Raw genomic sequence first — 71,104 nt, forward strand, 5'->3', positions numbered from 1 at the left:
AATTAATCCAAATCCAAAGCATATGTAGACATATTAAATCTAATTTTTATATTATAATTATTATTCTAATTATAACGCTATTTTGCAATTGTTATTACTATTTATTTTTATTTGCTGTTCTTCTAAATATCATTATTGATATTCCTTGCAGATCCTCAAATAATAACAAAGCCATGCTTGAACTAACCACCATCCTGCTTTTTCACACTAGTCACATAGTCTTTCACTTAAAAAGGCAGTATGCTATTTCACACTGGGATAATCAGGAGGACTTGGCCATCTGGAAACACACGAACACTTTGAACGCAGTGCTCGGTGGCTGATTCTAGCCCAAATGTTCATTAACCGCTCTCCCATTTTTCTTTTTCACAAACAAGCGAAAAGATCTTGCCGTCACATGCCGCAGTCATAAAAAATGAACTCTGTGGTTTGTCTAATGCTGCCTGCTGTAGTTTTCAGTAATGAAGCACTCTGTAATGTTCCCACAATGCACCTGCTCAAATATTTATGCACTGCCTTGAATTTACCCAAAATAAAAATGAACAGAAAAGAAAAGAAAAAAAACAGAAGGGATTTTTTTTTTACATTGAACAAAGCAGAAACCGTTGCAGAAATTCATTGACGTCAAAGTCAAATTAGAGCATTATAAGAAAAAAACATTAGGTTTAGGTTTACGCATCACTTTGTTTTCACAGACCTTTTCACTTTTTTTTACTTTTTTATAACTATGACAAAAAAAATTCTCGATTTTAAACAAATAGAACAATTTAACAGACTGTAGTCAAGATGAAACTGTTAAACTTTACTGCAATACTAAATTATTTAAATTTCTTACTTTAACTGTCTCACAAGCCAGACTCATTTGTCACAACAGGTTCCCCTAACTTATCTAATCACCCCTTCATGCTTCCTGAACACGTGCGCCATATGGTTTATCAGTGTCTGCCATGCTAGTATCCATGCTGTATGCTTTTCTATGACTACAAGGAGGTTCTCATTTGCAGAATGGTGCCTATGATGGATTAGGAAGCCTTTGTGTTATTAGAGCATGAGTCCAGGCTCAGCTGTCTCCCATAAATCTGTCTGTGCCTGATTTCACAAACACATTTGCAGCGAAGCAATGCGAAATTAGCCGCAAGCGGGAAGGACATTTGCAACTTATATCTCATCGCTGCTGCCTTCATTTAGCACGTATGACAAAGCACAAGTTGAACGACGATATTGTTTGTTGCTATTAAGAGGTGGCAGCTGTATTTTGAGCCAATATAACAACTATTTGCATAATAAGCTACCTTTTTCTCACAGTAGGGTAGAATAGCAGAAGACACCCTTGGGGTAAGATGATGTCAGGCGTAATCACAACACAATGATTTCACTGGCTCGTTTTTTAATAGTTTTGCGCTTGAATGGTAATTATCTTAGACATAAATAGTTCTGGTATATAACGATAGAGGAAAGGTAAGTCATTAGTTAGCTCTTTTGGGAAGGAGACTGCTTCTGGAAAAAGATAAAAAGTCTCAAGGCCATCATTCCCACTAATATATTTTTTTATGACTGTGATTGAAGTGTTGTTAGGAAACAATTAGTTTTCTAAGCAACATTAGAACGGCCTGCACAATTTATATCTCAGCAACATAATATGCAGGATGTTTTCATTCCATTCGCGATTCCTGTTAATGCGGGTTTGTATATTTAGATTTTAATAGCTTTAGATCATTTTAGAGCACCTCTCCAATAAAGAGCACAGCTCTGCGACAACTGTGAGCCCAGGGCTATCTGTACTGGGGTGTCACATTCAAATCACGTCCATTCCTTGGAGGGAACCTGGTGGTGACTCGATAGGCACAGGCAAATTACTCAAAATTCAATTACAAAAGAAAGTCAAGTGAAGGGTCACTGTAGCTTAGTAATTAGAAAGTTTGTATTCTACTTCTGAGGTTGGGAGATCAGTTCCTGTGTGTGCATGTTCTTCTGGTTTGAGTTTCCTCCACGTACTCTGGTTTCCTCCGCCAGTCCTAACACATTGTTTTGTAGGCTGATTGGCATTTCTAAATTGTCTGTGGTGTACAAATGGTGTTCTGTGATGAATTGACACCCTGCCTTCTGCCCCTAGTCCCCTGGTAGAAGCCCCAGGTTTCCGGTATCCCTTTGTACAATAAGTGGTACAGAAAATAGATGGATTGGAAAGTCAAGTGGCAAGTATCCTATTTATGACTCACAGTGAATAGAAATCCATTTGGGATTTGCCCTAGATAGCAGATATGACTTGAAGCTTAAATGAAAAAAAGAAAACACTTTGTTAAATAAATAAAAATTAAATTGCTGCTTTAAAACTGCAATATTACCTCCTTAAGGGAAAAAAAGGCTTCTGAAAATTGGCTGATAATAAACAAACCAACAGGGTTAAGCCTTCGAGTCTTTCAAAATTAAAATGACATCAATAGGGTTTTTTTTTTTTCATCAAATACATATAGAGGAGAAACTATATAGACTTTACTGATCCCATGAGGGAAATTCTTGTGCTACAGCAGCTTAGTCACACACAAAATAAATAAATAAATAAATAAATAAATATAATGTACATACATATAAACATATTCATACATTCACATACAAAAAATGAAAGGCTGGAAAAATATACAGTAGAATACAATACAATAAATTAAATTATTCACAGTCGTTGAGAGATGCACAAAAATGCATTTGTACTCTGTACATTCAGTACATCTGTACATTTAGTCAATCTTTAGCTGTTCAGTTCTGGGTGCGCTTGTTCCCATCTTAGCCACAGATTCCTGTACTTGGTTGACAGGACCTGAACCGGTGCAGTCTGCTTTTGTAGTTAAGGATTTAATGCCTCAAGTTTCACCGTGTTGTTCACTGGATCTGAGATGCTTTTCTGCTCACCTTGGTGCAAATGAGTGGTTATTTGAGTTGCCGCAGATTTTGTATCAGCTCAAACCAGTCTAACCGTTCTCCTCTGACCTCTTTCATCAACGAGATGTTTCCTCCTTCCTGCAGAACTGCTACACACAGGATGGGTTGTTTTATTTTCCAGCAATTTTCTGTATAAACTCTAGAGGGGATTATATGTGAAAATCCCAGGAAAGAAGCAGTTTCTGAAATACTCATAAGAGCCTGTCTGGGACTGATATCCATGCAATGGACAAAGTAACTAAGATCAAATTTTGATGTTAACAAGACCTGAAGTTGGACTGAATCTGCATGACTTTATGCATTGCGCTGCTGGGACCTGATTGGCTGATTTTGGTACTGTTTCTAAAAGTTCAAGGATGCCTCTTGCAGTATTTAATGCTTTAGTGCTATTGTGAAAATCACTGATCCAAAAATTAGACACATTTCCACTTAATTTCTTTAAACACTTACAGCATGTTTATTTATAGCAAAAAGACCTTTTTCATTCTCTAGCTATTTTCACACCCCAACTAATCATCTAATTAGTCTTATCCCAAAGACTTGAATTAGTTTAACTAATTCAGAGGATTTCCTTATATATTATATAGCTGTATAATTCCATTTTGTTTCATATAAATTCAACCGCCAATAAAGTTTAATCGTTCTGTGATCTCCAGTGTGAGAAATAACTTGCCGATGATTTTAATTTGCATCATGAGTCTCTTTAATTTACCATCTCTATTGCCTTGTGAATGTGTAGGGTCTGCAGAGGCAGTGTGGTTGTGCTCTATTGCACATGCCTAACCTAATGAATAGTGGAATATTTCAGTGCATAGGAAGATTTGCGGTTCAGTGGTCTTTAAATTATCAATTTTTAACCATCAGTTAGAATTGAATGAACAATTATCTTTATCAATGTAGGGCCAGGTGCAGAATTTTTACCCAGTGGAAAAGCAACTGCCTCTTTGTGTTCTATACCTTCTTTAATAACCTAATTATGCAGTAATGAGTCCACTTGCTCTTTAAAATCTCTCTCTCTCTTTCTTTCTCTCTCTCCCATCAGCCTTTCAAGTATCATATTGATCACCACAAATTTTCCAAATTCTATCGCTGATTAGTCTTATACAACAATTTGTTTCTCCAACCAACTCTATCAGCTTTAATATGCTCTTGCTTAAAGAATCAATTGTCTCCTTTAGCTCTTGTCAAGATATAATTAGACCGATAATACCATACCAAAGGAAATAAGTCGTGCAGAAATCTTGGAGGACAGAAACGTCCACTTTCCTAACCCAGATAGATTAGAGGTCTGTAAGCATTTCAGAAATGTCATTATTATGAGTGCGTTACTGTAATTTTACTGTCTTGGAAACAAAGATTGGTGCCTGTAGCTAAAAATCCACATTAGTTATGCTTGTGAGCTGGTTGCGTGGGCCATCGGACATGTTATGGCTTCTTTATGTAAGTAAAAAAAAAATCTGGACCAGGGATACATAAGCGAGATGCATTTTTCTATATCTTTTTTAATCTTTGTGTTGGGAAACCAGGTTACAGTAATATGCACATATTACTGATACGCAGTGCTTGAAATATACCTTTTTTTCTTCCATTGCCCTTCTACTCACATAATCACCTCTATATTCTCTCTTTCCTTCACCCAATCTATGTAATATAATCATACAACAGAAATGGGTCTTGAGATTGTATACAATACACTTTCTGCTCTTACACTTTCCGTTTGTTTGCCACAGTCTGTGTTTGCAGAAAATGATTCCGATTATATTCATATTGTTTGCCTTAAAACATAAAAACACCTCCCCTGGAAACCCCAATCTGGGCACAGATCTCATCGTGTGGACTCGATATGAAATTCCAAGTCATATTGTCATATTCTTATCACTACATTCAGTGGTCTCATTGGTATTTAAGTATACTATATATTCTATGAACAAAGGAGTCATTTTTATGATCCCTATAATGTTTACATCTATCATGATTTGTTGCATTTGAGACCATAAAACTTGGAGTGACATTAAATATGACATTTTCTCAAGAGCGTTATCTGAAGACCATATCGAACTTCCTATTTTAGCAAATACAGTTAATAATACTAAGGACACAATATTTACTACTATGAGTATCAGATGTATGTTGATTTTTTTTAAGAGCCTTACATTTATTCTTTATCACAAACATTCTGTCACATTGTCATAGACTGACCTGCATTTGCATCAACCTTCCAGAGTCTGCTTCCCTGAAATATTTATTAGGACATCTGCAATAGTCATTCAGGTGTAAAGTACGTATCTGCTGGTAGTCGTCAGTGATTGTGACATATGAAGAGCAATAATGTAAAATAGGAAAATGAGGTTTAACCTCGTAGCCTTTTCACAGCTTGTGCACAACACATAACGTAGGCCTTTAGGGAATAACTGCAGAATAAATACTTCTGAGAAATAAATAAATGATTGAGATAATGTTAATTTGTTTTTCTATCAATGTGTCACAAACCGTGTCCCCGCTGGGTTATCCACCTATGCATGGAACTGACAAAACTCCAAATCATCAAAAGCAATTCCCACCTGCAGATTAATTTGTGTACAGTTTGTAAGCTGCTATAATGCACCAGAATCAGCACATGGGCTAATTATGAATTCCTGAGGTTCAAGCTGAGAACTGTGCTACACACTGAGAGCAAGGTTGCTACCTGATACAACCTTCCAGGAGCCGTGAAAGTATGGATTCCTTTAAGTCAATTATGGTAATTATGAATTTGTCCATGAGCTGAGTCAGGTGGGATATACTGGATGGGGAAAGAAAATGTGCAAGATTTGTGCTTTCTGAGATGGAAACCTGGGTATGTCCTCTGGATATTAGTAGGTAGAACTGACCTTACAGTACATCTTCAGAGTCCTGGGTTATGGTCAGGTCTGTGAGCTCAGTTTCCCAGACTGCACCGCGGCCTACAAACAAAATTGCCCCGGACTGCACTTTCCAAAGCTTACAAAGCTCAGGGGCCAGCAGTGGCAGCAGAGTTGACCTGGGATTTGAACTCATGACCTTCCAACACCTTAACCACTAGGCTACCATTAGGCTAAAGCTTCGTTCTGAGCTCATTGTAAAGATTTGCACATTTTTCTCTATATTCACTTAGACTTCTTCCTGGTTTACGGGTTTACAGTTTTCTTCCCAACTGAATGGTTATGCTAAATTGGCGTGTACATGGTGATAGACTGGTGTCCCACCTGGCATCTTGTGCCCACTGTTCTCACTGTGAATCAACAACAATCCTCACCAGAATAAAGCGGTTATTCTTGATGAATAAATCAAGTAGGGGATGCAGTGTGGATTTGGACGTCTAACAGAATCATTATGTGGACAACAGTTGCTACTACTGGCAAAATTTTACAGTAGCCCTAATTGCCAGTAAAAATGCACAACAGACACTATAGACTATATCTGCTCTCAGAGAGCATCTCTAAACTCATCAAATTCACTTGAACAGTAACATCTAAGAAGCAGTAATGGGCTAAAGTGTGAGACATGTCATGAGACACTGCTCACTGTCTCATGTCAATTATATCACTGTTGTCCTGAGACAAACAGCAACCTCCTACAGAGTCGCTCTGCCAAACACAGTGTGTCTATAAATATAGAAGAGTGTGTAGGAGCATAAAGCAACGATGATCCACAAACAAGCTGCTCTAATCCCGCCTTTGAGAAGGAGACACGTTTTTACAGCAACGTTGAAGACAAATCCTGTTACGTTTGCGTTCTGTTGAATACACAGCCTAACCTAAACACTAAAGCTCATAATTCATGCCGTTAACTGAGCCCAATAATCATTTGTCATGATTCAGTATTGTGTCTTTTTGGTTAATGTGGATTTTGTCGTTTGCTGAAATGGGTATTTATTTAAGGCTTTTGAGCGGATGTTTAACTGAATGAACCATAAATATTTCCAGTAAATAAATCAAAATATCTGTCACAGTTAGTCTTTTTCCCTTATCTCAGTTACACTGATTGACAGCCGGTTATGAAACCTGTGTGTGCAGGTTTTCACTTCAATTAAGCAGAAGCCACACCTGAGTTTACTGAAATATTAATCGATACTGGGTGCAAACTGAAACATTGCATTCACACCAGGTCATGCAGATCAGATTGGACACCAATGTCAAATTTGTAGAAATTATAGTGATTTACTGATCATTGTATTCACCTGATATACTGTGTGCTGTACTGTACCTTCTACTGAGGCAAGGAATAAATCAGCCCGGAGAATCTTCATACTGATTTGTGTATTTCTCCCTGACTGGGACAAATGGGTAACAGAAGATGGCTGAATAAAACTATTGCAGTTCTTTTCTTTTCATTCAAATGAATTACAATGAGTGGGGGGCACGGTGGCTTAGTGGTTATCACGTTCGCCTCACACCTCCAGGGTCGGGGTTCAATTCCTGCCTCCGACCTTGTTTGTGTGTGGAGTTTGCATGTTCTCGAAGTTTGCCGCCCCTCGGGGGTTTCCTCCGGGTACTCCGGTTTCCTCCCCGGTCCAAAGACATGCATGGTAGGTTGATTGGCATCCTAGTGTGTGAATGTGTGAGTGAGTGAGAGTGTGTGTGTGTGCGCCCTACGATGGGTTGGCACTCTCTCCAGGGTGTATCCTGCCTTGGTTTATATATATAGTTTATATATATATATATATATATATATAATAGGCTATATTATATGTTAAAAATAACTAGTAAACAGTAATATAAATATATTGTAAAGGTAAAAGAAACATTTAGCACATCTGGAGATGAATGTTGCTACGGTAGTCTCATGTAGGATTTGCAGTGACCACCAGAAGGCACTCAAATCTCATATACTGTGTGTATATGGTTTGTAAAGAAAGCCTCAAGATACCATCTAGTGGTGAATCCAAACATTACAACCTAACATTTTATTTCATTTAATCTAAAAAACACTGTTGGAAAAATAAACATAGTTCTAATTATTTTTCTATAATAGCACACCATCCTGTTATTTTATAGAATTATTTCAAATTCAACGAAAGAATGAATCTACATGTTTCACTCTGCATGTGTCACTGTACATGTTTCACTCTGCATGTGTCACTGTACATGTTTCACTCTGCATGTGTCACTCTGCATGTGTCACTGTACATGTTTCACTCTGCATATGTCACTGTACATGTTTCACTCTGCATGTGTCACTGTACATGTTTCACTCTGCATGTGTCACTGTACATGTTTCACTCTGCATGTGTCACTCTGCATGTGTCACTGTACATGTTTCACTCTGCATATGTCACTGTACATGTTTCACTCTGCATGTGTCACTGTACATATGTCACTGTACATGTTTCACTCTGCATATGTCACTGTACATGTTTCACTCTGCATGTGTCACTGTCCATATGTCACTGTACATGTTTCACTCTGCATGTGTCACTGTACATGTTTCACTCTGCATATGTCACTCTGCATGTGTCACTGTACATATGTCACTGTACATGTTTCACTCTGCATGTGTCACTGTCCATATGTCACTGTACATGTTTCACTCTGCATGTGTCACTGTACATGTTTCACTCTGCATATGTCACTCTGCATGTGTCACTGTACATATGTCACTGTACATGTTTCACTCTGCATGTGTCACTCTGCATGTGTCACTGTACATGTTTCACTCTGCATGTGTCACTGTACATGTTTCACTCTGCATATGTCACTGTACATGTTTCACTCTGCATATGTCACTGTACATATGTCACTGTACATGTTTCACTCTGCATGTGTCACTGTACATGTTTCACTCTGCATATGTCACTGTACATGTTTCACTCTGCATATGTCACTGTACATGTGTCACTGTACATGTGTCACTGTACATGTGTCACTCTGCATGTGTCACTGTACATGTGTCACTCTGCATGTGTCACTGTACATGTTTCACTCTGCATGTGTCACTGTACATATGTCACTGTACATGTTTCACTCTGCATGTGTCACTGTACATATGTCACTGTACATGTGTCACTGTACATGTGTCACTGTACATGTTTCACTCTGCATGTGTCACTGTACATGTTTCACTCTGCATGTGTCACTGTACATGTTTCACTCTGCATATGTCACTGTACATGTTTCACTCTGCATATGTCACTCTGCATGTGTCACTGTACATGTTTCACTCTGCATATGTCACTGTACATGTTTCACTCTGCATGTGTCACTGTACATATGTCACTGTACATGTTTCACTCTGCATATGTCACTGTACATGTTTCACTCTGCATGTGTCACTGTCCATATGTCACTGTACATGTTTCACTCTGCATGTGTCACTGTACATGTTTCACTCTGCATATGTCACTCTGCATGTGTCACTGTACATATGTCACTGTACATGTTTCACTCTGCATGTGTCACTGTCCATATGTCACTGTACATGTTTCACTCTGCATGTGTCACTGTACATGTTTCACTCTGCATATGTCACTCTGCATGTGTCACTGTACATATGTCACTGTACATGTTTCACTCTGCATATGTCATTTTGCATGTGTCACTGTACATGTTTCACTCTGCATGTGTCACTGTACATGTTTCACTCTGCATATGTCACTGTACATGTTTCACTCTGCATGTGTCACTGTACATGTTTCACTCTGCATATGTCACTGTACATGTTTCACTCTGCATATGTCACTGTACATATGTCACTGTACATGTTTCACTCTGCATGTGTCACTGTACATGTTTCACTCTGCATATGTCACTGTACATGTTTCACTCTGCATATGTCACTGTACATGTGTCACTGTACATGTGTCACTGTACATGTGTCACTCTGCATGTGTCACTGTACATGTGTCACTCTGCATGTGTCACTGTACATGTTTCACTCTGCATGTGTCACTGTACATATGTCACTGTACATGTTTCACTCTGCATGTGTCACTGTACATGTTTCACTCTGCATGTGTCACTGTACATGTTTCACTCTGCATGTGTCACTGTACATATGTCACTGTACATGTGTCACTGTACATGTGTCACTCTGCATGTGTCACTGTACATGTTTCACTCTGCATGTGTCACTGTACATATGTCACTCTGCATGTGTCACTGTACATGTTTCACTCTGCATATGTCACTGTACATGTGTCACTGTACATGTTTCACTCTGATTGAGCAGATTAAACACTAAACATGCAGATTAAAAAACACAGCCGCACTTCCGGATTTGTTCTATGCTCCGCCTACTGGTATGTGATGTAAGCCTCGTGCGTTCCATCACTTCCTGTTTTGAGGCTTGTATAGCAATGAAGACTTTGGCGTATTTCGCTGTCTTTTTAATCGGGTTATCAGTAGGTAAAATATGTTATACTGTAGTAGAACTAATGGCTAAACATGACTGAACCTCCTTTGTATAAAACCCCTTCGTTGTATTTAGGTTACATTGTGTAGTCGGTGTATAACTGAGGTCTGAGGAACCTGCGTAGAAACTACACAGACACCTGGAGCTGTAAGGCAGCGCTACCTGGTGTCACATGCTTAATTACCTACTTATTGAAAGCTGCATCTTTGCATCTGTGTTTTCAGGGAATGAATTTCGCTTTGCATCGTATTATGGAGAGCACATGGTCCTGCAAAGAGCTCCAGAGAAAGCCGTGGTGTGGGGATATGGCACAACCGGGGCTGAGGTTGAGATTTATTTAGCAGGACCACAAAATAAACAAGTGAAATATATTCCTGTCTTCAATGGTGAATAACAAAACAACAACTGGTTAACATTTATTAGACTTCTTGTTCTATAATACGTTAAATACATTAAATCTGTTTTATTTTACTGATCTAAAACGTATGAAGGGCTTTTCGATATTAAACACTAATGTAATTGTCTTTATTTTGTTATTATTCTATGATGACCCGTGTGTTATATTAGCTACCTTTGTTTTTTAGGCTAATAAATATAAAGTGGATTAAAATTGGTAACAATAATAAGACCGGTTACTTCTGTATAGGTATTTGGAAGGTGATTCTTGATCCGGTTCAGGCTGGTGGTCCATATAATCTGACTGCTGTTCAGAAAGGAAGCAAGATTGTACTCACAGACGTTCTGTTTGGAGATGTTTGGTTATGTGGTGGCCAGAGCAACATGGCTTTCACAGTCAGCCAGGTGACCGCTGCTTCTCCTTTTTCTCTAAACAGAAAAATCATACTCTCGGAATACTGCCAATAACTGGTAAAGGTAAATTCTTTCATTGAGAAACATGATTCTGGTCTTCTTACAGGTTTATAATGCCTCAGAGGAGCTTGCCATGGCCACTAATTTCCCTAATGTGAGGGTCTTCCAGGCTGCACTGGAGATGAGCAGTGTTGAGTTGACTGACCTTGCAGGTGTGGGGGTTCCATGGTCCCGTCCTACACCAGGTACTTAGATATGCTTTATATATTCTGTATATACTTGTACACTTGATACAAGATGAAGAGGTTCCAGATTTTAACAAACTGAACAACATCCTAGAACCAGGAACTGGTTGCTTATCACATTCATATGTTTCTAAAAGTTGCTATAGACTTAAATGTACAGTACACTGCACAGGAAATCGAATTCTCGCATCTGATTGGTCGAAAGGTGTTGCTTCATTTTCTATACCAACAGCTCTGACAATAGTTCAAGCTGCAAAGCAAATCATAAGTTTAAACGAATGTGCCGGGTCTAATACTAAATCGTTTTGTATAGTATCAGCTTGTGTAGAATATGTAGCTTGTGTAAAACTGTTTGATAAAGATATTGTAGGATTTTTTTTTTTTAACAAGACATTTATGTAGCCTTGTTTGGAGTCCCTGGTGTTAATGCAGAGATAATGCTGATGTTTAAGTTAAAAAATTAAAAATTGCTTTAAGAGAAGATCAAATGATTTGCTTTGCATCTCGCTATATATTACCACCCTGTTGTTGATTATGTACCTAAAACAGAATGCCCAAGAACAAAGTGACTAGAGATTAATTCCAATAGATTCATAGTAAGAATCATGAAAACAGATGTACCTACATATGATTATAGTTCACCCAGTTTCCCAAAATGCTTCACAGTTTTCTCAGTCATCACAATAAATACTTACCTACTGTACGTGTGTATTAGATTCTCATAGGTATTAAATGCTTGCGTGTAGTCCATAGGTTCTTGTCTCTCACTGTACAATTTCTTTTGTTTTAACATACATTTTCAGGTTCACTGAGCTGTAAATTTGTTGTTGTATAATTCAATAATAGATAAAAACCTTTCTGCTTTCTTTTCTGTTTTGTGTTTGTGATTATAGAGATCCTTGGAGGAAAGGATTTCACCCACTTCTCAGCCGTGTGTTGGTTGTTTGGCCGCTACCTTTACAAGAGCCTGAACTATCCGATCGGGTTGGTGGAGTCGTGTTGGGGCGGGACGCCTGTAGAAGCTTGGTCCTCTGTCAGAGCACTTCACAGCTGTGGTCTGAAGGAATCTACCAAGAATTTAAGTTTATCATCATACACTAAGTAAGTTTATGGTGTTTTTCCGTATGGGTTTTCAGTAGTGTTATAATATTTACCAGGCTATAAATCTTGAGTAAGAAAAACCCCCGAAAATTCAGTTTGACTACCAGAGAGACTTGTATTATATAGAGTACAGTGTGCTTTGTTTTACAAATACCTTTTAAATCTGAGCTCACACTGTGGGATTTTTTCATAATCCTTCACGATTGTTGTTTGACAGAATGTACGAACATGATCCACATGTCACAGTGACCCCAGTGGTCATCATGTCAGAATGCACGACATTCAAGACGCGTCAAAATCAGACATGTTCAAGAAGACTTGTGTTCGAGGTTTTACCTCATGAATCCATGACCCGTTCAGATCCGCATTCTCTCACTAATACAGCAGGTAGCAACAAACAAATACAATCTGTAGCGTTAATTTAGTTCATGTTGTTTTGGTTTGGTTTGATGGTCGTCGTAGGTGATGTCACACTGCGGGTAAGTGTCTGAAATCTGCTGTAACTGCCAGAACTTCATCGGAGGTATAAACTCCTAGCAACGGCCATTAAACCATGTCAAACCAGCCATCAAAGACTACAGATTTTACCCTAGACTACAGGATTATAGAAATCTTTTAGGATTTTTAAAATTTGCCTCAGACGATCAAATCGTGGACGATTCACACAGTGTGAGCCCGGCTTTGGGCAAACTACTACAGACGGAATTGATTTTAATAGAGGTGTTGTGGTTCTTTACAGGTGTGTGGATTGCATCTGTTATATGTATTTTATTCAACAAATCTCATCAGAGAACATGTTCATTTCACTGTCTGCACCACTTTAAACTTCAATTTTAAATTTAAATCTACTTTTATTTTATATGTGAGAATTTCCTTTAAAACTTTTTTTTTCACAACCAAAAATATAAATTTCCTTCTTTCATGAAATTTAATAAAATTTAATTAATCCTGTCCCAAATTAGCAGGTTATTATTGAAGGATTTCCCCCAACTTTAGAGAAATATCATTTATTTTATAATATTTTCTTTTTATTTTAATATAATATAGAATAACAGTCGATTATATTAAAGATAGTAGATAATAGTCCATTGTATATAGAATGGACTCAACGATAAATACACAATTTTACACCAACATATTGCTGTGATGATTCCCCAGAATTAAATAAATGTTTGAACTAATACACAAGATAGTTATTTTTTTTTTAAATATGTAAATGTATGCAAATCTATTCAGGCAGATCTCATTTGCATAAATAATAAAGTGCTCAGTTTTTGAAAAAAAAATACTAGATTCTAAAAAAGACATGAGCATAATCTGACCTGTGGGGTCTCATGTTAATGGCTAAGCTAACAGCTGAGCTAAGTTTGTGCAGCTGTGATTTTTTGATGTACACTGACAACCTTATAAAGATTTTTGTTTTATTATTGTTTTTATGTTTCATTGCTCCGTTTGTTTCTTTCCCATTTATTTATAAGGATTGGTGAATAACAGTTTTAAGGTTAAGAGAGTGGCTAATATGGTAGTAGTATATTTTGCTAATTCTTAATTATTCTGTCCACTGTGAAGTGATCTGAGAGAGTGGAAAAGTACAGTGTTATGGAATTCCATGATCCACCCTCTGCTCAACATGACAATCAAAGGAGCCATATGGTACCAAGGTATTGATTCTCATGCAAAGAAGCACACCATATAATAAATTGTGTCATGGCTTAGCTTTGCCCTGCTGTTTCTCAGGTGAAGCCAATGCCCAGTACAACCAGAACAAGTACTCATGCACTTTCCCAGCAATGATTGATGACTGGAGGATGGCGTTCCGCGAAGGCTCATGTGGCCAGACGGCACAAGATTTTCCGTTTGGATTTGTACAGGTACCATGCGGAATTATACGGTAGCTTTGATTATTAGCTGTAAACCACTGCAATGTTAAAAGCTGCATTTCTATAGAAAGATGTGATTTAGGATAATGTCCGTATTAGAATAATGTATTCTCACATCTTCATCTAAGCTATGATTCCTCAGGATTAAACTCAGGATATGACTAAAAAAAATGGCAACAGCTTCGACTACTGATAGGAAGGTTGTGAGCTTGAATACCAGGTCCACCAAGCTGCCAAAATATTAAAAAAGACATTGGGCATCTGCCATATTCCTTAAATGTGTCATGCTATAAACAGGAACAGGGTCTAACAAAAAAACAGCATTATAAATGTTTTCAACTTCTGATGTTAAACTCGACTTTTCTCTTTCCAGCTGAGCACCTATAGCAATGACACACACGATGGTTTCCAACAGATTAGATGGCACCAGACAGCAGACTACGGCTTTGTTCCAAATAAGCGCATGAAGAAAACTTTTATGGCTGTTGCTGTGGACTTGCCAGACAAATCTTCACCCTTTGGCAGGTACTGTATGTGTGTTTGTACATCTCTAAGCCATGGCAGGGTGGATACATACAAACTGAGGAGTGCCTTCATTTTTTAGTTTTTCATCTGTATTTAATTGTCTATACTTGCTGCATATTTTGTAAATTTTATATTTCATATTTAAAAAATAATTAAATATACTTATTTAATTATTAAATAAATGTACTTAATTTGCACATGCTGTGGGGGATGTATACAATGTTGTGATCATTTTATTTTTTTCTCTACATTTCCTCCAGTATCAATAAAGTATTTATCTATCTATCTATCTATCTATCTATCTATCTATCTATCTATCTATCTATCTAATCTATCTAATCTAATCTATCTATCTATCTGTGGATGTGTGTTTTTGTGTTTATAGATAAGTATACACACATACTGTGCATCTTTGATTGTATATAGTGTTTTTTGTATATGTAATAATTATTCTGTGATCTCCTAACATCTTTAAAAGGGGAATCTTATGTCTTGTTGGTGTATTATACGCTCTTAAAAGAAGAACAGGAAACAATTTTCAGCAAAATTGTGTGTGCGTATGTGTTTGCAGCATTCACCCACAGTATAAACAGGATGTGGCATACAGGCTGGTGCTGGGTGCGCGTGCTGTAGCTTATGAGGAAACAGGGGTGAACTTCCAGGGTCCTTTTCCCAGCCAGGTCCTGATTGAGAACACCACCATAAACATCACTTATGACCAAAAAATCAGAGTTACGCTTTCCAGTGACATTTTTGAGGTACAACTTTGAATTGTGTTATTCAGCATTATGTATGATTTTAATTCATAAGTCATTTTTTATCATCTGATACCCTGTGTGTTGCCTCAACAACAGATCTGCTGCGCAGAGGAGAAGACACAGTGTAACTCCGATTCGCGATGGATTCCTGTCCCAATGAAGAAAACGGGAAGAGATTACGTCCTGCTATCGATAGCTAAGTGTCCGCTTGGCAATGTAACCGCTTTACGTTACGCTTGGCGTGACTGGCCGTGCGCTTTTAAAGCATGTCCCATCTACAGCGCAGACGGAATCTTACCTGCATCACTGTTCATTTTTAACCCGTTAAAAACACTGAGCTGATTACACGCAATAAAATCTCTTTCTCCGCATATATATTATGTGAAAGAAATCAAATGCTTTTAAGATGCTGCATGATAAACCGCTGTCAATATCACAATAATGCATGTCTTGGTCAGTGCTAAAAATTTTTCTGCAGATAGTCCTTCAGGGATTAAGATACAGAGAGGGTTTTGAGTTCAAACTCGAGAACTGCCTGAGAGCTCAGTTTAAATTAATGAATTAATTCTGATTTGAAAATCTAGTGGGTAGGAATTGGCATGACGAGCACTGACCGAAAAAGTAGCAGGTAAAAGATAAAAACGGAAAGAAATTTGAGACGAAAGAAATGAAAAATATTTTCATCATGTACTAATACAAAATATGGCTGTGTGTAATAACCTGTATTCAGAGTCAGCGATTTCATTCCAAAAGTATTTATGCTGTGAAAGTTCAGTATTCAGAGATGAGTTAATAATCAAAGCACATAATCAAGTCAATCATATGGGTGCACTGTGCTGATAAAGGTCATCTATGTGTAGCTTGTCTCCATTATTGTCAGATTTCTCTTGTGTAGAAATGTTTAAGATGGGGGGTTTTAGCGTGTAGACCACCAATGTGAAACACGGTGCAGAAGGGAGAAGGAACATGCTTTTATCCTCTTTACTCAAAAATTTAATACGATGTAACAAATTATTTTAAAATATAGTAATATATGAAAGACAAGATGACAAGCATTGAACTAAACATGTCCAACCCTCTTTATTTAGAAACAACTTTTCCATTCAGCTGACAGTTTACAAACAAGTTTATGAAGTCATAAGCTACCAAATCGAGGTCACGACATCATAAAGTTTGAAAAATCCAAAAAATAAAAAATAAATAATGCACTTTAGGTGTCTAAGCTGCTACTCCATGATTATCCAGCAGGTGGGAATATTGTCAACACATTATGGCAAGTTTACATGTCTGTGAATTTTCAAAAGGTTATAAAATGCAAATATTAATATTGTAAATATAAAATCGTAATTTTGTTTTAAAATGAATAAACGTATAAATATAATTTGTTGCTAAAATATATGTTTATAAAAGCAATTAAATGTAATCTTCTTATGATTCATAAACACCTGACAACAAATCATGTTGGCTTGCTTTTCACACTGATGAACAAATAAAAATAAAGTGATGAGTTGCCAAAGAGATCGACTCTGTGTTGTTGTTTTTTTTTATCGTACACAGTTCCGTACTCTCGAGCTTTAAGTTAGGGCAGAGATTATGTACTGTACATCCAGTGAGACCCTATTACTCCCCAGACAGAAATCTAAATACTGAGCAAAGGTGAGGGAATCGTGTCCTAGGAACTCCTCCTGAGTGACCATAATGACGCGGAGGACTGTACAACAGGATCTCCTGTGATTTATAGCCAACCCTGCAGATTAAACTGACATGCACTTTAGAGCGGGAGCTTGTACGTGGTCTTGTTCAGTCCTGCATGAAAACTGGGTAAGATCCCGTACAAATAATCTTGAAATATTCATGGAGATTCCATAAAAAGAATCAGACCAGAATGACATCACTATTAATGAAATTTGTGCACTTCATCTCTCTTTTCAAGAACCAGATGATTTTACAAGTAAAACTAGATTCATTGTTGAGAATCATGCTCTCCTCTGGGTCCTTTTTCAGTCCACCATTAGCTCCTCAAATGATCCTCCTGCTCATAGGTACACAGTTCTGTATGATTTAGCTTTGTGTTTGTGCTCTGCTTAAACCACTCTCATAGACTGTCTGGTCTCACCTTGTTGTTTTCATGCTCCCAGACCACAAAGCATTCACACATTTGCTGACATGCGTTTTGGACAGGATGTTCATAATGTGCTTACAAATAATGCAAATCCCACCGCAGCAGTGCATTAAAACTGGCCCCTCCTGGGCTGGACAGGTTGTACAGCATGTGACCTCTGAAGAAAAAGCAAAGAAACTTCTTTTAATCATAAAATATAAAAAACTTTTTGGAAATCATTGAACAGTTGCTGAAATCTTTTTAATAGGAAACGTTTCCTACAGTACAAAGGTTTACAAAAACGTGTGTTAACCCTAGTATCATACCAGAGCAGTGTTAAATTCTTGCATCTGATTACTTATAATAAAAATTAATTTACCTTCATTTACTATAAAAAGCATCTATGACTTGGTCTGTCTGTTGGTCAGGATTCAAGCTGAAAAATTATCGGTTGCATTTAACAAGAAATATTGCTCTGGTGAAGCATTCTGTAAGATGTTTACTTAACCGTTATGAAAGAAAACTTCAGTCTGTGTCAGCGCTTTGAGATAAAGCTGATCTTTTAAGTTTTATGTCATGAGAGAGTCTTCCGAATGAGAGTTATGCAAGTTGCATTTTTGCATTTATTTTAAAAGCTGCAGTTTTTCATCTTCAAGGGAAAACACTGAGAGAGTGAGAGAGAGAGAGAGAGAGAGAGAGAGAGAGAGAGAGAGAGAGAGAGAGAGAGAGAGAGGCTGGTAATGAAACCAATGTTTATTCCAAAGGGGTGTGCTCAGAAATACCTAAATGTTCACATCATGCAGGTCATGTTATGGCACACCCTGGTGAGTCCGTCAGCACCTTTATCACCTTAGATGCTTAAGAGACTTCTGAACTAAACTACACTATTGTGCTAAGGAACCTTTACACCTGCATAGGTTCATAGGCTACCACCTGGAATGGGAACAGTACCAAGTAGGATAGAAGAGCTCTCTCTCTCTAGCGGGTTGTGCAATCAGCTGAGCATGCCATCCTCACTGAGCTCTCTGACTTACAGTCTATTTACAGCAAGCAGCGCTGGACTAAGTCCAAGAAGACCAAACAATGTGCACTTCTTTCCTTTACAGTCAGGGAAGAGCTTCTACTCCCTGAGTGCAAACACAGAGAGAATAAGGAAAAGCTTCTTCCCTCAGGGTATTCAAGCCCTCGTCCAAGACAACACATAGAACTTGGACTTTTGTGGATTATTGGCATATCAACATTTACCTCAGCCAGATGGTGCACAGCATACATCACATATATTACACTACCACTGCATACATCATTTCTTTATTCATAAAGAAAAGTCATACTATTCTGCAGATATCTGTATTCGGACATTTGTATATTTTCTTTTTATTCCCTCTATTCTACTTTTGTCGTGACAAATTTCAACAAATAATAAAAAAATGTAATAGTTGTCAAGTTGCCTTGAGCCATTACACTACTTGTGTAACTGATTCCTGTTATGTCTTCATCCACATAATAATAATAGTGTTGTCATTTCTCACTTTAAGGAACAAGGGAGAATGCTGTATAAATAAATGCATACTATACGAATAAAGAATAATTTCAGTGTCAAATACACATATGCTCCCAAATAATATCCGGTCAATGTGGTCCTATGGTGTCCCTATACATTTATACATAGATGCATTACAGGAGGATAGATACAGTACATCATGTATATGATTGCTAAGTGCAATGGATTAACCGGGAAACAAACATCTCTAGCACAACCATGTCATTATAAATGAGACGAGGATCCAAAGCATCTAGATATTTACCAGCTCCAGTTAGACTCTGCTATAGTAAAAAGGAGAAGCCAACTCCATGTGGTCTTCGAAGACAACAGCCTACTCATCAATACAACATTTGTCAGACTGTGTATTTATAATCAAACCCTCCAGTGTCACCCATATGAAGATATGGTACTTGCTCATCGGGGATAAATACAAACATGTAAAAATATTAATCTTGAATTTTGTATGATATTAAGCTTTATATTATTCTTTATAATTACTTTTTGTGCTATGTTTATGTTCTGTAAAGCTGCTTTGAGACAATGTTAATTATAAAAAGTGTTACACAAATAAATCTGAGTTTATAAATCTGTGGACTATAATGGTTCCTTTCGTTTAATTCACAAGGTGTGAAGGAATCTAGCTTCCCAATAGATTTTGGAGCATGGCTGTGGCAGATAGTTGAACTTTTCCCATTTATCTACCAGGCAGTAGTAATGTCAGGCAACAATGTTGGATGAGGATGTCCGGTTCATCCCAAAAAGTGCTCAGTGGGGTTACGTTCAAGTTTCTTTCACACCTTGTTACACCATGTATTTATGGATCTTGCTTTGTACACAGGGATATTGTCATGGTGGATTGTTTTTGGGCTCTTTCGTTGACCATGAAGGGAAAATTTAAGCTTCATGTGTACTTTAACTGTGTACTTTGCTTCAACAGTTTGGGGAACGTTCGCATGTGGGTGCGGTGGTCAGTCGTCCATTAACCTTTTCCAAAATAGTGTTTGATTTCAGAAAAAAAATGGCCAGGGAATAAATATGTTATAAACTAGACGACTAAATGTAAATTCTCTTTCAGTAAACCTGTAGCCATGTCCACTTGGGACGGTCCATTGGGGGTGGTCAGGGGGTGGATCAGCTTTTATTTACTCCATGATTAACTAAAAGACAAGACTTTTTTAAATAAATATATGTTCTTTTAATCGTTTATGTGTTTAAGTCTGTGATAATAAACGTGCTTAATGCAATCAGTGACTCTTTAAGCAGCAGGAAAATATGTGCAGAACTGAGATTCATACACCCCTAAAACAAGGACAGTGAGCTGAATAGTAGCGACCAGAACTCATTGGCACTCAGTCAATTCGAGCGAACCAATTATATTTCGGAGGGGTGTTCGTCGTAGCTGTTAGCTACAGCTAGCACTATTGCAGGCACTATATGCGCTGGCAAAGCGGTGTCATAACTTTTTAGCTCCGGCGTCTTTCTTATATGCACGCTTGGGGGGATACTTAATTAATTTCTTTCTATAAGTGAAAGAAACAACAGGTAAAACCAAACGCTCACATCGAAAAAAAATCAAGCAATGTGTTGCATAGCAGCCGGGTTGTGTATAAGCTAATGTTTGCTAGCTAGCTTGCAGTTAGCATTCCAGGCGTCTAGCATTATATTAGCTAACGTTAACTCCGTACAAACGATTAAATGTTCGAATTTATATTTGATCATGTTAACTGTGGTGCTGGTAAGCCGTAAATACCGAAACGTAATAATTAGTAAGGTAAAAAAAAAAGTCCATCATTGTGGCTTCCATATTGAGCAGACGCTAGGCTAACTAAGCTAGCTGAAATACACTGAAACGCGTCATACAAAACTCGTAGCTAGCTCAGCTAATTGTCCACAAGCTGCTCCTCTTACAAAATGATAGTGTTATGATGATTAAAAACTAGTATCGATGCGTATTTCATGAGACATGACTTTGTTGTAATTATAATAAAAGGCTGGACAACAGTTTTTATAGAAATATTAACAATTGGAACCAGACATGCAACATGTTTTCTTAAGTGTTGCATGTCTGGTTCCAATTGGTAATATTTCATTCATTTTATGTCATTGATTTTGTAGTCTGTGCATAATCAGAAATATATGAGAGAGAGATTCATTTCTCTGGTTGTGTGAAAGTGAGACGTTTCCTTCCATGGTTTGTATAAAAAGAAACCCTATAACATTCCTACAACATGTGAAGATACCAAATCTTAAGATAAAAATCAGCAGAGAAAAATGTTTGAAAAGATCCAGTAAGGAAAAAAGGTTTCCATGAACTTTTCAATCCTCAGCTGTAATTTGAAGAAGAGCGTATCCAGAAGCTGAAAACGATCTGATAGATAAAGAAGAGCGTATCCAAAAATGATCTGAAAGGGATCACGCACAGTTATAATTATATTATAATATAATTATAATTATTATATAAAAAATTATTATAATTATATTATAACTGTACGTGGTCCCTTTCAGATCATCTATGCAGCTTTTGACCAAAGATGTTATAAGAGGATGTAACTTAGAGAAACTGGTACATTGAGTTGTGCTTAACATTCACTTTTGATCATTGGGGTTTTTTTTTTTTTTTTTGGTAATAAGAGTACACAAACTGTTGGACTCGGCTCTTAATTGATGGATGAGTAGGTGGTTATTAGATGAACGTGTTTTCTCTTTCTCTGTGTGCAACAGCAGCCGTGCCCCGTCGTGTGTCAACCCCCAGCGGAGCTGTCATGTGGCAGGAGGCCCGCAAACATGAGCGCAAATTGCGCGGCATGATGGTGGACTACAAGCGCCGCGGGGAACGGAGGCGGGAATACTATGAAAAAATTGTAGGCTGAGTTCCTGCTCTAACTCATTATCCTTTACATACTGTCTAGTAAATTGGTCAAATTTGCACTTGATAACATATTCTCACGTATTATTGGGATGTGGTAGCTTATTAAGGTGTTGGACTACTGAATGGAAGGTCATGAGTTCGAATCCCAGGTCCACGAAGCTGCCACTGCTGGGCGCCTGAGTATGGCCCTTAACCCTCAATTGCTCAGTTGTATAAATTAAATAAATTGTAAGTCACTCTGGATAAGGCAGTCTGATAAATACCAGAAAAGTAAATGTATATTATCCCAAATATGACAAAATCCAAGCATCAAACACGGAACTGTCATAAAAGATGTCATAACATGTCAGCTTTTTTTTTTTTTTTTTTTAAATGTGCAATGTTGTTGCTTTAGTAAAGTATATTTCTGTAAAAGAGGATGCTGTCTTCTTATCCATCACTGAGCTCAGCAGTTGAACTCTAAAAGAAACGTAAATAGTTTGTTGCTGTTTATTCACGCTTTACATTTTGTATCTCTGCTATATTTTTGCCTGTGCAGAAAAAGGACCCAGCTCAGTTCCTGCAGGTTCACGGCCGTGCTTATAAAATCCACCTCGATCCGGCTGTAGCCTTGGCAGCTGAAAGTCCAGCTAACATGTGAGTTACTTGGACTTTGTGTTATGTTTATTTTTATTTCATGTTTATAGCAGGAATGGACAAATTGGTAGCCCAGACAATGTATGATCAAAGTGTCCGTATTATTAGTGTTTTTATACAAGGTTGCCCAGGGGACAAGTTCATTCAGTAAATTAGAATTTTGGACACTTAAGCAATATGCGAATACTTTATGGCATTTATGAGTAGTAGTTATGATGTCATAAATTCCTGTTAGTACAATACACATTCTCAAGGTTAATCATGTTAAGAGAGAAAAATTATGCTGATCAAATATTTTGTTCATGCAGTAAGAGAACGATACAGCTTGTAGTCAGTATAGTGGCCCATGACTTCCTGACTTGTCTTATTGGAACGTGTTTTAGACTATTAAAAAGGGTAATGAACGTGACCAAGTCGTGCCCTACAAGTGATTCATATAGTTGTCTGTATGTATTAATGCACTTAAATCGAGTTAAATGCTTACTGAGTTAAGTTACTTTTCTGGGCACAAAAAGCGTTTAATTCGGTAGCACACTGGAGATTTACTCTGATAAATTTAGCATTTTTATCCACACCTCTGTAGTTTGCCATGCAGCATACTGTAAGAATGTATACTTATTTGTTAATCACTTTGAATTACATTTTCTTTTCAGGATGCCTTGGCAGGGAGACACCAACAATATGATTGACAGGTTCGATGTGAGGGCTCACCTGGACTACATACCCCCTTATACACCTTCGCTCATGAGCACCACGTAAGTCACTTTTCATTTGTGTCATTTAATGCATTACATTTAAATGGGCCAACAATCCTAAAATTAGAACATCCCATGAAATCCTGTGGGGTTTTTTTCTGGACAATTGATCAATTGATCAAACAAATGGACAATTGATCTTCGTTCTACGAATATTACAAGATTCAAGTAATATAACTAAACAAATAAAAGAAAACTCTTACTGATCTGTCTTAATGATGAGTCTTAAATGATCTGTAAAATGTAATTTAAAAAAATATCCAGTTTCTTTTGAGGAAAAAGTAAGGGATAAAATGACCTACAGGTGTATCACAGCAGGTGCAAATTATTAGAACGTTGTTGTGGAGGATTCTGAAGAAGTCTCGATTTATTTAAACCTTAGATATTTAATTTGGTTTGCTCTTCGTCGTTGAAGTGAGAGGTATCATCATGGTGAGATACAAAGAGCTCACTGTGACCTTCAGAAAAAAGATTGTTGATGCTTAAGTGTCTGGGTAAAGGGATATAATAAGATCTCAAAGGAATTTGTAATCAGCCATTCTACTGTCCGAAAGCCATTTACAAGTAGAGAACATTTCAAACAACATGGCCAGGTCAGGCCGTCCACGTTAATTCACCCCAAGAGCAGACCGCAAGATGCTTAAAGAAGTCTACAAAAACCCTAAAATATCATTACGGGACCTACAGCAAGCTCTTGCTACAGTTGATGTCAAAGTGCATGAATCTATAATCAGAAAGATTGTGCAGCAACCTTTGCTGTCCAAGATAAACATGAGGGCGAGACTGAAGAACACAGAGTGCTTAGTGCATTGTATCGTAGAAATACTAAATCTAGAATTGTAAAGTCAACCTTGTTCTAATCAGTGTTGTATTTTCTTTATTTATTTGTCTTAATATACAGAGTTTTCGGGCATTTCCTGCTCATTTAATAAGTGTTGTTGGTTGCAGGACTCCAGAGCAGGAGAGTGAGGAGAGGAAATGTAATTACGAACGTTACCGAGGCTTGGTGCAGAATGACTTCGCTAGCAGTGAGTGAGACTTCCTATGGGTTTGAGCATTACTGTCTTATAATAGAGTTTTGTGGGAACTGCATGTGTAAGTTAATGCTGTCTTTTTCACAGTCTCTGAGGAGCAGTGTCTGTATCAGATATATGTGGATGAGCTGTATGGTGGCCTGCAGAAACCAAACGAGGACGAAAAGAAAAAGTAAGCACAGCTACCTGAGATTTTATGGTTGTATACATTTAAATCAGAAGGTAATTCTTCATTGTTTGTTTATTATATAATATTTATTTATTTTTTTATCTCGAAGGCTTGCTGAAAAGAAGGCTCAGATTGGCTACACATATGAGGACAGTACAGTCACAGAAACTGATACACGGTCAGATAAAGGGGATGAGGACAACTCTGAGAATAGCGAGTCTGAGGAGGATGAAGTCATTCCTGATATCGGTGTGTCTCATTCCAATTGCACTTATATTTTATTTTTGATATTAAATTACAGAAAACACAGGAGAAAATACGGTTAATGGTGAACGTAGATTAATTTTTGGTTAATGGATCGGTGGCTAAACGTTCACTAAATGTATAGTTAGATCTGGAGTATTACGTTCAGGAATGCCGAAGCGTGTATTTGTAATCTTGTTTACTAGATGTCGAGGTGGATGTGGACGAACTAAACCCAGAGCAGGTGATGGAGCTGAACAAGATGGCCACTCCTTATGGCATGGCGGAAGGAGACTTTGTCTGGTCTGTTAGTTGTTGACATTTCATTTTATTTTGGCAATGCCAGTTTTTGTCGTTTCAAAACACCTGATGCACATTATTACCTTAAGACACCCTTGTTCAGTGGAATGCTTTGAAAACTGATCTAAACTCATTTGTTAGCTCCTCGGTGGATTTATTGATAAGATATAACCGTGAAACGGTGTGGTGTACATATGGCAGGCCGAATAACTGACATGCTTTTGTGGCAGGATGTTGAGAAAGGACAAGGAGGAAGTGGAGGCCATAAAACATGCCAAAGCGCTGGAGGCAGAGAAGGCTATGTACTCAGTAAGAACAAAACCAGTTATTCCCTTAGTGTGACTTGGAAGGCCCTTTAGTAATGTTGCATGTATGGGCATTTGGCTGATAGCCAGCGTGTGTTACTCAGATGATATTCAAATGTGTGTATGTGTGTGTGTGTGTGTGTGTCAGGGCCGGCGCTCACGCAGACAGAGGAGAGAGTTTAGAGAAAAGTATATGAAAGGCCGACAAATCAGCCCTCCAAGGTAAGCCAGTATAAGCATTGCATCACCAACATCAAAGCTATAACGGTCATCTGTTTTGCCACTCTTCACTCACAATTCATGCTTAATTGCAGTTATGCCAGACGAGACAGTCCGACCTATGACCCCTATAAGCGGTGAGTGTAAGGATTTGTTTATTTACCTACAACGCAGGGACATGGCTGGAGAACTCCACTTTAATTCCTTTCTTTTCTTTTCCCTCTCTCACCTGTGACAGGCCTCAGTCTGAGTCAAGCTCAGAGTCACGCTCTCACTCGCGTTCTCCAGGTGCCGAAAAGATCACCTTCATCACCAGTTTTGGGGGCAGTGAAGACGAGGGCACTGCAGCTGCACAAGCCCCACCTACTGCCCAGTCAACCCATGCTCCTTCCAACCCTGCAGGTCATAGCAGGGGCTCCCGGTCGGTAACTTCCCTTTACTGTTTCCCCCTGGCTTTCTGTTGGATGTTTTCTCCTGTCAGTTTTATGCGTGTTGCGCCGTGATATCATTTGGGTGGTTTTGTTAATGTCAGGTCAGGAGCTTTAGCTTTAGGTTTTGTGCCTACTGTTTGGCTGATACAAACACACAGCTAGACTGTGTGTGAGGGCTTTGACAAGTAATCACGGTAACACAGACAGAGCAGTTTGGTATATTATAAGGCTCAGGGCTATAGCACAGATACACTATATGGCTATAAGTATGTGGGCACTTGATCATCACATCTATGATCCCAAAGGTTTGAAGCACACAATTGTTCAGAATTCCTTTATCTGCTGTACTTTTTTGCTTTTCCTTCACTGGAACTAAGGGGCCTAAACACGATCCATTATGACAATGCTCCAGGCACAAAGCATGCCGAAGTTGGAGTGGAAAAACTCGAGTGGTCTGACCTCAATCCCACTAAACACCTTTGGGATGAACTGGAATGGAAGCTGCACCCCAGGGCTTCTTGTCTGACATCCGTGCTTCATTTCACTAGTGCTCTTGTGAGTGACTGGGCAATTACTACAGTCACACTCATACTTTCACCACATAGGCAGGAATGGGATGTTAAACAAGTGTTTATGGGTGTGATTCATCAGGTGTTCACATACTTAGGCCATATAGTGTATTCGTAAGCTTTTTATTTTTTGTTCTCCCATATTAAACCTAAATTACACAAAAATGAAATCCAATCACCGAACCACTGCTTACATAGCGCTTTACTCCTAACCACTTCATCTGTTCCTGAGATACCAGTCTATAGCATGTACCATGACACAAAGTACATGTTTTCGTATTATAGACCGTCATAGAGCTCTATAAAAACTTTGCATGTTGGTGTTTTTCCGTCTGTCCAGAAGGAGACGCTCCTCCTCCAGCCGGTCCTCGTCCTCCTCTCGTTCTTCATCACGACACTCATCTCGTTCTTCTTCGCGGTCCCGGCGCAGTAGGCGTGCACACGGAGGCCGCGGTAGAGACGGACGCCGTTCCCGCTCACACTCTCGCAACCGCTCGCACTCTCGGTCATGGCAACGTGGAAGACGAGGAAGCAGCTCTAGGAGAAGGTACGAGAGAACGCGCTCTCGCTCCACAGACAGGGACAGAGATAGAGGAAGGCACTACACATCACGGAGAAGAACCAGGTGAGAGGAATTGCATGGCATAAAAGACAAGGTGGTTTTGTACACTTAATTAAACTCTACACAAGAAAAATTTAAACCAGAATATAAAACGTTCTTTACTGTGTTCTTACATCCTTTACTTTTATGTATGCAAATTAAATAAACAAGTAAAAAACTTCATTTGATCATTATAGCACTTATCTGACAATGGAGATCTACACATAATCATTTTGCTTTTTTTTGGTAGCTTGCACATATACATACTGTCTACTGTTCCCTAACTAATTTTCGTATACATCACATGTCAAAATGTTTTGTTTTTTTTTTTGTTTTTTTGTTTTGTTTTTTTTTAAACTAAGAGGAAGGAAGAGATCAGATAATGGTGCACTGAATTGTGAGACCAAAATCCATGAAATGGTTTTAATCTAATTGTACACTGCTGTTTTCACGAGAGTTTGTGTAGCATAAGATGTCAGATTATTTTTATTAGTTTGCATTGCAACTCTGACATCCATTTGTCCCATAGAAGCTGTTCTATCACTTTAATTTCCAAAGAAAGCAGTTTTAACATACTCGTTTGATCTTTTCAGCAAAATAAGGTCAATGTGTTTTTTGGTTATTTTTTTTTTCTCTTTTTCCACACAAATTTTTGTAGGTCCCGGTCTCGCTCTCGCTCGGGTGATCGTGGTCGCCGTGGTGGCCGGAGTTCTGGGTACAAGAGAGGCGCCAGCAGCAGCCGAAGCCCATCTCGCTCACTTCCTGCCAGTCACAGCCCCTCCCCTTCCTCTCACTCTGCCCATCCTGCCGCCACCTCTGTACCTGATAAACAGAGAAAGTATGTCATTTCTGTAGTTCAGCCTCTGCATACTTTTAATAACATTATTCTACACACTAATGATATAATCCTTGCTCTGTTTACAACGGTTTAGGATTCATGCTTTTTTAGAATGTATAAGCAGCACCCTTTACAAATTGTCTTTGTCTCAAATTTTCAGGCCTGAAACTCCGGGTGGTAAAGAGACGGGAGCTGCCAAAGTCAGTAAGAATTTGATACGGCTCATTTTGTTGCTAAAGACTACGCCTCCCTCACTCCTGACAGGCTGATACAGTTGACAATCAGTTCTGAGGCACCCACCCACCTCATTCAGTCCCTGGCTCCTCAGAGAGCTTCCGATCTCATTTGAAATGTCATTAGATTAGCTGTCTCCATGGTGATCAGCTCTGCCAGTGCACCCATCGACCACAGTGCCCTCTGTTCCCAGAACACAGTGGTCTTTTCAAGGGCATCTATTTCTAAACCTGTCTTAACTCTTATTATGTATAACACGAGAGCTCAAGAGCGGTCAAATGAGTCCTAACACGAACAGAAAAAGACTATTTGTGTGTTCTCAACCTCTGTGTAAAAATGTGGAAAGAAAAGTGTTTTGTTAAACAGCTATGCGAGGAAACCCCGGTACTCCAGCCTCAGCAGTTGGGCACGCTGGGACAGGCAGTGCAACACTACTTACTTGCATGCATGTATACACACGTTCACACTGTCCTTGTTTCTGTAGTCTCACAGTTAGACTGTACGATGGCAGCAAAAAGATAAAGATGTTTTGTTGTTGACCGCTAACGTGAAAGAAAGAAAGAGGCAAAAATCAGCCACTCCCTCACACACCCGCAGCGCCGACATACCAGAGGCAAAAAAGAAGGCCAGTGCTGTTGTAAATTATCCTCTGCTATCCTGCAGCTCTTTTACATGTACAGTGTGTGATATAAACACTCTCTCCTTTCTCCTATGTGTTAATAACCAAATCTGAATAGAAAACATACACATGCAGCTTGTGGTAATCATCAAGATCTGTTCCCTTATGTAAGCCCTATTATAGTATTATACAATCTCCCCTGCATTTCTCAAGATGTTCTCTGGCACAGTGTTCTTATAACAGCATGTCCCTTACAGCCCAAGTTGACACCCCAAGAGAAGCTGAAGCTGCGCATGCAGAAGGCCCTCAACAAGCAGTGTGAGTCTCGCACCCTTCATTTTGTGTTGAAACCTGCAGGTTATGAGATGATGATGATTAGAACATGCAATCTGTTAAATCACATAGGATTAAAAATGAAATACGTGCTTAAAAATATATTTTTTTAAGCTTTTTTTTTTTTTTAACATGGTCCATTTCAGCAGTGTGTAAACCACATTTCAAAGTCACACTGCTTAAATGTCATCATTCGACACTGAGCAATATGACTAGAGTACCGTAGTGTTTTAAAGATACAACTCCTTCATATGAGGCACGGTGCCACAATAGGTGACCCTGCTGTCTCACAGCTCCAAGGACCCCCAGTTTAATACTGAGCTGAGTTCATTGTCACAGGTTTTTAGTGGGTGGATTGGCTACTGTAAATTGCCAAAAGAAAGATGAATTATATTATTGAATTATTCAAAGGTGAACGTGTGATTACTTCAGACGTACTGCCCCGTGTTAAAACCGTGTGCCACAATTATCCCTCTATTGAAAAACTGAGGGGAAACTGTTGGAGGTCCTCGTCCACTGTCCTAGAATTTCATCGGGATGTCTCGTTTAAAAGGAAGACCAAATCGAAACCTTTCGCACATGCCACTAATGGATCATGTTTCAGTGTCTCAGTAACTTCCCAGAACATTGCAAGTTCAGGTTATATAAGTTCTGCTACAGAATATTTAGAATTTATATTTACATGTAATGTATTTGGGGGGGCACGGTGGCCTCACACCTCCAGCGTTGGGGGTTTGATTCCCGCCTCCGCCTTGTGTGTGTGGAGTTTGCATGTTCTCCCCGTGCTTCGAGGGTTTCCTCTGGGTACTCTTGTTTCCTCCCCCGGTCCAAAGACATGCCTGGTATTGCCTGGCATCTCTGGAAAATTGTCCGTAGTGTGTGATTGCGTGAGTGAATGAGTGTGTGTGCCCTGCAATGGGTTGGCACTCTATCCATTGTGTATCCTGCCTTGATGCCCGATGACACCTGAGATAGGCACAGGCTCCCCGTGACCTGAGGTAGTTTGGATAATCGGTAGAAAATGAGAGAGAGAGACTGTAATGTATTTGGTATGTCGTGTGTGTGCACACCGTTACCACATACCAATTTTTTACACGCTAAAGGTCCAACAATCTTGTAGTGTGTCTTAAGCTCTCATACTGTGTTTGACTCTGCAGGCAAGGCGGATAAGAAGGCAGCACAGGTTAAAATCCAGCAACAGGAGCACAAGCGGCAGGTGAGTATCTGATTTTAGTAGGTCTCATCGGAGAACCCTGGTTTTCTAACATACACTGATGACTTCATCTCTGCTTAGGAACGAGAAGGAGTGCTGAGAGCAATGGCACGCAAAATTCGCATGAAGTAAGGTGTCTTTTGTAATCCTGCATTCACACTATCAAGAGACAAGCCACTGTCATCTTTGTCTTGTGTAGTGACCACTACTGTTGAACTACTGTACATGCAGTGTCCTGTTTTTATTTATTTGTTTGTTTGTTTATTTGGAGAGAAACATTACTAGCTATATATAGTTAATTTGGCTACTTAAAGATTAATTAATTAATACAGTACACAGTTAATAAAGTGTTTGTTGAATTTTCATATTAGGTGTTGTTGTTTATCATACTAACTTCACTGGCAAATTTGAAAAGCAATCGAACTTTACTAGCTACATAAATGTGCCAGGCTGTTTGTGCCAAAAAGCTCTTCTACTACCTTCCAAGCTTTGTTTGTAATGTCTTTGTGCACATTTTGTACTCCGTTCAGTGTTATGATGTTACTGAAATTGTGGGTTAATCTCAAATGTGTACATTTGAAAATGGTTGCTTGTCACATTGCTAGAGTGACCACAGGTTTAGATGCCTCTTCTCAGCGTATGTAATCTAATGAGGATTTTGTGTTGTAGGGAGCGAGAGCGGAGAGAGAAAGAGAGGGACGAGTGGGAAAGGCAGTATGGCCGCCAAAGTCGCTCGCCTTCACCCAATTCCAAATACAGTGAGTAATTTGGCACACTTTTAACTTTGCCCATAATTTCAACCGTCATATTTTTATCGTTTGATTCTAATCCTAAACGTATTTACAGGTCGGGATTATGGCTCACACAGAAGGTAGGTGAACTTGAATCAGATCTTAATACAAGTTAATACCTTTGGAGTCATGTTTTATTTATTTATCTATTTATTTATTTATAGCTAAAATCTGCTTTTTATTCTTACCGCAGGAGGTCCCGATCCAGATCAAGGAGTCCATACTATCGATACTGAACACCAAACCCGTTGCTGTGAGAGGACCGTGGACTTAGGAAGAAGCAAACAGGCAGACTATTTCAGGCACATATATGAAAAGAAAACTGACGGGTAGTTAGAAGTAATCTGGCTCCTAACCCTGCCTTCTATTTAAAGGTCAGAATACCCTGTGGTATAAGTGAATGTCTGATTTCAACAAACACTTATTTTTCTCTCTCGTCCTGTTACTCATCAGAGAATACAGAGGTACAGAAATCTTACCTTTAAGAATATTCTCCTCATGGAGAAAAAAGTCCATTTATGAATGTGAATTGCTTTTGCAGAGAGGTTAGGTGTATATAGGATTAACTCGGTCCTGTTTGTTTTGTACATTTTGATTGACTTTTCCCATCACAGAAATGAGAATTGTCTAAAAGGAAACTAAATGTGTATTAAAGACCCAGACTCAACTTTGTATACAATATATTCATCCAAGAATGTCTCTGAATTTCACTCAAAATGTAAATATCAGTCAACGCCAGTGCTGTTTTACCCAGTATAGACTGCAATATGCTCAAGTCTGAAACGCTTAAATAAAATGCTTCCAAAGTATGATCTACCTAAAGACTGTTGTTTTACTACTAAATCCAGGACTTTATACCTGTAGTATTCTATTAATACAAGAATTTCATTTACCTGCTTTTTACCCAAATCTTTATTTTATTGTATTTACGCCAGATGGCGCAGTTCTGCATTCAAAACACTGCCATATTAAACTGAATTACTGAAAAGGTTCATGATCTCCTTATATACCGATATATATTTTTTATCTTCATCAAATCTAACTATTACAATACAATGTATGATGCAAATGTGTGGTGATAGGTTTATAAAAAGAAATAAGTTAAACTTGTACAGGTTTGGTTTCGAAATCAGGCGGACAGTAAAAACAGCTTACACACACACACACACCTGTCTTTGGGCGACCTCGATAAACCCACTTCCTCCTCACCCACATCCTTTAGCCAGTAGAAGTATTTTATTGCTATAAAGCAGTAATGCTGTGCCTCATCAAAACAACAATTTGTTTTGTTGATGTAATACAGATAAGGATACAGCTATGTGCCTGGATCTAATTGGGTGATAAGATACGATTAATAAATAAATTATACTGTACACATGAATAAAGCTTAATGTCGAGTTGTTTTTGTTTCCATTTCAGAATAGAAAAGGATAAGATGTAGTAAGATCATCAACACGTCCACGTGAAATACAGACTAAACCATTTGCATCTTTAAAAGGGGAGATGAGACAAAAGACCACAGAAGGTCTTTAATTTAGTGTGTTTAAAACTTGTTCAGTTAGCTTATTAAATCACTTCTGACTTATAATTGCCTAGAGTTATAACAAGAACAATAAAACTCATAACCCAAAACGTTACGCATCAGTTACTCCCAACATCCCGTATTCTGATTTAATTGTGGATATGGAAAAAAAGTTAGAAGTATATATAAATGGGCGTGGTTAATTTATAATTGGGCGTGGTTACGTGCGATTGGGCGTGGTGTATGATAATTGGTCGCCCCGCCTCCTTCTTTGGGCGACTAGCTGCCTGAACTTGAACACTGACGGGTAGAAGCCTGAGACCGTGACCACAGCCGGCGGAGATAAATCCTGTGTTGGCTTGTTTGTTTTCTGTATTTGTTTTATGACCCCGTTTAAGCCGGTATTGTTCAGTGATTCGGGACATCCTATAGGTAATTAACCCCGACTGAAAGCCGTGGAGCTTTGTGCGTAAAAAGCTCATAATGTCCAGGCGCAAACTTGGAAGCCGACCGCAACACCTGAGCGTGATTGAAGGTAAGCTTGGAAAACTTTTATCCACGTCTCAAACCGCACGTTAGACACGTGTACGCTGTAAAAAAAACTCTGTACACTACAACTGTAAACATGTAATGTGGCACAGTTGACATTATTTTTTGTAACTACACCGAGCTGCTCTGCGGTTTTTCTACCCAAGACACCAGCAGTGGAAACAGATCAGGTAAAGTCTACACACCATAATTCACTGATTCCTGTGTTAGTGCTGAACCCTGTGTTCAAGAGTGATGTCTTATGATTTATGACCTGACAAGTGTCAGAAACTCGACAAGACTCCAGCTGACAAAACTAACCAGGTCACTGTTTTAGAACAGAATTGTTGAAATAAAACTTGTCTTCTTTAATAGCTGGTTATTTCGGATGATTGTGCTGGATAATATTGACTCTGTACCTTGGTCAGTTTTTGTCCAGTGTGGAGACCCAACACGCCACTTTACTTCCTTATTGCATCTTTCTTTATTTCCCCCTTTTTCTCTCTGTAGTAGTTCATTCAAGTGTTATTACATTTAATTAGATTTTATTTTTGGAGTTTTGTGGAGACGGTGATGCGTTTTTTATATGTATAAACAAACAAACAAACAAATAAATAAATAAACGCTTTAATTCAGACATGGCTGTGTCGAGATAAAATGCCCAGTCACAGTGTTAGATCTGAACAAGGTTGACCTAATTTTTTTTAATATAATAATAATAAAAAAAAAATTCCGGACAAATTAATACAAGTGATAATGGAGATGGTTGCCAGATTGAACCGGCCAATCTGTGTTTTCAGACCTTGACTTAAATAATAAAAGCGAACCCAGCCTACAAAACAACACTGTAGCTTGTTTATTTGTACCCAATGTACACGTTCAACTATCTAGTGCGTGGAAAAATGGGTCCAATGAGGAATCAAGGTCAATCTGGCAACTTTGCGCGCCTTTACCTGACCGCAGGACGGTGCAGCCGCGCCTTGTGCGCAAAAGCAGCAGCATCAGAAACAGGAAAGGTGACATTTCTGGGTAACCACGAGTGCGGTCCTGCCCATCCACGATGCTGTCTGTGCCTGCAGCGGGCACCAGGCAGGGGCACCATGTCCAGGGCTGCTAGGGACAGAACCTCTTAAGTGTTACCTGCAAGAACCATCCTCCATCAAGCACAGAGATTAGAGATGTTCCGCTTACTGCAAAGACAGTCATTTTTAAAAGTTTAGTGTAAACAGTATATTGACTGTAGTCACAGCAAGTCGCAACATAAAATGAGCTGAGCTGAGGTTTGTTTATTAACTGTGTTTCAGTTAGAATTCTTGCTCATCATCAACAAAGTTGTAGAGCATGTATCAGCTCACCAACTACTGTAACTGTATCCAATCGCTGGTTTGTCAGTGTAGACGTAATTACAGTGTCACACAGTGAACCCTACTTAGTTCTGCTAACACTTTTGCTCTTTTAACAAACTAACCGTGTTCCTGTGTAGCGTGAGCACAAAAGCCACCTTAGGAAACGCAGAGCTTGTGAGAACATGCAAAAGGTGACTTGAGTGTGTGCTATGTGTAGAGTGTCAACGTGCTGAAGCGGTTGGTAAGTGTCGTCGCTGTGTGCAGTAGCTGAGCGAGAGTGTTTCCTGTCTGAAAGCAGGCTGAGTGGCGGAGACACAGGAAGTGGCCAGCATCTGCTGACCAGACAGTGTCCGAATGAGGGTGTCAGATAAGCACGCTTCATGGGCCTGTAGAGAAGCGAAAGTAACACTTGACTAGACAGCCTGACACAAACATACAAGTTAAGAGCTATTTGAACGATGGTTTAGGCTAAAAACGGTTAAGCAGGTCATTCTGAGCTTCAGGGGTATACATGTGACTGTGATGTGAGGGAGAGAGTAGCTCTTTGTTGAAAGTTCTTAAGGACTTTATTTATCTATTCTATAGTTAATATTGTCAAAGATCACTTGACCATGTTCAGTCTGCACTCTGACCCCAACCTCTTTAGTTGGGGTATGTGAAGAAAAGAATTCCCCTGTGCTGTAATGTGTATATGTGGCAATAATAAAGGCTTCTATGCCCCGTTCTATTGAGTTTTGTACCTCGATCAATGCATTCAGAGCAGCAAGCAATTTGCTATGATCAACATAGAGCTGTTTTGATACTGATACAATAAGCACATGATACAGTATTGTGCAAACAGCACACTCTTAATTGAAGCCACACCACATGTGTCGGGACTGATGGCCATAGAAGCCACGCCTCATTTATATGGACTGACAGGCCTGACAATAGCCATGCCTCCATTACTGTCACCAAAAGCCATCAAAGCCATGCCTCTTTTATTCAGCCTGACAGTCATAGAAGCCACACCTCCTTTACTAGAAATAAGCCTGTTTTTATGCTTTTTTACAAACTTGTTTTGGAAGCGGTAGGGAGAAAGCACTTTCATGTCTGTGGCTTACGAGGCACGTCACGGGTCACGTGAGTTACTACAGAAATGTTTTTACACCACTGTGGCAATTCACCTGTAGGGCTGTAGGTGATGTCAACATCATGAGTCACAGTGCAGTTTTCTGGGAGTTTTGCTGCTCAGTACTACATCAGCCAACTGGTCATAAGCATACTGTAGATTTGTTTCAACCACCAGTTTACTTCACTTCTTTCTACTTGTTCAGTGCTCATCTAAACTGCAGCAACACTAAATCTGGTAATAGCTCATGTTTCTGAAGTTTTGCATTTTCACCCATGCGTTTAGCTAGAAGTAGTGTACGAAGGTGTGTCTTTACCTGTAACTAGTTCCTCTTTCTCATCTGTTTTGTTTGACAGACAGACTACAAACAGCCTAGAAGTCTATTCAGGGCAGGCACTTTGAAGCATTTCTGATAAATCTGCATAGACAGCACAGAGCCACTTGACGGGCAGTCTGTGTAAAAGTGAAAATGTAAAAGTGTGAAAGAAAAACGCACAGTGGAAAAACATTTGCGTTTCATTTCCTTATGAGTAAGAGAGTAATAAGTATTTACTGTTAATTATCAGTATTGTATTATCTGAGAGATTAGACCAATAGAAAGACACACGGATCGTAGCCAGTTCTTAACCTTTGAATTAGTGCAGCTGTTTTGTCCTGTTAACAGATGCACCTATTTGTGAGTCATGATGATTGTAGGTAACGGTGCCAAGGGAAGTAGGGGGTAAGTTGAATGGCCTAAGAAACACAAGCGTGCAGTTCCTGTCTAGAAATGTAGTATCATATTCTGTTGGGTGGTGTGTAGGATAAGGGAGAAAAAAATTCTTCATGACTATACTTGTGCTTGTGACCTGTCCTTCAGATGCCCCAGAGCCCATCGTGACTCCTAGCTCACCCAGCTCTCCTGATCACGTGGATGAATGCAGCGATCTACTGACATGCGGTCAGTGTGGTCTGGCCTTCCCTCTGGCACACATACTTACCTTCATCCAGCACAAGCAGGGAGGATGTAACCACACTAGGGCTGGCCCGGTGGACCACACGCCTCAATCTCCAGCCAATCATGCATTCCGACATGGCCCAGGCGTGCAGATGAAGACAGACTACGTGGAGCTGAAGAGGACAACAGGCAGGCGTTGGGAGAAAGAACCAGGTGTGAAGGCGGAGCTTAACCAAGCAGGTGAGGTCTTGGTGTTAATTAATGTCAGTCTTTTTATTGTCCTCCCGTTTAACGAACATGCCCCCAGTCCGTCTCATTAGGTCACCGTTGCTGCAGCGCTGAGGCCTCTGTGAGTTAGAGACGCTGACACTAATTGTATGGAAGGGAAAGGCAGTAGGGTTACACACTGTCTTGCATAAACACACACGCATTTGTACACACCCTGGGGGTAAGAGGAAAGAGGTGCACACCTGAGCATCTCCTTGGCTCGGTCTCTCAGGTGAAATGTCCAGGTAAACAGAGAGCAGCCAGGCCATGCAACAGCCCAAGTCCCATAGTAGTGTACAAACACACAAACACGCACAGAGCTCCCATTCAGACTCTTCAGCACCTAAAGAAGTGTTTTAGTGTCAACAAGAAAATATTTTTTTCCCCTTAGTTTTAGCCAAAGCATTTTGGGTGTGCACATTTTATTTATTTAAGTTTTACACTTCAGTTAAATGGCTAATTCAAATAATAATTAATGGCACCCTGTCTATCCCAAATGTTGGATGTCTATATATCCATGCCCAAATCGTTATATTCTTGCTTTTAATACAATGTGGATTACACTAGTCTTAAGTAACTAAACGCTACTGTACACTAGGAGGGATCAAAAAGTTCATATATTTAAAATTACGTTCAGAGAGGAACAAATTCATCAGCTTCCTGGTTTACCTGCGGAAGGTGGAATGATATCAGATTTTACCAAAGCTAAAAACTATGTTTTTTTCATTTTTTTACTTTATTGTAGGTCATAACGTGTTAAAAACTACAAGGCTGTGTGACATTACTGTCTGTGTGGCTTTTCTCAGGTTTCCACCAGTCTCAGAAACATGCCATTATGTGGATTAGCTACATTTAGTTGCCCCAAGGTGCGAATGTGTGTTTGTCCATGTGATGGACTGCTTGCAAATTTTCTTTTTTTTCTTTTTTCTTTTTTTTTTTTTTGCATCAGGCTCAAAGCTCTTGGGCAAAATGGAAAAAAGTAAACTTAAGACACTAGACACGTCCAGGTTGTTCAACGGCATCTGATGTAACACAAACTTTTAGCAACCTTAACCGACCAGAGTAATAATCAGTCAATCCGAGAACAACTGACGTGTCTGAATTTGCATATTCTTCATCACTCTGCAAACCCAGATGTTGGCCAACTTGTTTTGTGCCTTCCAGCACGAGAGCTTCTTTTGCTAGGCTTGAGTCATGCTGTCCAATGAGGATTAAGTAAAGTTCAAACATTTCTGCAGCCTTTTTCGCAGTGCCTTGTTTGCTGATGTTCCCTTCTTTCTTTCTTTTTTTTAAACTATCATGACGTGTGTAATGAACATTTCATCTCTAACCATTAATACATTTCTGTCAGCCAGGGCACTTACTCAGCTGCGTTGCTCAAAGCTTACTAAGAAAAGAAAATCAGAGCATTTAGATTATTTGTGTATGTGGTTCGACAGTAATCTGTTGGGGTCACTAGTCTGCTCAGGTGCAACTGTTGCTCTTTACTTGTCCGCCTAGTAAACTGTGACTTCCTGTGACTTCACTTGCACCTCGGCTGCAGCAAACCAAATCGAGATCCGCTGCTACCGTTCCCTGCTAAGCTAAGCTAACGTGGCAGTTTATTAAAGGTGACAAGTGTTCGCCGAGGGACTCGGTGGTTATGACTGATCATTATCTACAGTGCACACACACATGCACACCGACGTGCACATGTTTGCACTTCCTTCCTTTGTGAGGAACTCAAGGGACAGACGGCTCTGCTTCTGTCTGTCCATGTTTCTGTGTCTCTGTGTAACACAGGGTTGAGTCCCTCTTCTTTCACGCATGTGACAGTATGTTACTAAGCACAGGTGTCGAGGCAGGACTAACTTCTGAAATTCTGTCTGTTATTACGATGAAGTAAATGGCTCTCGGAGATAGTGTGTGCGAGTGGATGAGTGAGGGACAGTAGTTATAAATCTGTTCTTTCACTCTGACTCATCCACTGAAAATTCAGTTACCCCACAACAGTTCCGTGTGTGTGTGTGTGTGTGTGTGTCTGTGTCTGTGTCTCTGTTTCTGTCTGTGTGTCTGTGTCTCTGTTTCTGTCTGTGTGTCTGTCTCTGTTTCTGTCTGTGTGGCTGTGTCTGGGGGGGGTCTGTGTGTGTCTCTGTCTGTCTGTATCTCTGTGTGTGTGTGTGTGTGTGTGTGTGTGTGTGTGTGTGTGTGTGCAGCTGTTAAAGTAGCCAGTGCCATGTTATGGATCATTCAGACAATACATTGATACCCTATCTTCTCTATTCTCCCTCATTCTCGTGCTCTCATTATTCTTTCCTGCGCTCTCTCTCTCTCTCTTTCTCTCATACACACTCACTCTCCCACCTTTTCTTTTCTTCCTCCATTCCCGAGGGAGAGAAGATTTCGCCTGCTGCTCGTTAGAGCTCCCAGCCAATCTGCATTTTTAATTAGCAGTTATTGCTTCTGCTTAATATGCAAGTGCTACCCTGGGCCAAATGGGAATCCTTACAAAAAGAGTGAAGGAGAGAGAGAGAGAGAGAGAGACACACGGGTTGGGTATTGTATTTCACTCCAGGACCTCGAGACAAAAGCCCCCCCAACCCTTTTTTGCACCCCTCCCCTGTCTCCTCCACCCAAGGGAGAGATTTGGAGGCAGAAGGGGACTCACACGGAGGGTTTCAAGGTGCACTCGTTGAAGTGATGTTTTTTTCTAGGTTGCTTAATGGCATGTAGGGCTTTCTCTCTTTGTTCTTAAGTCAAACTTATATTTTTCTTTTACTTTTTTTCCACCGTTCCTTTTAACCTCCCTCCCCAAGGCTCAAAGGCATGTCTTCTCCTCTAAGCTCTCTCCTCTCTAGGCCTCGAGTCTTAGACAGAGGGCAGAGGCAGAGACACTTCATAATCTTCTCACCCCTCAACCCCCCTCCCAATAAAATACAGAAGGATTTTGACTCGAGGAGACATGAAAGGGGCTTATACCATTCAGCCCTGAGCCCTTTGGCAGCCAAAAAAAAAAAAAATTAAATGCATTATTTTTTTTTCCCTTCAATTTTTGAGATCCTCTTCCCCATTTTGATTTATGCAGAGGCCCCATTTATCAAGCAGGCTGACTCAGGGTTCATTTGCATAAAGCCTTCGTTTCGCCTCGTTCCGCTAATTAGCAATTTGCTGCTTAATTGGTGAGTGGCTCTCAGGAAAAAGAGACAAAGCTCACCATATATTTGAAGATATCCTTCGACCTCCTTTTTCTGGCAGCTTCAGTCTTTGTCCTTGTCACACTCTCCTACGGGCACACCTAGCAACCTTGACCCGGGCAAGGTTACCGACGTTTTGCCTAAGTTTGTCCTCTTTGCCTCTGTCTACAACCTACAGAAACAGAACTTTGCACCTGATTTAGCTTTCCACTGTCTCTCTCTCTCTCTCTCTCTTTTTATAAATAAAGACTTGCTGTCACAAACATACATACCATTTTAGTTCTTATGACTCCGGCTGTAGCCTGCCCTACTTTTCACGTTTGCCGTTAAACCTGTTTCTGCCCTGCTCAAACGAAATGACATTACAATCTGCGAGCTATGGGCGGCTTCTTCTGACGTCCTGTCATTTTCATGCTGCAAACTGTCTCGTGCATTATCACAATACATTCTCGCTCATGACCTTAGGCAGAAAGGGATGTCATTTTCTTACTGGACTAGCCATGCCTGTTCTGGTGGCCCCTGTTTTGCATTTTCATTTTATTTCATTTTACCTGTATGCCAGAGCTCAGTGTAAATTTGAATTTGTGCTTTGGATAATTTAAAGTTCTTAGAACTCGAAGTCGGGACAACTAAATAGAGAAAGACAAACGACGAAAAGATAAATCTAAACTAGTCTTTTTTTTTTTTTTTCTTTTCTTCCCCAAAGGGATTATGGGTGGTTCAAATACAAATAAAAAATGACCCCATGCCCACACACCATAACTGTCTCCTTTGGTTAAGGGGTCTTGTATGGTCTGCATTTGGCGGTTGAAATTTGTTTAGCTCTTGGTTGTTATGACGCAATAACACATGTCCAAAGCAAAAAAGGTCCTTGTTCCATAAAAGAACATGGCAAATATCTCTGCAGATATTTATTTTTGGACTGATGTGTAGGCTGACCTTAAAACCAACTCTATTCAAATAATCTCTGTGTAATTTCTGTTGCAGATGAGCCATCCAGTTTTACCTGCCTGGTGTGTGAGTGTGTGTTGCCTAGTGCATGGGCTCTCCTCCAGCACGCCCAGCACACACACTCCCTGAGTCTCTACCAAGTTGAGACCAGTCACCCACAAAAGACCAAAGCAGCAGCCATGATGGATCCACGCCATCTGGGTGCCACACTGGCCTCCGCGTTCCACACGTCCACTGGTGTTAAACGCTTGCCCCGCTCCCATCAGCCCCAGAGCCATGTCCCCTTGTCAGGACGACGCGATCTTCAGAGCCTGAACTTCTCGCTGTGTCTGCAGCGGCTGGCAGAGGTGAGCGTTGGGAATGGAGGAGTCGTGCCCTCGCCATCTCCATCTCCACCAGCAGCTACTCCATTTCCTCACTCGACCCCTCCATTGCTAGGCGCCTTCTCCTGTGAGGTCTGTGGCCAGAATTTCCAGTCCTTGCGCAGCCTTTCGGCTCATCGGCGCACACATGCCACTGAGAAGCCTTATCATTGTGCTGTGTGCCAGCTGTCCTTTGCCCAAAGTGGAGAGCTAGCTCGACACATGAGAAGTCATCGAAAAGCTCCAGAAAGTTCATTTAAAGTGTCAGAAAGCTCACTAAGACTGCCACATCTCGCTGCCGCGACTGCAAACGAGGACGGGAAAGTCCCAAGCAGGTTTTCTCAGCAAGGATATGGGGATAGTCTGCATCAGGAAGGTGACCCTGCAGGCACAGGGTTAATCCTGTTGGCATCCCAGCCGGGTGGTACGAACCGCAGTTTACAAAGGTACTATCAGCTTCAAGCAGAGGTAGATGAGGAGGTGCAGGTGGAGCCGCAGCATCCTTCACCCTATGGCAGCCCATCAGAGGGTTCGCTAGACAGCGGAGAGACTGGCGAGAGTGGCATCGCCAGCGGAAACTGTACTCCCAAGAGGCCTGAGCGCGACAACGAGAGAGAGGGTGAGGTGGAGGCAGAAGTGGAATGCGTGAACGTCGTGCAAGATTGGCAGCAGGACACAGAGAGGCGCCAGTCTGCCGGTCGCAAAAAGAAAGAAGAGGCATGTGAATTCTGCGGTAAACGGTTCCGTAACAGCAGCAACTTGACAGTGCATCGCAGGAGCCACACGGGCGAACGGCCTTACCGATGCGGTTTGTGCAGTTATGCTTGTGCCCAAAGTAGCAAGCTGACACGCCACATGAAAACCCATGGTAGCCGTGGCTCTCGAGCCCCGTTCCAGTGCCAGCTCTGCTCTGTGCCTTTTACTGTTTACGCTACACTGGAGAAGCACTTAAAGAAGACACACGGTATCAGCCATGCCACGGTTGGAGCTTTCAGCCAGAACACGCACTCTTTAAGCCCACCTCTTGGATATACCAACCATGCCATAAAAATGGAAGATGATCCCACTATCGGGCACTCCGATACCCCAGTCCAAACCGTCAAAGAGGCTGTGGAGTTGTCCAAAATTCTCAAAGAAGAGGAATCCGAGATGATGGTCAGCACCGATGGTGCTCCCTCACCCTCTGTTGAAGATGGCAGTCATAAAGTAAGCCCTCCAAGCACTGCCTGAACATTGAGGAATCCTTCTGGGGTTCATACTGACCATAGCCAGCACACCAGATGCTTGAATCTGACTCTACCCAGCCCCTGGTCAACAACTCCCTTAATAACTGGGGCACCAAAACTCAAATATTTGTTAATAGGAGCCACATTCTGGGGCATGTAGTTGACCAGCTATCCTAGATCAGATTACAGTCAAGTGCCTACATGTAGACAGCTGTGACCATTCCTGTAAGGATTCGGGACTTGGTATATTTGAAACATTTTGCACTCATTACGGTGAGTGATTTGACTTGTGATTGTCTAGTCTGTCCAGGACTACTGAGACCGCATTATGTCTTTCAGCCTCAGAAGAAAACGGGAGAATCAGCCTAGAGCAACGATGACCAAGAAAGATCAAGATAGTCTGTATACGATTCTTATTAGTTTTTGTTATAAGATTCTTAGTGGTCGGTTATTTGTAAAGAGCTCGGTTTGCTAGGAGAAAATACGCACTCCGTTTTAATTTTAAAGTCATACTGATGTGGAAAGTAACATTTTTTTGTAATGCTCTCTTTCCCCAACATTTTTGGGTGAATTATACTGCCATTTTTATTTTTATTTTTTTTGTTTGTTTGTTAGTTTTTGTTTCAGCTTGAAATCCTTTTAGACTTGGAAGTTTAATCCGTGTCCTGAACACTGGAAATTAATTTTGGGATATTGTTTATAATTAGCACAGTTTGGGTATGTGGCAATGGGCATCAACAATCATAAAACCGATTTCTGTGTTCCTAATCGCAAACATGCATGGCAATGTCTTCGGGATCTTTCTGTAAATGTATCTGAAGTCAGCGCTTACACATTCTGTGCATTGTAACCTATTTGTCTCTAAACCTCTAGCTGCTCTTCTATGCATAAAGCTTAATTTTATAATTCAAAAGAAACGGGTTGCTGTACGCTATATGGTCTGTATTGCTGTTTACAGATTAATGTTCTGTTTACAGATTATGTTTGTTCAATTGCATGCCATGAACTGTTAAGCTTTTCTTTTGCCCTGTGTCTTTTCTTGGGTGCTGCATGTTGTGTGAGTGCACAAATAAAAAAAAGCTTGCTTCAGAGGAATGACTGGGTGGGGAACAGCACTGACCTGTTGCCTGGAGAACCTGCTGTGTGAGCACTTGCGTGTGTGTGTGTGTGTGTGTGTGTGTGTGTGTGTGTGTGTGTGTGTGTGAATATACATATGGGTTGAAACATGTCTTATTGTTTGTATGCTGAAAATGTTTATTAGTTTATTTTCTATAATTATCTATCTGTCATCTGTCAGGGAACTGTTTTTTTTCTTTAACACAAAAATACAGTTCTGACTATTTGAATATAGACAAATGTGAAAGGCTGTTGGGCACGACAGTGTCCACCACTTCAGGGAACGACACACTGTACATAGAGCGCTTCACTCTTCCTAACGATGATCCACTTTCTCGTTTGCTTTATGGCTATTGATTTTTTTACTTATATCTGTTATGTATGTGTAATATTTTCAACTAGCGTTCCATGGGAAGCACATGCTTTGTTTTTTTTGTTATTCTGTCCCCGTGCAGGTGAATATTAAAAAGAATGATGCAAAGTTGTCGGCCCGTGTGTGTGTGTGTGTGTGTGTTTGCAATGGAATGGAACCTGCCGCTACTTGTTTTGAGAATACATCAAGAATTCATCCATGTTTGGACTGGAGAGCTGCTCTTCTTCCAGCTTACTTCCTTTGAATTGTGCTCAGACTCAAAGGTCATTCAGAAAGGCTACACCTGTATTTGCGTGGGTTCCAATAAGCACACTTTGCCACCGATATACTTAACTGTTATTACACTCAGTAGCCGGTTTATTAGATATGCCTACGTCATGGCTCTCAGAACTGTAGGAACATCGGAGTATGTACTGGTCACAGATACATACACCGTGAGCGGAGAGAAGTATTCAGACACATTAGATTTAGGGTTTTAGTATGCTTCCGGTGCACATGTCCATTTCAGATCTACTCATAATGTCTTGAGATTTTGTGTTTAAACTGTGTACATGTAGTCAGTAGCAGGAAAAAAATAATAAAATAAAAAAAACTGATAGGGATTAACATATTTAGACATTGTTGAAACACTAGTGGAAAAAGCTACAGAGCCATAGCAAAGACTTTAAACACCCTTGTCAGTACGTGGTATAAGTTCTGCGCATTACACAGTGTTTCCAAAGAAAGAAGATATTTCAGACAAAAGTCCTTCGTCGGCTGTGAAAGCAAAGCACTTCGGCAGCTGTAGGTGAAGGTACTGTACACGCATCCATAGTGTGTTTACCTTCTTTACAGGATTACATTCATTTTTTTTTTCATAAATCTTTAAAAAAAAATAATAATAATTCAAGCCCTTTTCTCAAAACATTGTTAAACCACCTAATTACAGTTATTACGGTAATTTTGAGTCTGATGCTATGAGCCTGGCACACCTGGATTCATGGATATTCTTTGTCCTCTTTGTACGTAGAACCTTCTGGTCTTTCGAGAAATATTCAGCTGGGTTAAGGTCAAGATATGTCTAGACCATTCAAGGATGTTCACCGACATGTCCTGAAGCTGTTTCTTTCTCTGTGTGTTCCGGTCGAATAAAGGTTATCTTTGGATACAGGTTCTGAGGTTCTGATCACTTGTGTCATGACCTGTTTATGTAACACTTGGCATTCAGGGCAAAAATATTCCAACTTGGATGGAGCCAAAGAACATTTGCCAAAGATCTGTTGACTTTATGTTGAAGGTACACATGATGTGCTTCATTAGAAGCTTAATAGAAGAGGATAATTATCATATATTTGTTCCTTTCCTTTAGTCTGTATTATAACTCATTAGCTATCTCTCCATGCTGTATGTTATTACGTTATGTTACTGTAGCTAGCACCTTTTAGATTTTCTGGGTAAGTAAAACGGCACACAATGGAGCTTTTAATTCATCTATGGAATCAATAGTGAATGTAGGATTTGTCCGCTTGTGCAGGACCTCAGGAGTTCCATCAGTGCACCCATCTGGTTCATACTGGCCACTTTATCAGACAGACCATTCACAGGGTGTCTTAATTGTCCATTAGGGCTTCATCTGTGTCAGTTTGCAACCATGACATCGCTGGTTTATGGTTGGTGGACTGTTCCCCAACCCAGCAAGGGCTTTAAATACCAACAGTGCTGCTGCATAGGATACACGTACACACTATACATACACACGTCTGCTGAGAATGACACACCACAAAAATAAAAAACACAAGTATTGACATCGTTGGTCCTGTTGTGGTCCTGTTCCTCTGATGGATAGAGTAGGGAGGTGCTACGAAGTGACCTATATGGTAGGTATAGCCACCAAATGGTCATTGAGAGAAAAAGAGATATTGACATGCAGTTGTCTGGTAAAAACAATCTAACTGAACTTTTATGTGTTCAGAGGATAGAATAAGATGCAAACACAGAAAGGGTCATTATTCATTTATAGGTCAAGCTGTGAGGTCACTGTGGTGAGACTAAACCAGAATCCCAGGATTATGGAAGAGAAGGTTCTGGACAGGGTGCTGGTGCGAGTTACAATAATGGCCGTCTCCTTTGTAATGGGACAAAACCAACACGACAGCATCTTCAAACCAAAACCCCCACCCCACCCCATTCTCCATCTAATGATAGTGCTGCTCTATGATCCCTATAGCTCATTAACAAGCAGGCTTTTTAATGAGCTTTCAGCATGGACTGGGGGAGGCTGAGTAGCAGGGACCATATGTAGCTCTCACCCCGATGCCCAATTATCACTGCGTCAGAAGAACTACAGAGGGGGAGGCGTTGGGCAAGCACCAAACCGTGTCATTTATACCCCTCCAGTTTAGCCAAATTCCTTTCACTGGCTCTCTTTAGGGGAGGGAGAATTACAGGTGAGCATCCTGGGACCTGCACCACCCCTGCTTCCCCATCAACACCCTCCAACTCCACAGAAACACACACACACACACACACACACACACACACACAGTTCGTTGAAAGCCACACAGTTCATACAACACCATTTGGTGACCACACAGACCTAATTACATAATGTAATGTGAGAATGTGAGAATGGAGATAGCCCCTGGTGGGGCTTCCACATCATCCCAGGTGCCCTTTGTCTCAGCTGCCCCACATCTCAACACCGTCACAAAGGCAGCAAGCTCTGCAGAGCTGAAACTGGCCAGCACTCATCCCACTTTGACTAATCTGAAGGCCGCTCCTCTCTGCCCTGAGCTTACCTGACTAAACTGCAGGTGTGTGTGTGTGTGTGTGTGTGTGTGTGTTGTGTGGACTTTGAGCAACATGCCTTCGAGTGACTACATAGTCCACAGGCCTTTGTTTGATCCGGTGGGTGAGGCCTCCGCAGGTGTACAGGTCACACTCAGACACACTGTTGTCGTCTGAATGTCAAGAGAATGTCTGAAAGGCAGTTATGTTTAAATAACCCAAGGCTCTTTAGCCTGGTTTTCTAAACAAAACAAAAAAAAAAAGATCTCAATCTTAGGATAAAAGCATATTTTCCTGAAACAGGAGGTCAAAACACTTTTTTTTCTAGGTCCACAAATTAAAATGAAATTCTTCTATAAAGGCATTATACAACCACATTGCCATAATTGACATCAAGCGCAAATATTTGATATTTAAATTGAAATTTAAATAAAAGTCAAATTTATCTAGTCTATCCTGTTATAAGATTACCATGTACCATGTATAAGATTATCATAAGATCGTTTATTTGCTCATTTCTTTTTATTTTTTGCTATTATTTTTAGAAATAAATAGTGCCGGTAGAACAAACATGGTTAAAAAAATTAATCGAATGAAAATATCCAGGAGTTTTAATCATTTTAAATGGAATGGTTTATTGTGATCGGGACATCTTTGACACCGTACGAGATATTTATACTTGACTTTTTTTTTTCATTTGTTTTCAGTTAAAGGCTAAAGGTCAACAACTGAATTGGCTCAGTCAGGTAATAATTCTCAACGGCCTTCAAAGATGGGCTCATAAATTTACTTACATTTAAATGTGTTCAGCTCAGGCAGTTAGAACCACATTTCTAAAAAATGTCAGGCTTGCAAAAGATTTATTTATTCATTAATCTTTAGTAACTGCCTTATCCTGGTCAGAGTAATGATGGCGTGGATCCAGCTGTGGCGAATTTGTAGCATGAGACCCGACGTACGCTCCACAACTCATCTTAGTCGATCTCTTATTCTCTCATAGTGAATATAATTTCTTTGCTTATAACTTTTAACCTTTACTCTCGCACTATCCAGTGTCACCTGGAAAAGAATGGCTTCCTTCATGAACCTATTTGTTTTCTTCCTCATGCTGTATTAGGCAGATTTTTCCTTGCTACTTGTTCCTTTCTTAACAGATTTCCATAAAACTTTGTTAAGAATGCACAACAAATAAAACATGAAGATGACTGAAATGTGGAAACCAAGACTTAGCTTTTAGCCGGAATCTTTAAACAATATCTTTAAGCAGAATATTTATTAAATGTGTTTATAAAGACCATAACAGCATTCTAGTGCAAAAGTTATTATACAGTACATGTATAATTTTCTTTAATAAACTGTACACATTGCTTGCTAAACCACAACAAAGAACTATGATTATTATTTCTATAAATGACTGTATACACTTACAACACCTAAGCCTTGTGCCACACACAACACCGTGCTGCTGTCATGCTGTCCATGTAGGATGATGGACAGTCTAACGGCAGGCTGACAAATTGTACATAGCAACAGATGGGCTATAGGCAGTAACTGTACATCTCTAAAGTGATCTGTATGATAGGTGTAGCAGATGAACCAGCAACACTAAGTGTTTATCATGGTTCATCTGTGCTCATATTGGCAATTTTAATTCTAATAATAATTCATCCCATAATTAAACCTCGCTGACCTACTGCTGAGCTCAACTAACTCGAGCCATTTCAATAACAAATAACGCATGCAGTGACATGGGGGTTCCATCAAATCAGTATTTGTGTGTAATTAAAAGCTCAAAATTATTAAGTTACAAGAAAGCGTGTGCTCAGATCTGCACGCACAGCACTTTCTGTGACTAAACAAATGTGACGGATGATCTTTAACGCGAGCCAAAATGCACAGTCCGATTTATGTGCTTACATCAGAAAAAAAAACAGAAATTAAACATTCTTAATTGCATTTCTTAACGATGCATGGACGTCTATGGCTGGTTTCGTCATCCCTCTTCGTTCTCCTGGGACATGGGCTGTGGACAGTGAGAGAGAAGAGAAAGACAGAGGGAAAGCAAAGGAAGGACATGTTAAAGGGCTAAACCACAGAAAGGTTTTCTAATGCTTTTTTATCCTTCATCCCAAAACCTGAAATCCCACCCTGGTTTTTTACCGAGACCACAGAGAGAAATCTGAAGCCTAAAATTACCCCCCTTCTTCCCCATGGGAGGGAAACACAACGGTCCAGCTGCCAAATACTGGACTACACATAGACAGCCATGGCACAGAGGTGTAGAGATAAAGGAAGATCTGGGTTTATACAATGATTCATTCTTACCACAGATGACTGGGCGATGTGGGTTAAACCTGTTGTGGCTTGCACTCCAAGATGCTTACATTCCTAGGGGGCCGCACATGGTGTGGTCAAACGCTACGGTTCTTCGTGGAGATCTCTATGAGGACCTTGTAACTGAACATCCGCTAGAGTCATAAAGACACTATCAAAAATGGAGCATTACTAAAAAGCATAATCGATGAGATTTGTAATTAACAATTGAGCGTTGTTTTGATTCTCTGACATGTTCGCATATTCATGAACTTCAAGTCCTTGACACACATCCTGCTTCCCTGCAGTCACCGACTTGTTTTTCTCACCAACTAAGTCGCCGGCTGGTTGTGCCGCCAGATATATCGCTGCAAAGATGAGAACAAGCCTTTGTACCTTTTGCAAGACTTGCCTCAGTTACACGTTTAAAACAACAAGCTTAAGCCAGCACAAACAACCCAAGCCAGCACAAACACATTCACAAAATTGATCAAACTGTCTGAATGAAACCCTCACCCTAATCACCACACAACTTGGCATTAGGTGTCACTCCTTTACAACTGCAACAAAAAGAACTGTTATCCTGCAGAGAGGAAGTGACAAAAACAACAAAATATGTTCGCACAGCATATGGTGCCCTCCAAACCTATCATCACACACACACACACACACACACACACACACACACACACACACACACACACACACACACACACACACACACACACACACACACACACACACACACACACACACACACACACACACACACACACACACACACACACACACACACCCACATACACAAAATGCATAACTCACTCTAGGTTCCCAGCAATGGACGGACAGACTGGTTCAACTGGCCTTGTCTCAATACAGAGCTCACAGACCGCAGCTATGCCCACATGCCATGACCTGCCCTGTAGCACTAACCGGCACTGGTGAGTTATAGCTCTCCACGTTTCAGGAAGGAAGCAACCTTTTCAGCAGGGGGGCTCGCTCTTGTGGGAGGCCCCCTGGTTAAACTGGTTAAACTGGCATTAAGGCTCTTTCAAATGTCATACTGGCAGAACCGTGGTTTTATTTATACTCCTGTTTACTACTACTGTGCTCAAAGTGTCATTAACACATTTGTATTGACAAGAAAATAAGGTATGATGTATGAGGTAAGGTATGTTGTACACTTACTAAAAAGGTTTAGCTCTAGGAACATTGGTCCGTGTGGGGAAAAGGGGGTTATTTCTGATGACTACAGCACCTTATACAGGACCACCATATGACATTAAAACTGAATCACTTACATTTTAGAAAAATGTAACTCATAACTAAAAATATATATATATATATATATATATATATATATATATATATATATATATATATATATATATATATATATATAATTTTTTTAAAATCATAATAATCAGTAAACAAACAACAAACAAAGCTTCTTGTTGTTATTGCAGTACTGTACCTCTGGGGTCGTCCCTTCCTCTGTGTGCAGAGTTCGCATCTCCTTGTGCTTCAGGGGTTTCCTCCAAGAACTCCAGTATCCTCCCCAGTCCAAAGATATGCTAGTTTGTGAATGAGTTTGTGTGCCCTGTAATGCTTGTGTACCCTGTCCAGGGTGTCCAACACCTTGTGCCGTGAGTCTCCTGGGTTAGACTCCAGGTTCTCTGTATCCCTGCATATACAAAGCTGTACAGAAAATAGATGGATGTTGTTGGAATCAACTACCATTTTTTCAGGAATAACTTAGGCCCACTTGCACAGTACTTTGAAACCAAGTATCTTCTACTTACAATTCATCTCAAAGGTGCTCAGTGGGCTAGAGGTCAAGGCTCTGTTCAGGACGCTCAAGTTCTTTCATGCCAAACATATCACACTATGTCTTCATGGAGCTTGCTTTGTGCATAGAGGCACTGTCATGCTGGAACATCCAGCAAGTTCCACTGAAGGGAATTTATAATGCTACTGTACATCCTACACTGTCATTTAGACAAATGTGTGCTTTAAACACGGTGGCAACATTTTGTGGGAAGATATGAAATAGTGACTATGATAGTGTTATAAGTCTACATTAGAGTCAGAAACTATGAAAGCTGCATATCACTTTGTACATCACGCTGGATAAAGGAGTCTGCCAAATGCCAAAAATGTAAATGTGAATGGAAATTTCATAGTAAAACCATGAAAGCTTTGTGTCCTTCAAATATATACTGTAGTGCCAATGACAGTGCCATGAGACTACATAACATGAGTACCATAGTGAACCATGAAAACCATGTTTAAAACAGATGGCGTTCACTCAAATCATCTCCATAATGCAATGGTTTACCAGAATATATGAGGTGATATATTTTTTTGAGTGAAACATGGTTTCATTATTTGTCACTGTACAGGTGTAAAGCATGATGACACTTAATATGTGAATTCTGGTTTTGACAGTTTCTCAACCACAGCTAGATCACTGCAGTTCATAATTAAGTACATTTTTGATAAATGCATAAACATTTTATATCTGGATTCCTGTAAAACTGCTACGGGACAATATCAAGAGTTAAGAATGCTATATAAATAACATAGAATTGAATAATTGCTCATGCATGCAAATGATTTTAAATCCTGTTATTTAACACAGTTATTATCTACATACCTAAAATCTTTTCTACAGTAGCTTAAGGTTCATATCTTACAGCTTACATGACTTTTTTTTTGTGTCCTTCAGGATCCCAGTCGCAACCCAATCTCAGCCCGATGCAGGCATTTGTATCTGTTTAAGCAGTTATCATGTTATCTATTTATTCCAAATAATATATTCATATCATAAATTTGTAACCCCAGCACAAAAATAAATAAAATACAAATAAAGCAGCAAAACTTCTAGCATAAAAACGTCTTATCTCACTGGCTACCTTCGGTGTAGTGGGAAAGTGACGAAAGTGTGTGTTTTTTTAATGAACAATTGTTATAAAGGCACCGTGGAAGAACATAACTGTTGTTGTTTATAATACAAGTTCATTTAGTTGAGCTTGGGAATGACTCTAGATTTAACTGATAACCTGAATGAACAGGGAAAGTTCAAGTTAAAGTCTAAACTATGCAGTGAAAGTCTAAACTGTGCAGTTTTCAAGGGCAAACAATACAAACATCCTAAGAGAGTGTGCAGAAAAGCCTAGCGGTTGCAGCGCATAATGATTGGACTTATTTACATTAGAATAATTAGAATCGTGAACGTTTCGCCATTCCTTTCTGATCTAAAAAAAAAAATAAAATCATGTGGGAAAAAGAAGATTGAGGAAAAGGGAATGTAATGTGATGGTCAAACAAACAAGACCAGTAAGTCTCCATTTAGTATCCGACCTCCATTCAGCCTCTCCTGGCCTGGGAACCTGCAGGCGTTAATTGATGCTGGTGTTGTGGCCCCAGCCTAAAGGTCATGAGGTCATTGTAGTATTGGAGTCCTGAAGGAGTGTCAGGGGCGGTTTGAACGACCTTTGTCGTCCTGCTGCACAATTCCCTGAGTAATCCCTTAATTCAAAAGGCCATACAGAGATAATAGTGAGAGCAATAATAGAGTTCAGTTGGGACGATTAGGCGCATTTAGATCTGTCTCCCAATTACACAAGTTTGTCCTTGAAGACTCAAGCTGCCAGGGCGAACTCTTGTCAATCAATCCAATTTATTAAATCCAATTAATTGTGGTCAGTCTTGAAGACCCATCACTGTCCCCTAAGTGTCTGACACTGGGTCTAGTTCATCACTTAAATCATTTAGCTTGGGTAGTTCAGCACATGGAGCAGTTTTTGATTCTGGGAAGTTAGTATTGATTTTTTTTGTTGTTGTTGTTGTTTGATTGTTTGTGTTTGTTTGTGGGGTTTTTCTGGTGTGATGAGATCAGATTAAACTCGGTTCCGATTGTGTTTTTATATTCATTCATTTTGTATCTATAACAGTAATTAAGGACATTTTTTATTAAACAAACAAACCGCAGTTATTGTGGAGGGGATGATGCAGATTTTAACCGTTTACTGACATCTAGTGGCGGAATTGTGTCAAAATCTGAACTGGTTGAAGTTTAACCAAATTCTGATATAAAGCATGTTTGTTTTCCTACTAAATCTCCGGTAACTTTATAGCACAAAATACAGATTTTTTTTTTTAACTGATATTTGACTTATATGGCCGTTTTCTTCTCTGCTATCTTGAATTATTTATGTGGTTTTCATCTTAATATTCCATTTTCCAAGCTAAAATACACAAATGTTTTCATTTCACTATAGTCTACAACGTATAACAACACCACCACCACCACCACCACCACCACCACCAACAACAACACTAACACTAACACTAACACTAACAACAACAACAACAACAACAACAACAACAACAACAACAACAACAACAACAACGGTACTACTACTACTACTACTACTACTACTACTACTAATAATAATAATAATAATAATAATAATAATAATAATAATAATAATAATAACGGAACTGTAGAGTACGAGTTACTTGCATGGGAATTGGCTGAATGATGCGATGCGCTTTATTGCGCTTTTGCGCACGAACCTCAGTATCAGTCCTGCGCATAAGTGGGCGGACCCCAGAAGCAGGGTGGGACACTTAAACTCCCTACAAACTTCTTAGACGTACTCAAAACTTTAAACTTCACTGGAAAATCCTCACCTAGCTGACTGAGCTCCTGCAGAGACATGTCGGACAGCGCCTCCGATCCAGGCTCCATTACCAACCCGGTAAAGTTTAAGAACCAGGACTTCGTGTCTTTGTGTGATGAATGTCTCAAGTCCAGCAAACTCTTCGTGGACACGAGCTTTCCTGCTGATCAGAACTCTATCGGCATGCCGGCAGATCCGGACCCTAAAATGGTCATCAAGTGGCTTAGACCCAAGGTATCCATCTACGCACTATCTATCCTACTGGTTCATACATTGCCTTAGGATCTGAATTCTGTATTCTGTTGAAACATTATATTGGGTGCAATCACATCACAAGTTTCAATACTCCTGTACCTGGCAGTGTGCTTTCTGTAATCATGCCTAGTTGTGATTATAACGGACACAAAACCAATAAGAATAGGATGAGGTCAGAAAAAAAGACCATACTGATTTACTAATTGTTGAATTATTATAGGATTAAATAGGTTGATGCCGTTATTATAGAGCATAAGAGTCTAGATGTGACCTAGTATCTCCATAGTCCTGCATACATCTTAAAATGGGTACTAAGCTGTGTTTTCCTTGTTGCTTGCATGCTTATCTTATCTTATCTTATCTTATCTTATCTTATCTTCCATTACAAGATAAGATTTTTTTTTATCTTATCTTATATGTATAAATGTTTATATCTTTGACCTGCAAATGTGGATATAGTGCACATTCAAAAACATAAGGTTCCACCCAGCAACCAGAAAAGGTACAGTTTAATTAAAGCTACATTCAATTAATGTTTTTTATAATTGGCTGTGATACATAAAAAGAGTCAAGTGGCACTCTTAAGAAAATAAGAGTCTTAAGGGTTAACTAATTTTAAAGGTCAGTTACTGTGTCTCTATGCTGACTCTACACACGTATATCTTTGCTTAGCTCTTCTGTTAATCCATAAAACTCAGGCAGACTGAAGAAGGAAGTAGTGAGGAAAGAGTGAACCCTTATTGGCCATATAGTACACACTCCCTACATTTAAATGACTAGTAAGAGAACATATATATATATATATATATATATATATATATATATATATATATATATATATATATATATATATATATATATAGTGTGTGTGTGTGTGTGTGTGTGTGTGTGTGTGTGTGTGTGTGTATGTGTATATATATATTCTGTTTTGTTTAATTCTGTATTGTTTCCTTGGATCTGTCTTCATTTTTGTTATATATATATTATATATTATATATTATAACACTTTCTCTTTTTACTCTGTTCAGGAAATCAGCAGTAATGCTGTCTTCGTGGAAGGAACCACAGGCACTACTGATATCTGCCAGGGCCAGCTGGGTAAGTCACTGCCCAAGTTTTTGAGATTTTAAACCTAAGACTAATAGGATAAGGCTTGGTCACATCCTAGGAAGGAAAAGATCACTGAAGAATGGCCTGTAGGCATGAACACAATCAGAGAGACATCTGCCCTGGTGAGAATCTCGTATCTGGTCTTCCTCTTATCATGCAGATTTTCTCTCTTCCTTGCTCTCGCTCATTTCTTTCTCTCCTCATCTTCGCTTGATCCCCGTTATAATGTTTAATATCCCATTCCCGTTTTTCCCCTCTAGCAGTAGGGCTTATGCAGGTCTCCGGTTCTGAAGACACCCCGCTGAGAGCTGTAAAACAGAGCTGCCTCGGGGCCTTCACATCAAAACTAGAAAGGAAGGGGAGGCAAGGGAGGGATGGTTTGGCATGCATATGCTCTCGTCCCTCCTCCCATTTTAACATTGACAATTATTTTGCCCGCTTTTCTCTTTCTCTCACTCACTCATCCCCCACTTGCTTGCAGCCTGGTTTTGATTGCTGGTAAGCATGCAAGCTCCGATAATCCTGCAGAGTATTTGCAAGATTTTTTCCACTATTCTCCATCGAGAGCTGAGATATGAAAAGGAGGTGGATGCTGGAAGTTGTTGTTGGTCAAAGTGTCCACTAAGGTGACTAATACTGGTCTTCAAATGTACACAACACACAACCAACCTGTTTCTCTCTACCCTGTGTACCACTAAAGCACTGGTATTACTTTCTAATTAGGTTAATGATTAAGTCACCAGACACAATATGTAGCACAATGTATAAATATTTGCAGTATCTATACAGAATTCCCAAGAATTTCCCTTTCTTTGGATGTGAAGTTGAAGCTGAATCTGAATTCTAGCCCACACTGTAGATCCACAGAATATATCAGATTGAACCAGCCTTTAAATTTGGTCTTATTTGGGATGATTTTTTGCAGCTATTTAAGGTCACTTCTCTGACATATCTCTATCTCATTCACTAGTGATTGACAAGATGCACCTGAAATACAATAGCATATGTAAGAAACATATAAAAGGAGTGGAGGAAACACTAGAAGTAAAGGGATAAAGCATGCATTTCAGTCAAAGTCAAAGAAAAAACCCCACACGTTTTGTAAAATGACTGGCTAACTGCAAGCTTTTCTGTTCACAATGTCTGCTATTTGTAAGCAAATTAGGAAGCATGTATGATTTCATAACAGCAATACAGAATGACTGATAGGTATTTGATAGCACTCGAATTGGGTAGATTCATGCATGTAGGCTGGTGTCATTATGGTAAGCTGTGCTTGAGAACATTGGACAATGAAATGTCAGTCATATACGCTCATTAGGATATTAGGTCATGGCCAGACAGTTTCTGAAATCTTCCTGACGCCATATGGCATCTCATTGTTTATATATACGTAAACTATGGTGATTCTGAATACACTGAATGGTGTGTGTGTCTGTGAGTGTAGGCAAGTGTGCTCGGGGTTGTATTTTAGGACAAAATAAAACAATGTGCAAAATGTTCAGATAAAATGAAAGTGAAAAATGAGAGTTGAGTAATGTTTCTCAGTGTGGGTCTGGAAAATGCATGGTACTATTAAGTTACATTGTTGACCATCTCTAAACCCTTCTAGGCAAATGAACAGATGTTTACTGTTACGCAGGAATGTTAATGTGCGTGTGTGTGTGTGTGTGTGTGTGAGTGTGTGTGTGTGCACACCTCACAGACTATATCTGTCTTTTTACCCATAGCATATATGTTGTGTCATTTTCATGACAGTACAATTTTTAATGGTTTTATTTCCCAATAAATTTAACTCCCTGCTATGTGTTTTTTTTAGGTAACTGCTGGTTGCTGGCTGCTCTCTCATGTCTCACTATGCACCCTACTCTGTTTGAGAAAGTGGTCCCATCCGGACAAACCATGGATGCATCATCCTATGCTGGAATTTTCCGCTTCAGGGTAAGACGGACGAATGCAAGTTATGACTTGAAATTCACTGACAAGACATGTCAAGTGTATGTTCTTAAAATGCAGAAGATGCTGTTTTATCAGCATATGAATATGCAGGGAGAAAATTAATGAATGAAATCAGAGACAGCGAGGGTGTCAAAAGTTGTGTATTTACATAAAGGACCTCGTCTATGAGCTGCAGTGGGGATCGAGGTTAATATTTGTGTGCGTGTGTGTGTTTGTGTGTGTGTGTAATAGAGATTTAGACAGGAGCACTAATAATCATTATCCAGCCCTTCATTCTCAGGGGTATTGTGGGGATTGTTCCAGATACCCCTCCGATCACTCCCCTGAACATCCCATCAAGTCATGCTGACACACATCCCCCTACTCCCATCAACACACTTCTAACACATGCCTTCATTATTCATTCAAGAGCAGTGTCTTCAATATCATAGCATTGTGTCGCTCCTGTTTTTGGCACAAGTCGTGCACATGCATCCAGGTGATTAATGTTTTCTGACATGTTTTCTTAAATAAGTGCTTTAGGGAACAGGAAGGGAAACAGACACATAAGAAAGTACACTAAGCTCCACTTTCCTGCAGCCACATGAACACAACAAAGTTCTTAAGTAAGATGTTGTTGTACTGAGCTGCCTGCTTTAATAAGTAAACATCTGAACCGATGCGACTTTAGATGCTCTTTAATGGGATTAAATGAATACTTTGGGGGAAATATGCATATCACTTAACCCAAATAGATTTCAGCAATCAGGACACATTCAATACTGGACATTTGCTTGTTTAGTTTTAGAATCGGGCTACAGTCACGGTTCAGATTGAACCAGATTAACGGTGATTTTCCCAACAACTGTAAAAAAAGTAATAGAAATGCTAAGTAAAATGCTAAGTAATAGAAATCAATCTTAACCAAAATACTTTTTATGTAAATACATGACATATATAATTTATCTATTTTAATAACTATATATATATATATATATATATATATAATTTTCTTTTATTATTATTATTATTATTATTATTATTGTTGTTGTTGTTGTTGTTGTTGTTATTATTATTATTATTATTATTATTGATAACAACAACAACAACAACAACAACAACAACAACAATAATAATAATAATAATAATAATAATAATAATAATAATAACACATAAAAGTTTTATAGATTTTTCTAGATTACTCTTATTATGATGTACATAATCATACAATGAATTAGCAACATCAGCTCTTCAACATAAACATGGCTCATTAGCCATAAAAAAATGCCGTAATTGAATTTTTGGCACGTTTTGTGCTACACTTATTCATATGTAATTCTCACTGTTCTTGCAGTGAAGTGGGAATCCAAACCAGGAACACATTCAAGAACAGCTTGGTTCTTAAATAATTCAGAAATTCTTCAGAATCATAATACATGGGGTGATCAGAGACTTTATATGAGCCTAGTTATTTCTGAAGATTTAATGATAATCTGGGTTTAAACAGCCATGTTGACAAACAAACAAAAAACAAAACAAAAAAAAACAATAGAAATATATTAGTGTTGAATTCTACAATCTGATTTGCCAGAAGGTTGAACAATTTTTTTATAATATTACTTCTGAGCAAAATTATAATGTGCTGTTATGTAACAAAGTTATATATGATCACTTTTGTACAGTAAGAATTATACTGTTTCATATCATGCCACATTACACAACCACAGCAGTGGTAGAGGTCTTCTCGGGTCTAAAGAAATGTATCCGGCCCGAAGTGACCCGAATCACCTTTTACCCGAACCCGACGTGCATAATTATTTTTTTTTTAAGAAAGACCCGACCCGAGACAAACCCGAAAAAATTAGACCCGAGTCCGACCCGACCCATTGGCATTTTTTTTAACCCGACTGGACCCGAATGTTGCATAACTCTACACTAAACTAACCACTACAGAGTGGATTCAAAATTGATTGACCTGTCTGTTTCAACAAAAATGAGCTTACCGCCAGCCACACGTCACCAGCCACATGACGCAAGCCGTCTTGGCAAACCGAGGAGAGATTGGAAAAGGACTCGAGTCGATGCACACACACGAGATACAGTAGTTCAGGTCTTCTCGGGTCCGTTCGGTAAAAACACATTCATTTTAAATTACCCGAGCCCCGATGCCGCTATTATTATACCTGACCCGTGTCCGAGGTACACGTGAAACTTTTAGACCCGAACCCACTCGGGCCTCGGCTCGGACCTCGGGTTTTCGGATCTAAGTGGACCCGTGAAGACCTCTAAGCAGTGGTTATTTTTTTCTACAACAGCATTTCTGCAAGCGTGTTGTTCCTTACATACAAATTGTTGATGTATTTTACAGGTATCCTTGTATAAAGTGAAGTCAGTCAACTTCAAAGCAAGTTAAACTTCAAAGCATAGTCGAGGCCTTGATGTTTAGTGAGGAAACGGAGGGAAGACGTTATTATGTAAGTGCTCTTCTGGTGAGAGAGAGGGAAAGAAAAGAAAAAAAAGGGTAAAAGAAGGTGTAAGTCTGTTGTTTATGGTGTTAAGGTATGATGGTCTAAGTGTTCAGACATGTAGACGTTGCCCAAAGGCATGAATGCACGGATGCACACTTGTACAGAGTCAACCACATTCATACCATACTTCAGGAAGCTAGCAGATAGAGTGCTGACAGCTATGTCAAGAAAGAAAGAAAAACTGACAGATAAAGAGGTTATATACATATAGAGTGGATGTACAAGTAAAGCAGAGAAAAGATGGCTGTTGTATCATGCTTTGTTAAAGCAGCGAATATTAAATACTGTTACAGAACTTTGTAGTTTGACTATAATATACATATAGAACGGTTGTATTTTATATGGTTAGAACCTTGGACTACGGCTTGGAAGGTCGTGTGTTCGTATCCTATAACGGCCATTGTTTTTTCACATGACTAGCTAGTGTTTCCCCCTTTGGCTGAAATAACCTCCATGAGACGTTTCTTGTAGCCATCTACCAGTTTCTGACATTGACTGGAAGAAAGATTCCCCCACTCTTCAATGCAGAAGTTTTTCAGCTATGTGATGTTTGAGGGGCTTCTTGCATGCATAGTCGCTTTTAAATCACCGCACATGATTTCAGTAGGATATAGATCTGGGCTTTGACTTGTCCCTTCCACAATTCTCCATTTTTTTTTTTTTTTTTACTTTTTAGCGATTAGCATCTGCCTTTAGCTTTTAGTTAATTCAAGTCAAGTCAAGTCAAGAAGCTTTTATTGTCATTTCAACCATATATAGCTGTTGCAGTACACAGTGAAATGAGACAACGTTTCTCCAGGATCATGGTGCTACATAAAACAAAGACAGGGCTAAGGACATGTAAGTAGTCTTAGCCACATAAAGTGCAACTGTGCAACTTGGTGCAAACAGTGCAGGACAAAAGACAGTGCAGACATAAAGTTACAAGACAATACAAAAGGTACAAAAAATGCAATACACAAAAGACAATAAACAGTAACAGTAAGTTCAATTAGCCTTGAACTAGCACTTTCTCCCTGTTTTTTGTAAGTGTGCATTAAAAAAACAACAACTTTGAACCGGGTTTTAGGTTCATGGTATCTTAAGGCTGTAACCTAGTGAACCAGAGTTAAGGCATTCAATGACAGACTTAAAAGCACTTTTGTACGTCGCACTGGTTAAGGGTAGCAGCAATTACAGCTTATAGTCTTTTTGGGTATGACACAATAATCTTTGTACACTTTAGGGGATTTTCTGCCGTTCTTTTTTGTAAATCCTCTCAAGCTCAGTAGGTTGGATGGGGACCTTCGGTGGACAGCCATTTTCAGGGCTTTTCAGAAATGTTCAATAGGGTTTAAGTCGATGCTCTCGGACATTCACAGAGTTGTCCTGTAGACACTCCTGAGTTGTCTTGGCTGTGTGCTTACGGTCGTCATGTTGTAAGGTCTATATCTTATTTTATACAATTGAGGGATCTTGCTTCAAGTACCCAGTGGCAGCAGCTTGCTTATATATATATATATATATACTGTATTATTAGCTCATCAACTTCAAGATGAAGAAAAAAGAGCTAGATACAATGCAAACAATAAAAGAAGCCAACTTATTTCTCTGCTATTTCACAACATTAAACAGAACAATAAAATAATAAAAAGTATAACATGTCATTATTCATTAAATAATCACTGGCAATTACTGTGGATTTATTGTGATGATGATGGCGAGCAGAGGAATATATGGGGTAGTATGAAATGGGCAGATGAAGAAAACAAGAAAATTATTATTATAATTTTAACAAATATTTGTGAGTACCAAAGTCTTGTTTAGTTTCACAGACGTTACTCTGTAATTGGCCATAGTTAGTAAATAGTGTGTAAATTGTGCACGATGGTTGACTGAATAATCTTTGCATTCCTTGTGTGATTTCCCTCTACAGGCAGGTAATTGAACTGGCAAATTTCCTTCATGTGTGAATTAGCATGCAAATGTGTGATGTCCTGCGATAGATTGGCATCCCTTCCAGGCTGTGTTTCCACCTTGAGCCGTATGTTCTCGGGATGAGTTCCAGATCCGCCATGATTCTGATCACCTGATTCACCAGTTAAAAAAAAAAATTCTCAGGTTAAAGCTATATATAAAAGATTCAGCTAAGGCTAGCATGAATAAGATAAATGGAGGATGTTTCAGACTAATTGCCTGATTAGAGTGATCAAAATCTCAACCAGTTACAATTAGATTAGACTGTAATTAAGCACAGTAACACGTTCGGCAAACCACCTATAACAGTTCCTTGCTATCAGTATTTAATATGAGTCTATTGCTATAACAGAGAGTGTTCAAAAACAGTGTATCATCACAGGTCTAATTAAAGTCATTGTCTGATACTAGAAAGAGACTTAGTCCTGCTACTGATGTGACTCTCTCTCTCTCTCTCTCTCTCTCTCTCTCTCTCTCTCTCTCTCTCTCTCTCTCTCTCTCTCTCTCTCTCACTCACTCTCTCTCTCTCTCCTCAGTTCTGGCAGTATGGTGAGTGGGTGGAGGTGGTGGTTGATGACAGGTTGCCCGTGCGAGGAGGCCGTCTGCTCTTCAGCTACTCGCGCACTAAGAACGAGTTCTGGAGCGCCCTGGTGGAGAAAGCTTACGCCAAGTCAGTGGCAGCATATGTGTGTATGACTGTGTGAGAGAGTGTGGGATACGAGAGCAGCAGTGAGATAGTTTCCTGCCGCACTTAGGCCGCTTTTACAGTCTAATTGCGTGTAAACAAATGACTGCTGACATCCTACTCAGTATCCCTGCGTCAGTAGAGTCCCGATGAAAAGCAGACGGAATCAAAATGGCTTCTGAAGCAATTTAACGAATGGTTTATGTATAGTCATGTGAAAAAATAAGAACACCCCATGAAATCCTGTGGTTTTTTTAATATAGATAAACATATGAGCAGGGGGGCATGGTGGCTTAGTGGTTAGCACGTTCGCCTCACACCTCCAGGGTTAGGGGTTCGATTCCCGCCTCCACGTTGTGTGTGTGGAGTTTGCATGTTCTCCCCGTGCCTCGGGGGTTTCCTCCGGGTACTCCGGTTTCCTCCCCCGGTCCAAAGACATGCATGGTAGGTTGATTGGCATCTCTGGAAAATTTGTCCGGAGTGTGTGAGTGAATGAGAGTGTGTGTGTGCCCTGCGATGGGTTGGCACTCCGTCCAGGGTGTATCCTGTCTTGATGCCTGAGATAGGCACAGGCTCCCCGTTTTTAATTGATCTGTAAAATGCAAAAAAAAAAAAAATTATTTTTCTTTTGAGAAAAAAGTAAGGACAACCCTCACATTGGCCATCCAAGCAAATTCACCCCAAGAGCAGGCCACAAGATGCTTAAAGAAGTCTACAAAAACCCTAAAATATCATCACAGGACCTACAGCAAGCTCTTGTCAAGTTGATGTCAAAGTGCATGAATCTATAATCAGAGACTTTAATTATCATGGGAGGTGTGCAAGGTGTGCAGCAACATTTGTTGACCGAGATAAACATGAGGGCGAGACTGAAGTTTGCCAAGAAACAAAGGTCAAGACTTCCGGAATAATGTGCTTTGGACAGATGAGTCTGAAACTGAATTATGTGCAGACCATAACAGAGGGCATATTTAGCGTAAACCAAATACAGCATTTCAGCAAAAGAACCTTATACCAACTGTGAAACTTTGAGGTGGAAGTGTTATGGTTTGGAGATGCTTTGCTGAAGCAGGACCTGAGCAGCTCATCATCATAGAATCCACCACAAATTCTACATTGTATCAGAAGGTGCTTGAGGAACATGTGAGACCATCTGTCTCTGGACCTTGCAACATGACAAAAACATACCAGTAAATCCACAAAGGACTCGCTGAAAAGTAAAAAAAAAAAAAAAAAAGAAGAAGAATTGTAGAAGGGACAAGTCAAAACTCAGATCTATATCCTATGTGTGGTGATTCGAAACAGACTGTGCATGCGAGAAACCCCTCAAACATCACATAGCTGAAAGAATTCTGCATTGAAGAGTGGGGGAATCTTTCTTCCAGTCAATGTCAGAAACTGGTAGATGGCTACAAGAAACGTCTCATGGAGGTTATTTCAGCCAAAGGGGGAAACACTAGCTATTAGAACACAGGGAGTATTAACTTTATGAATTGACATGTTGGCATTTCTTAATAAAGAAATGGATATATAATAGGGTGTCCTAATTTTTTCACATGACTGTACTGTATGTAGATTGCAGTGCATGTTGTTGTATTAGGGAATGTGTGCAAAAATATGTGGAAACAATATATGGGGATTAAATGTCAGTATTAGGGCTAGAATAATACATAGTATTTACTATCTGCATTAATTATTATGTTTTGGAATGTCTTCACAAGGATAGTAAGAGAAATGTGTGTGTAGGTTGAGTGGATCGTACAGCAGTCTGAAGGGAGGCAACATTTCTGAAGGGATGGAGGACTTCACGGGCGGCATCGCCTACACTCGTCCTGTTTCCTCCCGCACTCCTCCCGTCCTGTGGAGGACTCTTACTGCCGCGCTGTCCAGGGGCAGCCTACTCAGCTGCTTCATACAGGTACGTATACACACACAAGCACACACATACACAATGATCCTTATTTCGTCTCAGGAAGTTTCTCCATGATAGTCTGTTCTGACTTATTTCATTATCATTAATAATCTAAGTCTACATCTGGATTTTGGTAAATCTGCTGAGTCTACTGTTAAAAGGGCTGTACAAATAAAACTGAATTAAAAAAAGAAATGAAAGAGAAAGTGCTGACTTACAAAACTAAAGCAGAAAACTTAATGTTGTGGTGATCAACACCATGTAAAGAAATTGTGTAAATCTTGTTTATGTGACATTATCTTGATCCGTGCAGTATGTTTCTTCGCAACATAGCAGATGACAGATGGATTTCTAATTAATCATGAACTCATAAGAAGTCATAACAGATGTTTGGTTCGAATATACAACACATCTTATTTGTGTGAGTTAAACGGTATAGCCGTAATCCTTTTCGTTTCCTGTGGAGGAGTGATGGGGTATCTGCGAAGGCTATGTTTGGTCTGCTAGATCTCATGAAGTAAAAAGAGTTTTCTTCACACCCACTTGCTCTAATCTGCTGTGTTTGTTTCGAGCACCTGACGAGTTAACTTGATGTCGTTTGTATGGCATATTGATCCAAATCTGCAGTGGGTGAAAAACTAAAGGCAAGTTTAAAGGAGAACTCGACCCTGAACAACTTGCGTATTAATCTTTAGAATTATGTGACCTTCAATGGATTGCAAGATTCATTCTGCAATGAATTTCTTTGTTTAAACAGCAGACTGTTTGAATGACAGTTTGTTGAACAGTTTTCAGCGAGATAGTTTAAATGAACCCATAGTTTATCTTTTCCTGAGGAAATATTCAGCAGTGCATTCAGTTCTTAACTCCTTTGTCCTCTATCAAATAGATCGGCTTTCAAAATTTCGAAATTTCATGTTAATACAACCATCATGATTGCTAACTAACAGAACAGAGTCTCCTTATGTAACTTAATTTGATTTCATTTATTTGTATGGCACTTTAACCAGTTGGCATTGTCTCAAAGCAGCTTTGCAGAAGTATAGAAACGTATTATAGAATAAAAAAAGTCTAAAAAATGGAAATGGAAAAGGAATTTTATAATTTATGGAAATCTATGGAGTCTATTTTTGGCTTCAAACCCTTCCTATTGTCATTTAGGACAACGGATATTGTTGCTGTTTTTTTCTGAGCGCAGGCCAAAAGTGTGAAAGAGATCGGCAGTGTGTCTCCAGAGGGGCTGGTCAGAGGTCATGCCTATGCCATTACTGCCACTGATAAGGTAAGATATCTCGATGCTTACACATGTGTTCCACTGTATTTTTAGGATGAAAAGATATTTATGCTAACTTGTGTGTGTGTGTGTGTGTGTGTGTGTGTGTGTGTGTGTGTGTGTGTGTGTGTGTGTGTGTGTGTGTGTGTGTGTGTGTGTGTGTGTGTAGGTGCACAAGAAAACTGAAACTGAGGAGGTGTTACTGGTGAGACTGAGAAACCCTTGGGGATTTGTGGAGTACTGTGGTCCATGGGGTGACAAGTGAGAAATGCTCAGTTCTCATTTTAGCGCTAAAAATTATGTCCTCCTAACTGCTGCTGAACTGTTTGTGTGTGTATGTGTGTATGTGTGTGTGTGTGTGTGTGTGTGTGTGTGTGTGTGTGTGTGTGTGTGTGTGTGTGTGTGTGTGTGTGTGTGTGTGTACAGGTGTAAAGACTGGGATGGCATAGAGAAAGCAGAGAAGACCAGAATCAAATTGAACATTGAAGAAGATGGAGAATTTTGGTACATAAGCATCGACAGTTTTCTACTAAATATGAATGATTTTTCTCTAGGATATACAACACTAGTCCTCACAAGTCCTGATTACTCAAATATGTACTATTTTCTTACTATGAACCTTTTAAAAGGTTCTCATTAAGTTACATCATTGGCAAACATGTCAACAAAACAAACTTCAATAGACATTTCAGCAGCAAAGTTTCTCATGATGTAGAAATAGACTAGTTGGTGCAAATGAGTGAAATTCCTGTTCAGAGGCACATATAGGAATTTTCTTCCATGCTGTTAATACTGCATATAAAATTTACCAGAAAATATTGCTAACAACTTTCTCATTGCTTAGAATTGTTCATTACAGCAGTAATATTTTCTAGTAAGAGATGATAGTATAAAGATCACCAACTTCTTTTTTATGACACTATAAATCCCTTTCTCTCACCCTGAAAGCACAGAGACACAAATAAGTAAATTTGTGGTATTAAGACACAGGTGAGAATAATCAGGCTTTATCTGCCAGTTTGACCCACCTTCTCTCCATCCACAGCCGAAGCTCAACCACATCCCGGCGCCACATAGACTTAGATATTTTTGGCCACATTCTACCATCATTGGATTGCCAGTACGGGTTGTGACAATTCCGTAGATATTCATGGCCAGGAGGTGCACAAGGTCTATAGAACAATGTTGGCTGTGGTCTTTGGGTGGATGGGATGGCATGCACTCTCTCCCCTGTCAATCACAGTGACTCTAGCTAATTGTGTGTGTGTGTGTGTTTGTGTGTGTGTGTGTGTGTGTGTGTGTGTGTGTGTGTGTGTGTGTGTGTGTGTGTGTGTGTGTGTGTGTGTGTGTGTGTGTGTGTGTGGAAAAGGGAAGATAACACTTTCCTCTGAACGTGTTACCCTGGCCTCTGACACAGCATGAGCAATAGTTTGAAAAGTTCACCGGCCTCAAACGTCTCGGAAGAGGCACCATCAGCAAAAGGGCAAATAACCAGACGAAGGAGAAGATGTTTATATCAGCAGCTCAAACAGTAGTTCTGACTACAAGCAAATCACTTTTTTTTACATTAATGAGCTTCTACTAATATGCTATCGTTTATATGGTAACAGCTCATTCACAAGGCATTCATAAGACTAATAATAAATGGCTAAAAAAGTTTTGAACAAAATCTAATCAATGATATGGTGAAACGTTCTGTAAGGGACATTCAGGTTAAATTTATGGAAGGAGTCTCCAGTGTACTCGCTATAACTAAATGTTTCTTACTAATAAGCACATTTTTTGTCTTTCTGACTCTTTATGTAAATGATATAAAAAAAATAATGAACTACATACAGCTGACTTATAAACACTATAAACTATTTGCATGTAATATTACATTTAGCTGTGGAGTCCCAGCCATGTGTGTGTGCATTTGTGTGATTATATACATAGGATTGGAGTGCAGGACTTTTGCAAGCTGTTTGACACAGTGGAGTTGTGTAGTGTGAATCCTGACTCTGATGCTGGAGAGGAAGGTAGTGATTCCTCCTGGTCCTTGACCTCCCATAAGGGATCCTGGGTGCCCATGTGTTCAGCAGGGGGCAGTCGCAAAAACCCAAGTAAGGGTGTGTGTGTGTGTGTGTGTGTGTGTGTGTGTGTGTGTGTGTGTGTGTGTGTGTGTGTGTGTGTGTGTGTGTGTGTGTGTGTGTGTGTGTGTGGAGAGTAATTCTATTATTTTGAATGTTGTCTAAGGTACTGTAGACAGCAAACTGAATATAATAATAATAATAATAATAATAATAATAATAATAATAATAATAATAATAATAATAATAAATATATATATATATTTTATATATATATAATTTTATATTTACTAATTTATACATTATTTTTAAATGTCATTATCACAATACACCATCAAAATCTTTTGATTTTTTTCTTTCAATAATAATAATAATAATAATAATAAGAATAATAATTACATTTTTTATTTCCAACAGAAACTTTCTGTAAGAACCCTCAGTTCCACTTGATTCTGTCGCAGCAGGATGCGGAGGATGTGGAAATTGACGAGGACGAATTGGATGCCGGAGATGATGACAATATCAGCACTGCAGCTCCACCAAAGAGTTCTTTGGACAAACACAAAGAGAAGATGAAGAAATGCACGGTGCTGATAGAGCTGCTGCAGAAACACCGTCGGTTTAAAGACAAAGTCAACTTCCTTTTTATCGGCTACCACATCTACAAAGTGAGAACTTGATTCACTTACATTTCCTAATCTCATCATTAGGAAAAGCTTAAAGGTGCCCATATTTAAAATGTATTACTAATACAAATAATATGTACGATTATATAGAAATGATTCAATAAAATAGTTTAATTCACTGCATCAGAATACACCTGCCTTTCTGTCCAGAATGGTTTGTATTACATCACACCCATTTATTTTTAAAACCACTTCCACATATTCCTTACTTATTATAAATGATGCCATTTTACAGAATATATCATTTTTTAAGTAAACTAAGAAATTAAAAAGACTTCTTGGTAGTGGACTAATGTATCTTATTGAAACTTACGAGTCTTGTCTTTTCTTTCTGTCTCTCTATGTAAACTTCCTGCTTGTCACTTAGTTGCCCCCTGAGGTGAGTAACACTTTATATATGACTGATCTGTTTTAATGGTACAGTATAAGCATCAAACACAGTCTGTTCCTCCTTCTATTCCAATAGCTACAGGACAGCACAGGTTCTTTTAACCAGGAGTTTTTTGACACTAACCCGCTGGTGGGCCGATCTGGAATGTATCGCAATGTACGGGCCGTGTGGAGGAAGGTGCACTTGGACCCGGGGCACTACATCATTGTGACGTCCACACAGAGGCCCAACCAGCCTGGGGAGTTTTTCCTCCGCATCTACGCAAAGAATGGCCACTCACTGGGGTATGCTGGAGTGATGTAACCCTGGCATTGCATTTCATACATTTTTACAAATTTTTTAGTGAAATAAATGAGGATTTTATGCCTTACCTCTTCACAGCCTCAAGCGCTTACATTTTACATTATATATGCAAAACTCTTACAAGAACAAAAACGTCAACATGTTAGTTCTGCTCCTTTTGCATCCCAGTAAATCTTGAGCAATTTTCAGTTTTGAGCTCCATATTTGTTTTTGGTTTTTTAATGACCTCTTTATACTCTTCATACAATTCACAATGTAGTTAAGAATTAAGAACCACGTATCTCCTTTTTGTGTCTTTTGCCATTTTCTTTCTCTAGTTCTATTGTTATTGACTTAAGCTAATGTCTTGAAAGTATATTTTTTCTTTTTTTTTTCTTTGTTGTTGCTGATTGCATTCTTCCGTTCATAGATGTTTCTAGCATTGTCATGATTTGTAGTCTCCCACTGATAGGGCCAACCAAGAAATGGCTGTTTTTAAATGATGTATAAACTGTAAAGTCTATTATAACATCTTCTTCCTCTGTTCCAGGGTTCGTGATATCAGCTGTTCTGCTGCTATTAGCATGGTGAGTGTGAGTGGGTTGCTAATAAAGATTAACACGGCTACAACAGTCTCACTAGTCACACATTAACAAACTTGCGTATGTTTATCCTGAAGACTGTCATGTCAGAACCTCCATCAGCTGAAGAGCAGAGAATGGTGCAGACGTGGTTTGATGAGAAAGCTGGGCCGGTAAGTGTCAGTCCAGGCACAATGTGAGGAATTGACTTGATGTATGATGATGCGGATAGAGAAACAGTAACTGATGCAACTTTCTCTACTCAGGATGACAAATTAAACGCGATGGAGTTCATGAAGCTGGTCAACTCAGGTCTGAGAGTTTGGACTCTAATGTTAAACTGTTGATTAAATGATTTTCTTACTTAACACTGTAGCCGTAGCTCACTGATCTGAACAGAACCTGTGATACGCTTCCATAACACTGTATGAGTCAAAGATGAATCATTTTTGTTTTAGTTCAATTTGAAGAAAATGATGAATGTGTATAAACACACCAACATTTATTCATCTGGAGAAAGTGCTGTTTTGGGAAATCCTGAGTCTGTTCCATTAACACTGAGTGAGAGATGGGAATAAACCCTGAATGGTACTCCAGGCCATCATAGAATACTGTGCAACAGACACACACACACACACACACACACACACACACACACACACACACACACACACACACACACACACACACACACACACACACACACACAGAGAGAGAGACACACACACTCATTCAAATAACCAGTCACACTTAGCGATCATTTTGTATCATCACACAAACATAAATATTCCACGATATAATTGTCTTACATTAAAACATAAGCCTAGATGAATCAGAATAAGTTTACATAAAAAACCCGCAGGAATTACAGCCCGTATTGTAACTCTAACAGCAGATGCTTAGAAAAGAAAACATAAAAATTCACAGTAAAAATACATTCAGTCAGCTGTATGTAGTTTAAACCTATTTTTAATAATAATGTTTTTCACAAACCTTCGAGATATGATCAGGTCCCAATGGATGGGTATATTCCTATGGTGAAGTGATATGTTTTATTCTGAACACAAACGTTTTTCCATTCCTACAATTTCTGCTTCTGAAACCAGCAAGAGTTCATTTGGAATTATTATGCTTTCTTAAAATCACAGTAAAAGAGAAAAATATCATTATTAGCCTGTTACACACTTTGGTAAAATAAACTTTTCGCTCTAGAACAGTGAAGAGAAAAATAAAAAATTTGTAATGTTGTGCATTAAAAGAATGAGTTACGTTCATAAAATAAACAGTTATTAAAAGGGGTCTGTGGTTTATTATGTCAGAGATTCAGTGGTT

At 39.4% G+C, this 71,104-nt stretch overlaps 4 protein-coding genes and 1 long non-coding RNA gene across 13 annotated transcripts in view; 4 read left to right on the top strand and 1 right to left on the bottom strand.

Annotated features, from left to right (window-relative positions):
- Positions 1–10,181: 10,181 nt before the first annotated feature.
- siae (sialic acid acetylesterase) lies at positions 10,182–17,144 on the top strand. Of its 3 annotated transcripts, none has more exons than XM_027135923.2 (10): positions 10,182–10,298; positions 10,530–10,691; positions 10,952–11,106; positions 11,222–11,360; positions 12,254–12,461; positions 14,031–14,122; positions 14,199–14,332; positions 14,715–14,866; positions 15,438–15,624; positions 15,721–17,144. In XM_027135923.2, the coding sequence occupies exons 1-10, from the start codon at positions 10,250–10,252 to the stop codon at positions 15,964–15,966; spliced, it is 1,524 nt and encodes a 507-aa protein (XP_026991724.1). In that variant the 5' UTR covers positions 10,182–10,249; the 3' UTR covers positions 15,967–17,144. The 3 variants fall into 3 exon arrangements, with proteins under 3 accessions (XP_026991724.1, XP_026991802.1, XP_026991886.1); XM_027136001.2 differs by having other exon boundaries at positions 10,195–10,294; XM_027136085.2 differs by lacking the exon at positions 10,182–10,298 and adding an exon at positions 10,399–10,452.
- Positions 17,145–20,648: 3,504 nt separating this feature from the next.
- Positions 20,649–32,236, top strand: LOC113636179 (CLK4-associating serine/arginine rich protein). 4 transcript variants are annotated; one of them, XR_003439017.2, is made up of 21 exons: positions 20,649–20,810; positions 21,990–22,129; positions 22,676–22,773; positions 23,427–23,528; positions 24,477–24,556; positions 24,650–24,734; positions 24,841–24,980; positions 25,181–25,277; positions 25,505–25,583; positions 25,728–25,801; positions 25,894–25,935; positions 26,037–26,219; positions 27,139–27,423; positions 28,058–28,237; positions 28,398–28,441; positions 29,348–29,408; positions 30,581–30,639; positions 30,718–30,764; positions 31,306–31,394; positions 31,483–31,507; positions 31,621–31,965. XR_003439017.2 is itself a non-coding variant. In XM_047822418.1 (21 exons), the coding sequence occupies exons 2-21, from the start codon at positions 22,031–22,033 to the stop codon at positions 31,661–31,663; spliced, it is 1,908 nt and encodes a 635-aa protein (XP_047678374.1). In that variant the 5' UTR covers positions 20,650–20,810; positions 21,987–22,030; the 3' UTR covers positions 31,664–32,236. The 4 variants fall into 4 exon arrangements, 3 of the variants coding, with proteins under 3 accessions (XP_047678374.1, XP_026992012.1, XP_026992062.1); XM_047822418.1 differs by having other exon boundaries at positions 20,650–20,810; positions 21,987–22,129; positions 28,398–28,437; positions 31,621–32,236; XM_027136211.2 differs by having other exon boundaries at positions 20,650–20,810; positions 28,398–28,437; positions 31,621–32,236.
- Positions 32,237–33,222: 986 nt separating this feature from the next.
- On the top strand, positions 33,223–44,450 carry znf296 (zinc finger protein 296). 2 transcript variants are annotated; one of them, XM_027136416.2, is made up of 4 exons: positions 33,223–33,484; positions 33,645–33,668; positions 36,794–37,111; positions 41,299–44,450. In XM_027136416.2, the coding sequence occupies exons 1-4, from the start codon at positions 33,433–33,435 to the stop codon at positions 42,852–42,854; spliced, it is 1,950 nt and encodes a 649-aa protein (XP_026992217.1). In that variant the 5' UTR covers positions 33,223–33,432; the 3' UTR covers positions 42,855–44,450. The 2 variants fall into 2 exon arrangements, with proteins under 2 accessions (XP_026992217.1, XP_026992290.1); XM_027136489.2 differs by lacking the exon at positions 33,645–33,668 and having other exon boundaries at positions 33,224–33,484.
- Positions 44,451–48,413: 3,963 nt separating this feature from the next.
- LOC125146232 lies at positions 48,414–50,721 on the bottom strand. 2 transcript variants are annotated; one of them, XR_007144741.1, is made up of 3 exons: positions 50,241–50,721; positions 49,431–50,001; positions 48,414–49,128 (listed from the first exon to the last, which is right to left on the bottom strand). It is a non-coding gene; the product is annotated as an uncharacterized LOC125146232 (long non-coding RNA). The 2 variants fall into 2 exon arrangements; XR_007144740.1 differs by lacking the exon at positions 50,241–50,721 and having other exon boundaries at positions 49,431–50,187.
- Positions 50,722–54,013: 3,292 nt separating this feature from the next.
- Positions 54,014–71,104, top strand: part of capn12 (calpain 12) — a 21,924-nt gene continuing 4,833 nt past the window's right edge. The window contains exons 1-15 of one of the 2 annotated variants that reach the window (XM_027136602.2): positions 54,014–54,340; positions 55,390–55,459; positions 57,291–57,412; positions 62,430–62,563; positions 64,325–64,496; positions 65,689–65,772; positions 65,933–66,024; positions 66,190–66,267; positions 67,699–67,865; positions 68,250–68,500; positions 68,886–68,897; positions 68,985–69,193; positions 69,742–69,778; positions 69,871–69,945; positions 70,039–70,084. In XM_027136602.2, coding sequence (XP_026992403.1) covers positions 54,143–54,340; positions 55,390–55,459; positions 57,291–57,412; positions 62,430–62,563; positions 64,325–64,496; positions 65,689–65,772; positions 65,933–66,024; positions 66,190–66,267; positions 67,699–67,865; positions 68,250–68,500; positions 68,886–68,897; positions 68,985–69,193; positions 69,742–69,778; positions 69,871–69,945; positions 70,039–70,084 — 1,747 coding nt within the window. In that variant the 5' untranslated portion in view covers positions 54,014–54,142. Of the gene's footprint in view, positions 54,341–55,389; positions 55,460–55,491; positions 56,098–57,290; positions 57,413–62,429; positions 62,564–64,324; positions 64,497–65,688; positions 65,773–65,932; positions 66,025–66,189; positions 66,268–67,698; positions 67,866–68,249; positions 68,501–68,885; positions 68,898–68,984; positions 69,194–69,741; positions 69,779–69,870; positions 69,946–70,038; positions 70,085–71,104 lie in introns of those variants that run through there. The other variant, XM_047822662.1, reaches the window with a different exon arrangement.

Source organism: Tachysurus fulvidraco, chromosome 13, assembly GCF_022655615.1.
Source record: "Tachysurus fulvidraco isolate hzauxx_2018 chromosome 13, HZAU_PFXX_2.0, whole genome shotgun sequence".
Classification (NCBI taxonomy): Eukaryota; Metazoa; Chordata; class Actinopteri; order Siluriformes; family Bagridae; genus Tachysurus; species Tachysurus fulvidraco.

Coding starts and splice junctions, on each gene's coding strand:
- siae (XM_027135923.2), top strand. CDS start 10,250: ATGAAGACTTTGGCGTATTTCGCTGTCTTTTTAATCGGGTTATCAGTA. Junction 10,299..10,529: donor TTTAATCGGGTTATCAGTAG/GTAAAATATGTT, acceptor CTGTGTTTTCAG/GGAATGAATTTCGCTTTGCA. Junction 10,692..10,951: donor ATATATTCCTGTCTTCAATG/GTGAATAACAAA, acceptor ACTTCTGTATAG/GTATTTGGAAGGTGATTCTT.
- znf296 (XM_027136416.2), top strand. CDS start 33,433: ATGTCCAGGCGCAAACTTGGAAGCCGACCGCAACACCTGAGCGTGATT. Junction 33,669..36,793: donor CAGCAGTGGAAACAGATCAG/GTAAAGTCTACA, acceptor CCTGTCCTTCAG/ATGCCCCAGAGCCCATCGTG. Junction 37,112..41,298: donor GGCGGAGCTTAACCAAGCAG/GTGAGGTCTTGG, acceptor TTTCTGTTGCAG/ATGAGCCATCCAGTTTTACC.
- LOC113636179 (XM_047822418.1), top strand. CDS start 22,031: ATGTGGCAGGAGGCCCGCAAACATGAGCGCAAATTGCGCGGCATGATG. Junction 22,130..22,675: donor GGGAATACTATGAAAAAATT/GTAGGCTGAGTT, acceptor TTGCCTGTGCAG/AAAAAGGACCCAGCTCAGTT. Junction 28,238..28,397: donor GTACCTGATAAACAGAGAAA/GTATGTCATTTC, acceptor TCAAATTTTCAG/GCCTGAAACTCCGGGTGGTA.